Consider the following 72,089-nt stretch of genomic DNA (forward strand, 5'->3'; position numbering starts at 1 on the left):
AATTTTTGTTTGATTTAAATGAAACAAATTCAGAAACACTTTATGTTAAGGACCAATTTTTTCTATTAACTAGTTGCTTATTAGCATGCTAGCATTAGCATACTGGCTGTTTCTTAGTACTTATAAAGCTCATATTAATGCGTTGTTCTGCATATTTAAGATCCCTTAATCCACTCCATAATTAGACTTTTAAAAAATGACTGACTATTAAAGGGATACTCTTATCATTTTGTCATTAATCACTTACCCCCATGTCGTTCCAAACCCGTAAAAGCTTTGTTCGTCTTCGGAACACAATTTAAGATATTTTGGAAGAAAACCTGGAGGCTTGAAACTGTCCCATAAACTGCCAAATAAATAACAGTGTCAAGATCCAGGAAAGTATGAAAAGCATCATCAGAATAGTCCATCTGCCATCAGAGATTCAACCACAACATTATGAAGCGACGAGAATACTTTTTGTACATGAATTAAACAAAAATAACGACTTTATTCAACAATTCCTCTCCTCTGTGTCTCTCCAAAACTGCGTAGCACCATTTTGGCAAATCTGGGGTACGCTCTTCTGTGTCAGCAGCGCTGCACCGATGTGCTGTTTTCATTCAAATTGAAGCATAAAAACACGTAAAAAATGTATCTTTGTGGCGTGGCTGACACAGAAGAGCGTAAGCCGTCTGTGTACTGCTCTGATTTGTCAAAATTGCACTACGCTGATTTGGAGAGACACAGAGGAGAGGAATTGTTAAATAAAGTCGTTATTTTTGTTTTCTTCATGTACAAAAAGTATTCTCATCACTTCATAACATTACGGTTGAATCACAGATGGCAGATGGACTATTTTTATGATAATAGAAACTTTCATATGATACTTTCCTGGACCTTGACACTGTTATTTATTTGGCAGTCTATGGGACAGTCTCAAGCCTCCCTGTTTTCATCCAAAATATCTTAAATTGTGTTTCGGAGATTAACAAAGCTTTTACGGGTTTGGAACGACATGGTGGTAAGTGATTAATGACAAAATTTTAATTTTGCAATGGAGTATCCCTTTAATACATGACTGTGATTGTGAAGATGGTTAGCATGATTGCTAGGGCATTGATATGGGGTGCACTGACTTAAGACCAAAGCGACCACACATGTCTGTATGCCTTAGTTTAAACGAGTATCCAACATTTTAGCAAATCTGACTCATGTCCGTTTGGTGGATCACTTATTTTGTTAAGTGAACTCTAGTAAATTGGGTCTGGCAACAGTGTATGAATGATTGTTTAAAATACAGTAGTGCCTCAGCTCAGTTATGCTGTCTCATACACCTCCTGAGATCAACAGGGATATATGGTAATGGACATAAGCAGAAGACACTACTCTCAGTTGTACGTATTTATATGAGAAGGTCTCTTGGTATCGTGCTGATGTAGATCTACCAGTTACTGACTCTGAATAAACCAATAAAATTTCATCACTTAAAAAACAACAACAACAACAACAAAAAAAAAAAACAGTAACAGTCCAAATGATTGCATCTGAAAACTGCAGTGTCAATGTCAACAATCCCTCATACATTGCCCAGGTACACCCTTCAGTGTGAATCAGTTTTGTTTTAGGTATCGGTAGCTCAAAATAAGCACCAAAGATTGTTTAAATCACTAATCCAAAGTATGAGCAATATCCTCAGCAAACGCCACTAATTAAATGTACAAAAAGGAGTGTGTCAGAGACACAAATATACAGTATGAAGAGAACAAGAAGTGGGGTTGGGGACAATGCAGTCATAAATCTCACTTTAAATCATTTTAAGCATATTTATTTGATGCCCTAGATTTGCTTCCCTGTGACGGACCCCTGGTTTGAGCGCAATGTAATCTCACTGACAGAACTCTGATGTGAACGCTCGAGGCCCGCTTCAAACCCAACAGCAATTGCATGTTTACTTCCTTTAATTTGCTGTCAAAGAAATTCTCGATCACCTCGGTGAGTGCATGCATAAGTGTCAGCATTAGTGAGATACAAACTAAACAGTTGAGAAGAGCAATTAAAGATAGAAGATCTGCTATGCAGTGATAGTGTGATAGCTCCTCAAAGTTTAGTTCATTCATCTTCGTTCATTCATTTACGGATTTGTGTTTTCACACACAGACGAAACAGTGTGACATTATATACCTCTGTATATAAATACAATGAAAATTCATGTCTTGCACACTTTAATGCCCTTTGAATGCAACATATACGCTCTCTTCAAACAGCACACTTTATTGGGCACATTGGAACACAAAGTAACCTGCCAATGAAATAAAACAGTACAAACAACAAATAAATAAATAAATAGAAATGTTAAATATTATATACAAAAAATATCAAACCTTTGTTTTGGTTTGCACAAATAATAATAATAATAATAATAATAATAATAATAATAATAATAAATAAAATAAAAAAAGTGTGACAGACTGGCCAGCTTGACATTCAAAAAAATTAGCCATTATCAACTTTTTTTTTTTTTTTTTTTACAGCTGATATCTTGATTATATAATTGACTGACATTCTGAATGCATGTTACTGTACTTTTATTGTGTTTACTTACTTTATGGTTACACAACCGCAATAAAAATATGATACTGAATTTTTGGTTTGGTGGATAGAATTCCCACAAAATTATTATAATTGAAGGTGTTTTGAAACCTTCATACAAAACCACAGCTATAGTGAAAACTCACATTTGCATAACTGGACAGTGACAATAAATCTTATGTAGCTCTTGTGACAACTTGCCCCGGTCTCCTCAAAATCACAGCACAGGGTCTTATGTATTTACCCCGGGCTCTCACAGCAAAGACGAATATGCCATTAAATCTGTTCAGTTGGCTCAAGCTCAGTGTTTTCATTCCGTACTGTAGGAGTCACACCACATTCCTGTTACAACTTCACTGTGGTGCTTAAAAATCTCCTTTTCAAAACCACAGGCCCATGTGTTGTGAATTAAACCTCTGTTCGTTCTCATTTACAGCATTTCTCCCTCTTATCCCTACCTTCCTGCATGTACCTCTCGCTCTCCCTCTCTTTTCCACATGTTGTGTTGTAAAAGCAGCATTTAATCACGATGAAAGCATTCCACTACAGAGCATTGGAGGATGAGGTTGCCATTGACGACCAGCTGTCAATGGTCCACAGTTACGTCACCGTTGGGGGATTTTCCACCCGAGAAGGGGGTTACGGCTTTTATACAAGCAGATTGTTACCGCCCACCTGTGCCTCGGGACAGCCAATGAGCGCGGAGCATGTCCGCGAGCCCCGCCCTCCTGTCAGATTCTATAGGCTCCCGGCGTGGGCGGAATCCCCTCGGTCAATTTATCAGCGAGTCACACACACACACACACACACACACACACACACACACTCGCGTCCCGCCCACCGCACTTGTTCATAGACAAGAGAAACGCTTGCCAAGAGCCTTCCTTTCCAAAAGAAGCGCACCCCTCCTCATCCGAAGCACGTTTTGGCAGAATGTTTCTGGCGCTGCAGTGTCTCTCATGGATAATATGATGTTGGGGTGGCGATTATCTACTGACATGCATCCATGAATAGCTGCTCTCGACCGTTTTTCACGGGAACTGTCATCATGTGGGCAGTAAAGCCGTGTTAAATGCATGCATGGCCAGTGCGGGCCGCGGGGATTTCACGCACTCTGCTCACATCCCGCCGCCTGACAACGCAACAGGTTGCACTGCATTTCCGAAAACGAACGCTGACAAATTCTATTATAAATAAATTCATTGCAAAATCTAGAAATATATGGCAAGCTGTTTGGACATTATTCAATTATTCAGTAGTATTCATTCATTCACACACACACACACACACACACACACACACACACACACACACACACACACACACAAATATATATATACATGCTTATATAACAGTAACAATAAACAATAATGTTTGGTATCTTTTGAAGTTTAACTAGTAGATATAGATATAGGCCTAGCACTAAATCTATCAAATGACAATTTTTGCCATTAATATATTTTCCACAGATCCCCATATTCAATTTCAACTTGTATGTATTCCAGTTTATTGTATCTATTAGTTTAAATACTGACTGTTCCAGTTGATTGGACCTTGTGATGCTGAAAACTCATCACTACTAGCTATTCATAACTATTCAGTTTCCAGTGTTCCTAGTACTAACTGAACAGACACTGTACAAACCACATTACAGCAGACACCAAAGTTTATTCCATTTGGAAATAGCTTTTTTTTTTTTCATTTTATTATTATTTTTTTTTTTAATTGAATTATATTAGGCCTATATTGGATTCAATTCAAGTATAGTGCATAACGATAGTGAAATTGAAAGTTAAAAGTGGTTGTTAAAGTAGGATTACTTAGTAGCCTAGTTGAAAAAAGTACACTGGAGGAACAATTTTCATATAGAAACATCTAGTAAATTTCACAGGTAACTACAAAGAAACAAGCAACACATTGAAACAAATGTGAAAATGTTATGTAGAAAACTGAGATAGCTATTATTTTCTTATAAAACATGCTCCAATAATATTTGTTTTATTTACTACTTCGAAAAATCATTTTTACATTGTACTCAAAATAAATGCTAAAACGACTTGCCATTAGAGATGGACGTGCAAGGAAATTCTGCACATGTAAATCTTTCTAAAGAGGCAGGAATGTTGTGTGGAAGATGCGCGTCCCCCGGATAAACCTGTTCTGGAGGGAGTGACTTGATTCAAGCGCCGTCCAATTATCTGATAGCAGCATTTATCCGCCGCTACAGCCCCGTCTAGTCATCCGCAAACAGGCGTGAACCGATGTGGAAGGAATGTTCGGCTGAATATTTTATCTAACGCAGCGAAAAGAAAAAACGCGTGGGGAAATTCATAATCGGGAGAAGACGCGGCTGACTTGTGCGGCTCCATTCACGCGACCCTATTTTTAGGGCGCTCGAGCCGTGTCTACTATCAATAATAGTGGCTGCGCTCGCGTGAGAGACCGCTTACAAATCTGCGGAGGGAAAAAAAAGGGACGGGAGAGCTCCAGACAAACGGAAACTGTGGCCAGACTCGAGAGGAAGTCAATTGATTTCGCCCTTCTTGATGTGATAGATTTACAAGCTTTGCCCAGCGTGTCTGTCAGACCGTCTGTCAAAGCAATCAACAGTTGGTGCGAGCGCGCGATTAAAGGGACTTTGCATGCACGAGACGCTTCAGTGATGGGTGTGTGATTTCAGCACCTCAGCCCTATGGACACCCGCTTGCGTGTGACTGAATTGTTCAGTAATATGGAAGACAGACTGTTGCATGTCGTGATGCATTGGATGCTTTTGCGTGTTTAGTAGCCTACATTACAGCAGAATAGAGACACGAGAATGAGCAGACTATTCACGGCTCCCGGTGCTTTTGCTCTTATTCACGTTTTGAATTTGGTGTAAAAAGACTACAGACAGAGAGAACCCCACACAGTCCATCCTTACTGGATTTAAGGGCGCATTGTTGCTTTTCCCTTGACCTTGCCTTTTGACGCTCAAAAGCAGCATGTTAATGATGGAGAGCAGCGGGGTAGACGCGCATCAGGTTGAATTGGACGCCGACTATGAGCCGCACTGCCGCCCGAGGTCGTGCACCTGGCCGCTGCCGTGTCCGGAGGAGGAGAGCCGCGCGCTGCCGGTGAAAGTGGAGCCGCGCAATGTGCCGGCGTGTCGAAGCGGAGGGGCGCCGACGGAGTTCAAGCATCCAGCCGGCGCCCCTGCCCCTATCGCGGCCGCCCCTGCGTGCATGTCCGGCGCCGCGCTGGATGTGTCCGGCCAGCTGCGCAAATCCAAGTCGTCGCGACGGAACGCGTGGGGCAACCAGTCGTACGCGGATCTGATCACGCGTGCCATAGAGAGCACCCCCGAGAAAAGGCTCACCTTATCGCAAATCTACGACTGGATGGTGCGATTTGTGCCCTATTTCAAGGATAAAGGAGACAGCAATAGCTCAGCCGGCTGGAAGGTACGGTTACCACCTGATCGTATGTGTTAGAATTGCATGTTCTGCGCTCGTCATGTAGGTATCTTGCATTTCACAAAAAGCTGTCCTTCGCTCGTGCCAGATACCTACATGCTTTTGACACGTTGTGGTGAAGGCTGTTCCCTAAATCATGCATTTGAAACGTTTTCACAGGGAGGAGAGCAGACGGGCTAGAGTTCAGTGAGTTCATTGCTCTTACAATATTTTAAATCTACAATAGTGTCCGTCTATGACGCAATAATGGCGTTTATGACGCGTTGAGCTGGAGAGCTGGAGTGCGCGGGCCGCGCTCGTAAGGCAGGTCACCTGGGGGACACGCACGGGTCCGGTCAGCTTCCCCGCGCGTCGGCCACGCACGCACTCACGCAAGCGCGCCTGTCTGTCTGCTCTGAGATCTCCAGAACGCACCCTCCTCCTCCTAACCCCTTCCTCCCTCCTTCCCTCCCTCCCTCTTCCGTCTCTTCTTCAGTCCTGACATCCATCCAAAAGACTATGGGAAATAAAATAGGCGGTGTAAAATTGTAATTAAAACATTACATAATCGAAGAGGGTTATTTAGTGAAGCAAATGCAACCGCATAATTGCACCACATTGGTTGGCAAAAGAATAAACCACGCTGAATGTTTCAGCTGTTCATTTTTTGTGTCATATGGTTCAAAGGTTTTAATTAGATTTCAAGATTTGATATTTTGAACTGTATGCACATGCTCTCACAAGCTTCATGGAGAACCCAAGGGACCTCTGTCTGTCTGTCTCTCTCTCGGTTCCCTCAGCACCAACATCTGAGTTAGAAAATGATAGTCAGACACTGAATTTGAATTCTGTTTCTCTCTGTGGTTTGTGGCTTTCTGGCAAGCATTTCAGATCACCGAGATCACATCACAAAACATCCAGAATGACAAACAATTGTGAAGTGTTTTCTTTCAACTGACTGGAGATGTTAGATACAATGAAAAAACATTACAGAATAAAAAGCCAGAAGAACATTTATTTATATATATATATATATATATATATATATATATATATATGTATAAGGGGACAGAGTTAATATTGTTAAAACCTAAAGTTTAATTAATAATATGAATACTAATTTAAAAAATACATTAAAAGATCTATTGCTCCATTTACTCTTGATTTAAGATTATGGCGTGCTCTTGTTCAGATTCATCTTGTCTCACAGAATGTTTTTGTTTTTCATATGTGTGCAATAGTTGATGCACACATGCCTTTTATTACATCATCAAAACAACAGGAGTGTTTAATATTTCTAAATGGGATATTTACCTCATGCTAGACCCTTGTTTTCTCATTGGATATAAAGGACAAAGAGATGGACTAAACTAATCTTAAGCCTGTAGTTCTGAACTGAAATTAAATCTGGTTTAATTCCTTTTACGACTTGTTTGTGCTGCCCAGGGATGCGCAGCTGTATGTCGCTCATATGTTTCCATAAGGCCAGAGATTTGATTGGCCGGCAGGAGGAGAAAATGGAGAAAAACAACTTGATTCAATCAAAATAAGGTTGTGGAAAACAGACCATGCTCACACATGTTGGCCACATAACATTTGGCGGCGGATTTTAATGCGCATTTAATTCTGACACATGCGGGCCTGTGCGCTACACACAAAAACACGCAAACATATTTACTTAGGAATGTGTAGAACCTCCTCAGCACTCTTATACAAGATAGATAGATAGATAGATACATCTGGAGGCATCACATATGTGTGTGATCTCAGACAGAGATCACACACAGCCAGTGCCATTGAAAGCAGTCTTTAATAGCTGTTGTGTAATTCTGTCCGAGAGCGGCTTCTTTAAACTGTGGCAGCCGGTTTCGTGTCTCCCGGCTGGGCTTGTCTTTGGCATCAGTTAGCTGCTATTAATGTGGAGGCTCAGATTATGGCTGTTGTATGGCGGGCAGAAGGGCAGAGTAGAACATGCATGGCTCATTCAAATGACCAATGTGGTTCACGGAGGGATGCTATGTTGGAGGGTTTTGCTTTCATGTTCGCATTCTTTTAAAGTGTCTCTATGTATCTGCGGTGTAACATGAGGTTTTCAGATGATCCCACTGATGTGAGGCATCTTGTATAATCGTACACCAAGAGTGTGTCACATCCTGCAACTGGCTGTTGAGACGAATGGAATCACTAATCAGATTTCCTCAAGCCTTCCAAGTATTTATTGCGTTTATCTGTGATTTAAAAATAAGTAACAGGATGGGGCTTACCGTTAATGCATGTGTGTCTACAGCGGTTTATAGGTTTTTCCAGACACAGAGAATATATACTGGAGCTTTATCTATAGCCAAAGTTAAACTCTATAGCTCAGAGGTTGCTTTTTCAAAGAACTTAATGGAGTCATCTTTTATTTAAATATCTATTTTTTTTTCAGATATTTTTCCTTAAGGAGAAATAAAAACAGACACAAATGATAAAGTTGTTGACATACAGTAAGAGTTTAGAGCTATAAAATGAATGTGGATGGAAGAGCTCAAAACATTCAGTCTGGAAAGAGATTGATGAGAATCTTGATAATCAGATGAAACGTTGTTTTGTTTCTTTGTGAAGATCAGGAAACTTCAGCAAACGTCTTTATTTTATGTAATCTTATTCCTTGCTTTGAGAAACAATTTAAATATTAAGAAGGACTCATTTGTGATTGTTGGGACTTATAGGCATATCTAGGATACCTATGCAGAAAAAAGGGGAGAGGAGTTCAATTTTGAGTTAACAACACTTTCCTTTTATCTTCATTGTTGTAACTCTATAACTTGTCTTGAGCGTTAATGTGAGAGGAATAGGCATAGAAACAGTAGACGAGGTAATGAGCACACATAGTATTGAAAGAGCGTGTAATAGACAGAGATACATGAGCAGCAGTGGCAGTAATTTTGTAATGATTGACTGGGCTCCTCAGTCACCCCAGCTGTGGCAGCGCTGGCCAGCCTGGCATTGATGCAGGGCAGATCTCAGTGCCAGGTTATTTGGCCAGAGCAGTGGTTCAGTTGGATGCCTTCAGCTCTGGAGAAACACTGTCACTGTTACTCCCACAAAGACTGTGTAGAAGAAGTGACTGCAACACAGTCGGCATCCAGAGGATGATTTGAAGAGCGCTGAATAGTGAAAACTCTGCATTTACAACATGGAAGCTGGATTTCCTTTAGAACTAGATAATAATGAGAAATATGCATATATTAATCTGACATAGAAATAAATTATATGAGGGTTATATATGAGGTTTATGGAGATGAGATCAGTGGTGAAGATATATGGAAGGAAAAATCACAAAGGCTTATTCAGATTAATCTATGAAACCTTCTGATGTATGTTGTACACAAACATTGGCAAGTCCATTGTGATTGGCTGTAGAGATGTCATTATACCAGCATTGACAATAATTACAATGATATGTAAAAAAAAAATATATATATCGATATAATGTTAGAGCTACATTAGTAACTCGGTAGCAGTAGCTGCATCTGGTTGATTCTCCAACATAGTAGGTGGCAGTATTGCACTAAAACGCTGGTTGTTCCCCATCATAAAAAAAAAAAAAGACACAATGTACTAATACCGCCACACAAAATTATGTCGGAGTAGATGCCAGATGAAAGCTAAGTAAGACAGATGAATGTTACTAACAGCATTATATATTTATTTAATTTCTACAGATATCATGACAATATCATTATCATGAACTCTTTAGTAGTGAAAACCTGCCCCGTGTTCCTCTCCAGTCTTTTATTGGGGTGACACGAATTCCAGCAAATTCACACAGTTCTATACGTCACAAACACAGCTATGGTTGGTTGTTTTACACACCGTGGTTCTTAGCCAGAATAAGCATGTACAGAATAAGCCAATATTCATAATATCAAAAATGATTTTAGAAAAGGTCTGCAAGAAGGCGACCTGATCCACTGGCAAAAATGCTAAATGTTGGTTGCTCTGTTGGTTTGACATCATCTATTGCTAGTTTACTCCTGCTTTTAGCAGGTCATACATATTTAAAATTTACATTTCGCTTCCAGGAAAATGGACCAAACATCTTGCATTTGGGAGTGTATAGAAATCTTTGTCCAGTAATATACTCTATAAGATGAGAATGTTTGTGTTTTAAAGTCAGCATGAAATTAAAATTCATTCTATCTATTTTGTAGATGCAGGTTATATTCTTGTTGTGAATGGTGCAACCATATATATGCATCATCAAAAAAAAAAAAAAAAAAAAAACACCTTACCTAACTTTTAATCAAAGTGTTAGAACTGGATCTTCTGGTAAAACAACAGACTTCTCTCTCCAATCATTTAGTCCGTTTAAACTCCACCCCTCCAAATATGCATTCATTTTTATTTATTTTTTTGAGTGCAACAGCCACATTTCAAAATCCAATCAACAACCAATGGTTAAGAAACAAGTCCCTGTCTTACTTATTCGAACTGCAATAGGGACCGGACCTTTTGTCTTGCCCAAATTTCCTGTTTCAAAAGGAAATAGGCAATACACACAATGCAATGCATAACTATTTTACATTTTGGTGAATTGGTGGTGAATGCACATAATTTTGTATAATCTCATTTGTATATTTTCTCCTTTCGCTCCACTGACGGTTAGCTTTAGAGTTAGGGGTGGACCTTCATGTTTATATTTTATTTTCCTAAAAATGGTATGTTTTTGTGTGAATCCGATTGTACAAATTCATACGAATTTTCCACCAATTTATCAAAACTTTGAAGAATAATGTGTTTATGTTCTTAAAGAGTTGCACTCGTCAAGCCATTTCACTGGGTCTGTATGGGCTGTAATGCACTGACTGTTACAATATTGCCAATGAACTTTGCTCCCTAAAACCTTAATTATAAAAAAAAAAAAATAATTGTACGAGAAGAAGTAAAAACTCTGTTTGACATTCTATACATATTCTATACATTGATGTGTTGCACCACATTGCCATTGTATAGTTGGATACTATTTGTGCATTATTAATTGCATGTTCTGGAATTGTTTGTTTGCGTGTGTGAGACGGGATTTCACGTCCAGGGGGGTGCAGCTCTCGTTAATAATTCAGATGAGGCTCGTTATCACGGCAGCACAGATCCTGCTCTGATTCCACCTTAATTAAAGCTCTGCTCGCACACTCTCCACACACACACACACACACACACACACACACACACACACACACACAAACAATCCAGGCCTCCACACACTCACACACACCGTTGAGTGTCACATGCTTGCACCTTTTTCCGTTCCTGTGCTTTCAGAAAAATTCTACAGTAATGTCGCCACAGACTATGTATTATATTCAGACTTCTTGGTGTGATTTTTCACCTGGTGTTGCCGCCCACAGCGGTTTAGCATCAGAATCAAGTAAGTTAGATGAAACGACAGACGCCTCTGTGACCTCTGACCCCGACCACAGATACTTGCTAGAGCCTGTACGCATTGAAGACAATTGACTCTGAAGCCTGGCATGTGCTGCTATTATCAGGTGCTTACATATTTAATCAGATCTTCATAAGACCCCCCCACCGGAGCTCTGGGCAAACTGAGATTGATGAGCTTTAATGGGCGAGAGGAGAGCAGCCATGATTAATGCATGCGCAGAGGAAAGCCTGGCAGATCCAGATCCAGTCGGGCACTTTCCACTGTATGACTGACCCTCGTCTCACAGAGCAGACTCTGACCGTCCACACTGAGTCTGGTCCACTTTGCAGATTACTCAGGCTCAAAACACCAACTTAGACAGGAAAAGAGAGTGTAGCATTTAAAGTGAGCTTTTGTCTTGCACTGGATTCAATTCAATTGATTATTCCACAATAATGAACTTTAGATCAGGCAGACGTTACATTTTTATTTGGCGCGAATGTAAATAAGGTCATGAGGTGTGTACAAACTGTTGTACAGAAAACAGTGCAGAGATGTATGCATTTATTCAGCAATGATGCATTCAATTGACCAAAAGTGACAGTAAAAGCATGTATAATGTTACAAAAGATTACAGTTTCAGTATTTAAAAAAGTGTTCTTTTAAATTTTCTATTCATCAAGGAATGCTGAAAAAAAAAAAAAAAAAAAAAAAAAAAAAATATTATATATATATATAAATATATATAAACAAACACACACAAAATTCAGATATATTATGCAGCAACTATTTTCAATAATGATAATTATCAGAAATGTATCTTGAGCAGCAAATCAGCATGATTTCTGAAGACTGATGCTGAAAATTCAGCTTTTCATCTCAGGAATAAATTACATTTTATTGATTTAAATTGTAATAATATTTCACAACCCCAAATGTGTTAATGATACCGTCAGTTAGATCTATAATATCGAGGGGATCTGTGTTATCACCCGTCAGGTAAAAATCTCATATTGAGCTACATAATATGAGTTATAATTTATGTTTGTAACACAAAGACTGCAAAAAAAATAAAAAATAAAAATCTATCTGCTCAAGAGGCAGGGGGAGAGCAGGAAGCAGGTGACAAAAAGATTTTAAAAAATGAGCAGAGTTGATCAAATAATCTTAGTTGCGTCATTCCCAGTGCTCAGTCTGACTTCATCCTACAGAATTTCACCCGTATTTCAAAGGTATTTCTTGTCATGGAAAAAAATGCAAACTGTTTCTCTCTCCACATATTTCATTCTGAAAACACTGTATTTGAATATTCACTTTCTGGCTTGTATATTTTATTTGCATAACTAAATGGGAGATAAGCGTGTGTGTCTGTGTGCTGATGTGCCTGTGTGTGGTGAAATATTTTGTGGATTTTGTTTGTCAGTTTGATGAAAATGGGTCAGGATGCAGCGTTTAATATGCTGCCCATGTCACTGCTAGCTCTCAGACACGACACATAGCCTGGAATGAACCCTCGTGGCACGTCTCCCCGTGTCTCGCTCGCCGCTCTCATTCTCTCACAGCTTCTCTCTCTGGATTGTAGCTTTCTCGTTTGTATGATTTATCTTTTACACAGATCTATTCATATTTCTCGTCCCCTTTTTTTCTGAAAGCTCATAAAGAAGTGTATAGATAATTTCTTTTAGATTTTATATTATCATTTGGAAGCAGTCCTAAAGGCTTCTAATGGGATCAAAGGAGAATTCTGCAAGAATCCAATATGATGAACTGAAAATTCCAATTGTTGTTTTTATTAATTTCATCTTTTATTTTCTATTATTGTTATTATTTTAGATTTTCTGTTTATCCACTCTGTCATATGCGTGGAATACCCAGATGACCTACTAAATTTTTCCAAACTCTGTAGTGTGTAATATACAACAGAGCTCAGTGTGTGCAACAGTGTATCCCACAATGCAGTGTTCTTCAACTGACCTTATAATTCCAGTGTGACCGACACATCCACACTGGGTTTTTTTTTCTTGACTTCGTCAGACTGCCAAGAGTGAGGATGTTTTTATCGGATGTTGGTGGTCAGTTGTGACGGAAGTCTTTTGTAATCCATATAGTCTGGAATAAACGACAGTTGCACAGTTCCAGCATCTGGGGTCATTTCATACTGATAAGCAACAATTGTAAATGACACAGTCAGAGTTGCCAAGTCCACTAATAACACGCGACTCTGGGCTTCTTTCGTTGAGTTGCATGAAAAAATCCTTTTTGCTTTCCAAATAAAAGAGTGGTTTCAGTTTAATATGCTGCAAGTTCATCTATTGGTAATAAATAATATTGATGAAAATAAATAATCAAATAATACTGTGCTTGTATTTGAAGCTGTGGTTGCTTATTTGCAGGAATTAAATCATTAACAAAGTGCACATGAATCCAGGCTTTAGAGGATTCTTTAGGATTAGTTTCAAATTATTCTAGAAAATCCATTAGGGATCTTGAGCATATTCCTTAAAGGGACAGTTCACCCTGTTACATTTACTCACCTTCATGTTGTTCCAAACCTGCATGGAATTCTTTCTACTGTTGAACACAAAAGAAGATATTTTGAAGAATTTTGAGAAATTCGATGCCCATTGACTTCCACTGCACAGACAAAAAAGACATTTGACTAAATATTATTTTATGTTTCACAGAAGAAAGAAAGTCATGCCGTTTTGGAATGACAAGAGGGTGAATAATGATACCATTCTCTCCTTTTTATCTCTTTAAGGATTTTAAGACGTCTTTAAGAATCTAGTGTACATTCTCTTTCTATTGCTCTAACATGCACATTCACACACTTTTTTTTTTTTAATTGGTTGAGTTATCGTCTCTATTGATTTATAGCTTCACCCCAAATTTTGACTACATCAGATCCTGGATTCCATTAAGCATCTTTATTGTCTTTGATGGCTTGCCATCGGACTCCATCAGTGTGTTAATAGTAACATTAATCTGCATATTAACTAGTGCCAAGGAAAGAGTGATGGAAAAGAAAACCACGAGGGAATTAAAAAGAGGAAAAAGACTGTTGGAAGAGCGGTGGTAGAGTTGAAACGAGACAGACATGTACTTGAAACAGTCCTTTTTACTGTTTGAAATGATTTAGATGCTATTATTCCATTTGATAACCTTACATTTTGACTTTTTCCCACAAAATTATGATTATCAAATATTATCATAAAACATAAACAACAGCTGCTTTAGCTATGCATTCTTGTACCATAGTCAGATATTCTGAATCTACAGCTCCGCGTTATTTATATTAATAGTATTTTACCCCATCCTCCATGTTTTTTTTTTTTTTTTGGACCAGTGTACTCCAGTTCACAAATTTATGAACTTTTTTTTTTATTTATTTTTTTATAATAAATAGTAGAGTGACTTTGTATAATATAATACTGGCATACTGATTAGTGCATACTGCTTAGTGAACACTGCACCTACTATGTATTTTATTTTATTATTATTATTATTATTATATATAAATATTAAATTAAACTGTTGTTGTTATACAATGCTAAACATTTGTGCTTGTGAGTACTGTCCACTTATTTTATTGGAACAAAAATGGTTATTTTGCCAATTTGTGTAAAAATGTCTACTTTAGACAGTCCAATTAAAATAATGAGTCAAATGAAAGATGTTAAACCTGGGGCTCCAGTTCATTTTTAAATGGAAGATCAGGTCAAGTGCGTTGCATTGAGGAATACAGTATTTCAAGCCTCTTCTGCTCACCAAGGCTGCATTTATTTGATCAAAAATACAGTAAAATTGTAAAATATTATTAAAATTTAAAATTCTTTTTAGACTATTTTAATATATTTAAAAAATTTAATTTAATTTATTCTAGTCATACAAAGCTGAATTTTAAGCATAATTTCTCCAGTCTTCAGTGTCACATGATCCTTCAGAAACAGTTGTGCTGCCTATTTTTTATACCATAGATAGAAAGAAACATAGAAAGTTTAAAAGAACATAATTTATTTGAAATAGATTTTTTTTGTAGCAGTGTGTAAGTCTTTACCTGTCACCTTTGATCAATTCAGTGTGTCCTTGCTGAATAGAAGAATGAATAAATAACTAAATAAATAAATACTGTATGCATATTGCAGAAATAATAAGTAGTATGTTAGCATGCTATTCTGAGTAGCCCGTGAGAGAGGAAAAAACATTAAACCCTTAAAAAGCGTGATTGGGAGACACTCAAAGACACAAATTGAGATGAGTTTGAGAATTGGACGGATATGTGGAGAGACGGCTGTAATTGTGTGACTGTGAACAGTGAGCTGGCCGGCCTGCGTTCTTCTCCTCTCAAGACAGATAATGAGAAGCCCAAAGCCAGTGGCTGTGTCCAGAATGACATACTACGACTACTCCTACTATTTCTGTATTATATATACTAAGCACAGTATGCAAAATGATGAATGCACAGAATATCCGGATGACCTACTTCGTTTGCCAAAATGTGCAATATATAAATATGTATCCCACAATGCAGTGGGGTGCCCAATGTGTTCCAGTGAACTAGAAATAATACAACATCTGTGTAACTTAGCTGACTTATTATTTTTTTTAATCATAAAACAAAAATTAATATTTTAATACAAAGCTAATTCAAAGAATTTTGAAGTGTCTGTCATTGCATGGTGTTCTATATACTTCATAAAAATAATATTCATTGTATACTGCATAGTAAGCAGTATGCAAGCATTCCATTCTGAACAAAGCAAATCTCTCTCTCTCTCTCTTTCTCTCTCTCTCCTCCCGTCTCTGTTAATGATCTTCTCGGCCTGCCGAGCTGAATCTGAGCGATGCCCACCGACAGCGCCACTCAGGCGGAAAGACACACACACTCACACACAGACATATAGAAGAGAGGAAGATCGCAGACCAACATTTATCCAGGATATATGAACAAACCCACACTGACACACAATCTCTCCATGCATCACATGTGCAGAAGCAGACCTCAGCAATTCAGCGCATGTGGAGTTCAGACTCTCTCAGTCATGCAAACACACTCGCATAATTGTGCCGGAAAAAACACACAAAAAGCCACACATAGAGTACAGAAAGCAATGTGAAGCATCAGCACAATGATAGCTGACATCAACTCTATATATTATTGTACATGTTCCTTAGTGTTCTCAGTGAAATATATGGCAGGGGTCAAAAGTGAGGTCAGATTGTGTTTATTATGACTCAACACGAGTATCTCGAGACTTCACTGCTCATTGAAAAAGAATTGATTTAATACAGTTAACATGGCTTGATATTGTATCATTGACTTCCTTGAGAAGATCAGTGGTTCGTCATATTATTAATATAAGGTTTAAGATGTAGAAAACAGTTCATGTCTCCAAAAACATAGCATTGTGTACTCACCATTTTCATCGTCCCAAGCCCATATGATTGCTTTCTTCTGTGAAAGACAAAAGCAGAAGTTCCTTACAATGAATGTGAATGAGTTTTGAGACTGCTGAGCTTTAAAAATGACTAAAGGTTACAATAAAAGTAACATAAAGCTGGTATTATGCTAAGTCTTATAAAGCCATGATAGCTGTGTGAGGAACAGACTGACATCTAAGTTACTGTACACTGAAGATCTTCTCCTCTTTTGAAACTCACAGTTCTCTCTCTTTTGCACTTGTGCATATTAACATTTTGCACGCTGTGCAAGGTTTGAATATTTTCATGAAACAATGATACTTCAGTAGTGTGTTGAATATATATATATGATGAAAGTTTGTAGCATTTTTTTTTCTAATGGAACATATTCAAACGAAACATGCCTGTCATTCACAACATGTAAAATTAAAGAGATTTTTTCAGAATTTTTCATTTAAGAGTTTTCTAAAGTGTAGGTGGTATGTGTAAAGTCATAGTCTTCATTATATATATATATATATATATATATATATATATATATATATATATATATATATATATGCAAACTCTAAGATTATAAAACCGGAGTATCATATCACGGAGTATCACTGTTTTGTGATAAGAAAAATTTGGTCAATAGGTCTTTAGGAGTCTGTATTTTAATGATATGCGAGTGTGCATGCATGTGAGGCTCTTGAATATTCACATTTTGTGTGTGTGTGTGTATAGACTTCAGCTTTTTAATGAAGTTCTCTGTTAAGTCTCCCAAAGACTTTGCATTCCTCATACCCCCCCATACACACCCCCGAGCGTACATACACAACCAAATGACCCCTCCCCCCACCGCAACACACACGCTCCTGCACACAAACACTTAAAACACACATTCCAAGCATCCTCATTAGCAATTCATGAGCTGAGTCTCATTAGACACTAAGTTTTAGCGCGGGCCTCTGAAGTCGATGGCTAGAGCTGTTATTAATATTTCATATGTCTTCCCATTGAGGAGCTAAAAAAGAAAAGAGAAGTTGCTTCGCTTTGGCTACAAAGTCGCTCGAGCTCTCCTCTTTTTCCCCTCTTCCTATATTTTCCCTTCTTTCTTTTTCCCCCTTCGTTAGACTGCTTTTACGGACTGCCTCGCTCCATCTCTCCGCCCCTCTCTCCGGCGCACAGACCCTAACTCAAACTGACTTAATTGGGCTGTCTTTGTTCGAAGAAATGTGGACCTACCTTACGTTTTCCCATAGATTCAGACCAAAGATTGAGACGAAACCCATAGGAAAGAAAAAAAAAAAATCACAAATGAGATCTCTTTAATATCGCTAAATAAAGTAATCTCAGATGTGTCTCCTCCAACATTTCAAAAAAGATCTCTAAAATGTCTCAAAATGTTTGGCAAGATACCAAAGTCTGCAATGAAGAGTCATTAGAGATCTAAAATGAACATTTATCATCAGATGAACTGAGCTGCTATCCACATTCATTATATTCAGTTGTTAAATCTGATCGGCTCAGAGTGTGCTATCAGATCCCAGAAGAAATTTAAAGATGGTGCTGATATATGCTCACTACCGAAAAATCTTGATCCTAACCTTTATCTCCATACTGAAATCTCAGGTTGCCAGACAGTGATTCCTCTATTCTGAATCATTAATATATTGCTGTATGGGACACCATTAGCCCGGAGACTATAGTATACACTATACACTTTTGATAGGTTAGTTTAAATGAAAAGTGCTTGTGAATGACTAGTTGTATAGGCACACATTAACAAGTGGATAGCTGCTATATGTCTTGTTTGTGCCTGTATTTCTCGAAGACAACTTGTAAATTAAGCATGTCTGAGAACTGTTTTTGGGAAAATTCTTTCTTGTATCCCAGCCTAATGTGCAGAGACAACGCTAAGCAAGCCATTGAAGCAAAGTTGATTTTCCCCAAAAATCTCAGTAGTGCATTCAAAACATTGCTCTTATTGTTTGAGAATCCTGACCAGGGCTGAGTTTCCCGAAAACATCGCAAGCAAAAAGTAGATCGTTGAAACCATTGGCTAGTAATGCAGTGGTCTTAACAATCAACGTAGACTTAAAAGCTTTGGGAGATGAACCCAACTCAAAAATGGTGCGAGTTTGGGGCTGGTCTGTCTGCTGATGGGAACATATTTAAAAACAATCATTATTTTTGCAGTTCCATTGCATTCAGGAGAATGAATGAAGGTGGAATGACAGGACTCTATTGGGACGAAGTCAATGGCAGACACAGAGCAGAGCTGCATTCATGTTGAATTAGAGAGATTCAGCTAATGTGGGAGAATCCCAAGTGAACCCTATAAACCCTGTAAAGAGTTTGGGGGGAGCAGAGGGGCTCGGCAGACACGCTGTGCTCTGGAAATAAACACATGCATGAATAAGTCAATAGTGGTCATGTCTCGAAATGTGTGCATAAACAAATGAGCGAATATGTGCGTGTGTGTCCGTGTGGAAGGCCAGACTCCCGTTCTCGACAGACACCACATTCCCTGTGAATGAGAAACAGACCCGGACAGAGAGACAGATAGATGTCTTTAACAGCCTGATTCGAGTCTGTGCGCAGCTGAGGAAAGAATTCCGAGAGCCCCCTCCTTCCCAAACCAACTTTATTCCCACTTTATCTGTGGGAGAATATGTGCCAGTGCTCCTCTGTCTCTCATTTAAACAGCACTGTCATGAGAGCCATAATCAAACCGAAAAAACCTCACAAAGGCAGAAGAGCAAGGCAGTATGGAACCAATTGTGATCTAACAGCAGCCAAAAAAACCATTTACATCTGAGACAGTAGATTCACTGGGTTTCTCTCCTTATTTGACCCTCTTCTCCTGAGCTTGATCAATATCATCTCCTTTTCTCTTCGTCTTCCCACGTTTTCGGTTGTCGTCTTGTTCCAGGATATTGCTTCCACTGCAGGGGTGTTGATTTGTTGCGATGGTGTTTCTTGCGTCTCCCCTGAATTTGTGTTTAATGAATCTTTTGCGCAGTGCAGCATAATTAATTTGTATTCTGTCACGTCTTTTATCAGACACACCTGTTATGACACATCGCTTATATCAGGTGTAGATTTGATAAATGGGAGCTGCGATGTGCTGTAGCACTTAATGAGGAAGCACGGAATCCAGTGTGAGAAACTTCCCAAAAGCCAGGCGAGTGTTAGGGTACTTTAACGAGCGGGGCCGGGTTGCTTTGTGACACAGTGCATGCTGGGAGGTGGCGTTCAGTGTGCTTGAGTGTTCGCTTGGAACAATTAGAGGTAGTTTGCGGCCATCTTGTGCAGTCGCCGGTGGACTAGCACAATAGGACGTGGTGCGGTAAGCCGGCGAGTCGTTTCATGGGAAAGCGCGCCTGAAAATGGCGCTCCGGAAGGCGCCCTCACTCAGTCTCTTTACAAGCGCCTCTTTTATTTTCCCTCTTTCGAACTCTATCAATTTTCCCAGCACATTCTCTCCCATGGTTTTGTGGTTAGTCTGCCACCCCTCCTCCATTGCTACCCTGCTTGCTGTGTTCTTTATAAAGTCTTTCTCTTTCAACATTATACCCATAACCCCTCTTACACCCCCAACACACCCTCATACGCACTCTGACTCTCCTACATTCAATTCCCTGTCTTCCTTTCTTTCTTTCTGTCTTTCTCTGCCTACTATGGTCAGGTCTCATGGGGAAAGACAGTTGGCAGGAAGCAGGCTTGCTGCCATAGCAACAGGATCACTCCCTCTCCCACAGGTCTCCTTAGCAACCGGTAGCTTGGCATTGTTGTATCGAGTGGACCCTATGTGCCAGGCTAACAGAGCATGAGTGTGCGTGTGTGTGTGCATGCATGTATGTAACTGAGCACATATTTATATGCTATCTCTTACTGTGAAAATGTGCCGTGACATCCAAGGCATTTTGGGGTCTGTTATGTGTATTCATATCATATATGAGTCTTTTGTCCTTTTTTATCAACTTGCATATTAAAGGATACATCTTAAATACATTAATGTTGCAGGTTTTAATTAACAATCATGTGACCAGTTGCTTCCCAATCTGTTTGGGGTTTGATTAAAGCGATAATCCAATCCCTACAACCTGCAACCGAAATTATTGATGCATGACTTAATTAATGATTTACTAATTATTTGTGCATGCTCTGCCTAGAACAGAGGATGACTTTGTGCTCAGTCATAAAGTCAGTCATAGTTAGTTTTTGCTTGTGGAGAGAGCACAACACAGAAGACTAAAGAAATGCCATTTGTTTGTTGTGAATCAGTAGGCTACATTTTTTTCTACACATTTTCTCACTTTTATTTATTCACTTCATAGTTAAAAATTCAGTCAATTTTTTAATTATTCAAATGTAATTAAATTACTCATACATTAAAACCTACACTGAAAAACAATTTTATCTATCTGTATTTTTGTTTTATTAGCCGGGTTTCCATCCAAAGTTGTGAATTTAACTTATGTGCAAAATTGGAATATCGTACAAAACATTTGCGAAACAAGCACTGTTTCCATCCAATGAGTCAAAGAGAACAAAATTGTCACTTCCTGATAAACTGGCACTATACATCACTAACAAAAGTAGGAGAAGCTACTGAATATAATAATTTTCCTATATAACAAATTACTTGAACCTCAGAATGAGCAGACGAAACACAATGAATGTGGTTATTGCTTTCGGAGGTGGATGCTGCTGTTTGGGAACGCAGTCGTTTAACAGTTCTGGGAGACAATTTTACAGAAATACTTTGATGTCAGACTTTGCTTGGACATTTCCGAATGACTACATAACAACACTTTAGATGCTGTGGAATGAGATCGCTCTGCTGGTTAGTCAGGATTTACCGCACCATAGCGCAAAGTCACATGACTTTTTTGATGCACTTGAAGGAATTTATTGGCAAAATGCATTTCCATCTCCCATTATTCACATTAACCCTTTTTCACATTAGTCAAAAACCACCTCAAGTGAGCGTAACAATTTTTTTGTGAATTGAGGCATTTTATTTCGAAAATTCAGCATTTCCATCCCTCGATTCTGATGCGATACTTCAAAATGAGCATAAAAGCAGGATGATGGAAACCCAGTTAATGTTTCATTAAAAATATTCAAACAATCTTAGATTAAGATAAGTAGTAACATGTTATCTTATGGACGAATTCTCAACATTTACTAGCATACATAACATATTAGCGGTTTATTAGGGCTTATAAAGCACATATTAATACCTTATTCTGCATGATAATATTCTAGACCCCTTAACCCTACCTAAACTTAACAACTATCTCAATAAGCAGCAACTTAGGCATAGTTAATAGTTAGTCAATAGTAAGAATCGGACTTTAAAATAAAGTGTGACCAGATACATCATAAATTAATTAAAACACAAAATCATATATAAATTAACTTAACACAAGAAGAAAAACATGGCCAGTGGGATAAGCAAAATAAGTTTTCATACAATATCTTTTGCAATTTTACTTCTCGTGAATTTTATCTTTAAGTATTACAATTATTCAATATAACTTGAATTTTATCTTGCTTTAAGGGTATTCAGATTGGTTTAATGGGGAAAAAAAAAAAAACAAAAACAAATACTTATGTACATATATTTTAAAACTGTGTACAATTATTCAATATAACTGTATGTTGTTTTATCACAGCAAGGAGGTGTGCATCTGTGCATAGGACCCAGGTGTAAGACAGTTCTTCTGAGTCTGGGCGATCTCCCACAGGTGTCTGTTCTCTCCACCTGTTGTGTGAAAGCTTAGCTAGGGATTGTCATCATTTCAGGCTGACGCTGCTCTTAGCGCTGCCCCAGTCTGGGCTGCATGCCACGCGACGACGGGGCAAACGTATGCCAGGGGGCGACTGTGCTATGCCGTGCCCTGCTACGCAATGGCGAAGAACTGGCTTTTATGCCCTGAAGGTCTGGTCAGCTCTGGCATGCAGGGTGGATTTTCCGAACCCCTGCACCGCTCTCAGATGCTCCTTAATCTGCCTGCTCTATTTTTAAACCTCCCTCCCCTCTTTTTGCTCTATCCGTCCATCCTTCACTTCCTCCCACTCTCCCTCCCTCCTTCAGGCTCTCCCCGTTCCCAGGGAACTTGGCCCAGCTCACCCAGCAGCTCCAATTAGAGCTCGGTCCAAGGGGATGGAGCGCACTAGCTGGTTGCTCCCACCTACAGGTCCCCAGGGCCCCTGGCTTCTTTTCCCTGCCTGGTCTACCTCTCTCAGGTTAGGCTAAATCTCCAGACGCGGCCCCTCCCTTCCGCCCTGGTCCCTCTGGTGGGTGGGCATTCCACAGGGAAGAGAGCGGAGAGAGAGGCCTTCTGTCGCCAAAGCATTGGCTGTAATGATGGCACTGCTCTGTTTTTAGAACATGAATGCTGGGCCTCCATCATTAACAAGACAAAACATGAAAGGTTCAGCCAAAAATTTAAATTCTGTTATTTACTCTCCCTTATGTCATCCTAAACTCAAATGCTTTTATTTTTTTTCCCAGGGATCACCAAAGCAGAATTTTCAAGAGATTGTTATAAAGTTATTTTCCATATCTCGACATTTCATGGAAAACCGTGACCATGATGGAAAATTCAACTGCAGCTTTCACACAACATTTTTCATTCCACATATTCAAACTGGTACATCATGTTCAGTTATGACATGCAGCAACCAGTGGGGTTTTGAGAGTACTTTAATGATGTCAGACTTTGTGTGACAGGTCAGTTTGGCATTTTAGCTGAAGATTATGAACAACGATGAATAATGACTTAAATTTCAGTATGTTCCCCATACAAATCTATCGTATGACTTCAGAAGACTCTGAATGTAGCATGTTAAGGCTGTAATACACTGAACAGATTTCAAATCCCACTGAAGTGCCTTTAAATGTTGACGTAATTTCCAATGAAATGGCTCATCCCTTGTTTTTAGCCAGTAGTGTTTAGTTTATTTCGCAACCCAGCAAAGCAGCACTTGACAGCTTGTGACAGCCACAAAAAAAAAAAAAAAGCTACTAGATTACCCCTTTAGACTGAATATAGAACTGTTACTACTAGAATTTTTTTTTCATAATTTCAGTAATGCAGTTTGAAAAACATGTATGCCTATTATATGCTGGTGCATGGCACCGGTGTTATCCTCATCATTGCTGTTTATAATGCTCCATCATGGTTTAAAATACAACATTCTGTGTAGAATTCAAATGAGTTTTGTGGTCCGTCCCCTCTTGCACGTATGATCCACTCTGCGATATTGTGTCTCTGGACTGGAGCACACTGTGTGCGCTGTGGAGGTTCACATGACAAATCTGAAGCTGAGTGCAGAATGATGTCATCAAAATCGTTGATCCATATTGGTGGAAGTGAAAGTTTTGAATGCTTATATCTTCTAAATGCAAACATTGTCCATGTTTTGAAGCACACTAGCTTACTGACATTATTGAGGCATTTAAAGGGATACTCCCCCCCACAAAATGAAAATTGTGTCATTAATCACTTACCCCCATGTCGTTCCAAACCCGTAAAAGCTCTGTTCATTTTCGGAACACAATTTAAGATATTTTGGATGAAAACTAGGAGGCCTGTGACTGTCCCATAGACTGCCAAATAAATAACAGTGTCAAGGTCCATAAAAGGTATGAAAGTCATCTTCAGAATACTCCATCTGCCATCAGACGTGCAATCTGGGTTATATGAAGTGACAGGAACACTTTTTGTAAGCAAAGAAAACAAAAATAACGACTTTTTTCAATTTTTTTCGACTGTACCATCCGCTCCACAAGGATGCGCTGTTTTATTTCAAATCAAAGCTAAATAGACGTAGAAACAGCACATCCTTGTGGTGCGGATGACACAGAAGAGCAAACACAGTATACGGTGATAAGGAGAGACACAGAGGAGACCGTTGACAAAGGAATTATTGAAAAAAGTCATTATCTTTTTCTTTGCTTACAAAAAGTGTTTCCGTCGCTTCATATAACCCAGATTGCACGTCTGATGGCAGATGGAGTATTCTGACAATGACTTTCATACCTTTTCTGGACCTTGACACTGTTATTTACTTGACAGTCTATGGGACAGTCACAAGCCTCCTGGTTTTCATCCAAAATATCTTAAATTGTGTTCCGAAGATGAACGGAGCTTTACCGGGTTTGGAACGACATGGGGGTAAGTGATTAATGACAAAATTTTCATTTTGGGGTGGAGTATCCCTTTAACATATTCATACTATAAAGAAAGAAAAAGAAGAAGAAGAAGAAGAAAAATCTTCAATTTTCATTTCATGGGGACTTTAAAACACTAGGTATAATACACTTGTCCACTATTGTAAATAGTTACAGAAGCAAAACTGGGCATCATACACTAAACGACTGAGGATCATTTACACACATCCGGACTTTCAGGTTATTTCAATTACAACAAACTCATGCAGAAACACATGCCTTGTTGCTAGGAGACACATGACAAATGAAAACAACATGTGTTATAGAAAATAGTATAATATATAAAAAATATACAATATATAAAATAGGCTCAAAATAGCAAACATGTTTGATATCCTCTGATCAAGAAGCTAAAAAATGGACTGTATGCCCATCATACACCTTGTGATTTTCCAGGAAACCTGTCAACTCAAATCTGCAGACTGGTTCTGACTTTCGGCAACTAGCATCAACTTGTCCAGACTGTAAACAGGGACAAAATCTGGGCAAATGTTGTGTAGTGTATTCCAGCCTTTAGTCGTATGGAGTGTTTTGAAACAGACGTGGCTGGAACAACATGCATACCTAATAAAGACTCAAATATTTACATCAACTAAGAGAACAACACAAACTATGATAATGTTTTACTTAACAAATTACTACATAAAACACATTCCGTATTAACCAGAAATAATGTTGTTAGTAAACGTCTGTTAGCATTATTATAAGGATTGTTTGATCCTATAATTTCATATTGCTCCATCTGCCATATAGCCCACACCTCTCTCTGCTCTCCACCATTCCCATTAATCGCTGTGAGTTCTTTCTTTTCCCCCAAACAGCCGAGCACCGCCTGTGACATCACTCACAGGAAGTGCATCTTTAGTGTTGGCTAATTTCCATCGATTGCCTCCAGACAGGCTTAGCAGACGCGCCCTGTTCCCACACAGAACTCTCATTTTAAGTCTCCTCGCCTGCAGGAGTCCTCTCTCGCTCTCTCCCTCTCGCACAATGAATGCAGTCAGCGCTTTTATCTCCTACCCCACTTGTGCTTATTATCAAATAAATGCGAGGCAGAGAGATACCCATTGACAGTAGCATGCATAATGACTGCTGGCTGTGTGAAATGGATTAATAAATAATGGGTGAACGCGGCTGAAAACAGCTTTTCCAGTCCTGCGAGCGCGCAAGAATGCTCGACAGAACAATCCCCCAACACACGAGCCGTGCGTTCCGGACCGCGTCGAATGGAACACTGGGCAGAATGTAAAACAGAACGCTGCCTTGAATACTCGGAGGAGTCTGCTCAGTAAATTAGAACGCTCTTTAAAATGAGAAACAGATCGCTTGGCAAATGCTACCCAGAATAGTTTGCTAAAACTTCGAGGTAGATAGCATCTTAAACTGTGTCTTTTATTTCCACTACCGTAGCTATGGGCTTTTGTGCTGCTCAGAAACTGAATGAAATCTAAGGTACTTAGTGATTTATGTGACCTTGCGTGAAAAACGAGCCGTGATCCTTCCAAATCCCATTCATTGCCCATTGTGAAGTTGATCCAAGGGCTCTAATCCAAGGTCTACATCAATGAATAGTGGACTGAAACACTGTATCAGAGTATCATTTGATTAAAGCTTCTTTCTGGATCCACTTTGAATGGATCATATTTTGGGTATTCATCAATAGGTGCTTTAGGGAAAATATGATCTGACTGGGGAGCTAATCAGGGAACAGGTCACATCTGTCTTTTTCAGATTTGTTTGATACTATGACATCTTTGTACACCCTTTCAATATAGTTGACTCTCTGGATACAATCACAGATTCTCCCTGACTTTAAAACAAAGTGGTTTTAACAAACCACTCTGTTAATGTAAGTGCTGAAAGCCTTGCTTTCTCGCTGTATGATATTTTGTTTTTAGTGTGTCAGGGCAATTGTTAAGGCGGAACTTTCCATGTAAAATCAGGCTTTTTATGACTTGTCGTGGGCAGATGTGCCTAACATGAAAACAAGAGGGCGGAGGAGACCATTGGCGCCAGGCGGTCAAATACATAGGTAATGATCTTAGTTCATAAACCTCAATTTGACAAAATGTACCAAGCTGCATATTAGCATAAATTATAAAAGATGGTAAAATTTAGAACAATGTCATTTAGTTGCTCCTTTCCACAAATAGGGTACAAAATAAGACTTGGAAGTATAAAGAAATCTGTCAGTTGTTTTATTATTATCTGCCAGAACGATCACAGCATGGCAAGTAACAAGGTTCACATTTAGCCTAAACAGTAAGATGCCAAATGTTGGTTTGTAGTTTTTAATGAACCAACATTTATCTGTGGAATATGCCACTTCTTTAAGGAAGCATTACTACCCTGAATCTAATCTGCAGTCTATTTAGTTATGTAATGAAATCTCCTAATTTTTCATCTTGATCTCAATGCTGATTATTACGCCCGTCATCAGTCTTCCTCTACACACCTCCTGCCTGGCCAACATCCCTTCAATCCCTGTTACTTTGTGTTCCAGGGGTAATAGTCAGCTAAGAGGCCACCAAATTTAACCATGAATAGCCCTAGATTTCTCTCGATTATGCAGGCTGGAGTGGGATTAAACCTGATTGCCAGATTTTTCTGGTTTGCCGAGCATATTTGAAAATGTCTGTTTATTTACATTTACGTTTAGTCATTTTGCAGACACTTTTATCCAAAGTGACTTACAACTGGGGGATACATAAAGTGATTCTTCTTAAAGAAGCAAAAAGACACAGGGAGTGCTCGTAATACCAAGTTTCAAGTATTGTTCAAATAAGTACAAGCTAGAAAGGGAAGGAATGAAAAAAGAAGGGAAGATCATTCCACCAGCCAGGAATAGTGAATGAGAATGTTCTGGAAAGTGATTTTGAGCCTCTCTGTGATGGTACCACGAGGCGTCACTCACTAGCGGATCTCAGACTTCTGGAGGGGATGTAGATTTGTAATAGTGAGTGGAAGTTGGTGCGTGTTGAGCCTGTGGCTGTTCTATATGCAAGCATCCATGTCTTGAACTTGATGCGAGCCGCAACCGGTAGCCAGTGCAAGGAGATAAAGAGATGTGTAACATGGGCTCTTTTGGGCTCGTTGAAGACCAGTCATGCCGCTGCAGTCTGAATCATTTGTAGAGGATTGATTGTGCTTGATGGAAGTCCAGCCAGAAGAGCATTACAGTAGTCCAGCCTAGAAATGACAAGGGCCTGGACAAGAAGTTGTGCAGCATGCTCCGTTAGAAAGGGCCTGATCCCAGGTATATCAGGTTGTGTTTGAATGTAGAGCAAGTGTGTGTGTGTTTAAATGTTTTCTCCATTGAGCACACTGTTCTATTTGGAAGCACAGCCTTCATGTGTGTGTTTGACTAGCAGGGTGTTTTAAAATGCTTGTGATTAAAATGCTAACTGATTGGCCACTAGTAGACATTACTCAACAGCCGTATCCAGCTGTATCAGGTGGCAGTAAGCTTCACTTCATTGGTAGTTGTTGCACTTTGTTGCATCGCCAACATGCTGTTGCTTACTTTATATTGCCAACTATGTTTGGCAGTGAATCCAAGCTTTACTGTCATTGCAAATGACTGTCAGACTGTAAATCAAGAAGTTGTAATTTGTAAATGCCATGCATCTGATGACTTTACATAGCATCGTTGCAGAAGACAAAAATCATTCACTGGTGAAACATCTATTATAATAAAATTAATCTTCTTTGTCAGAATTCACTAATAATGTTGACCAAATAATAGTTAGCAGGGGCTAACTGCAGACACTAAGCAGCTAATACTGTTATACCTCATATTTGATAGAGAGGTCATCATTACTGCAGTATTACACTGGGACTTTATGTAAGCTTTGATAAGAGAGTATCAGTTAATAGTTGTAGATGTAACCAGAATAGTTGCAGAGAGTGCGTTTGGGTGTGGCAGAGAGAGCCAAAGCAGGTCATAAGCATACGGCTACATGGCTGGCCAGTGAATGACTCAGAAGGCAGAAGAGCTTGAAGGTGTCTGGGTCAAATTCCGTACCACAGGCCTGCTATTTATAACACTCACCACAGGCCACACTACCACAGCAATTGTGACTTCATGAATAATCTGCTTTCATCAAACACCCATTGCTCTACCTCTTCCCCCGTCTTAATGGAGACACTAAGGGCAAAGAGCAGATGTTATCAATGACTAAACAATGACTTGTGGCCTTTCAAGTCTAAGAGTTTTCATATTTAAAAAATGCAAGCTTTCTACAACAAGCTCATGTGTAGACGGCTGTTTGGTGAACTGATCTATGGAGTGGTGGGGTGCTGGTAGCTACTGTGAAGTTATGCAGCCTATAGTTGACTTGCTAATCACTGTTCCTCTGAGACAACTCGAGCGACGGTTTGACTGCCGATGATTGAAGCTCTCTTGCGAGTTGGGCGAGTCGTCTGACTGTCAGAGATGAAAGGATGTTTGCAGTTTACCTGCAGCATCAAACGGCATCTGCCTCTCTCTTCCCCCCCGCTTCTCGCACGTACCTCCTCTTTTCCCATTTCCACAGTTGTCATGGTTACCCCTGCAACAGAGCGCGCTTGCCGGAGCTGTCAGGGCGTCATGCTCAGATCACCTCGTGCAGGTCGTTTCGGCATGCAGTTCCCACTCGTGGCACCGCGCTTCAATTTGGCTTTGATTAAGTCAGCCCAGGAAGCATCTGGCTCTTTCACCAGCACGGGGGCTCGTGTAATTTGGCAGAATAACCGAAGGAGAATAAAACCCCTTCCTGGGGGGTAAGGGGACGCAAATACATCTTGCTTATCCAATTTCTCACCGCTCTGAATGGGAGCGGAGCAAAATGCAGCAAATCTGCCACTGGTGTTGTGGGAAGAATTAGCCCCTCAGGTGTGAGGTGACACTGAAACAGCACGCTCTCCGAGATTAGCCTGCTTTACAATCGATATCCAGCTGTAGTGTAAATTTTGCCAAGGTAATTGGCTCTTTTCAGTGACTGATATCTGACCACTCATGTGAGCGGTAATGGTTCTCAGAATCACTACGGAAAACAAGAGGCTGCTTTCCGTAAGGGGGTGCGATGGGGGATTATGGAGTATAGATGGGCTGATAGACGCACTTGAAGTGTAATTGTATTGTGGATGATTGAGGGGCAGGAAGTAGATTTGTTTTGTCTTATTTGCATTTTTTCTTCAGTCAGAGCAGGTGAATGAAATTAGTAGTGTGATTTGTGGAGGGATGGAGAGTGAGTGAAAAGAGAGTGATAAACAGATGCGGTACACAGGGAAAGAGATGAATGAGTGTGAGAATGAGGGAATCTGAGTGAAGGAAGGTGTGAAGAGGCTATGTAGCTTTGAGATTAAGAGACGGTGTGTAATTGTAAGGAGTGGAGCTTGCACTACATAAATGATGCTGTGTACACATGTCAATCCATAATATGGATTGTTGGTAATGTTGAGAATTTGATGGACTGATGATTTTCATGCTGGATAAAGAGAAACAGAGAGGTAAACAGAGATCAGTTAAGACGATCGGTTGAGACTCTGAATGCTGTGTACCATGCCCATCGTCCAGAATCGACAATAAGGAGCATTGTCCTGGGCCCTGTGATGAGGGCACTTTATGATATAGCCTATTCATTGCATCTGAGGGAGAGGGGACCTAGCATAAATATTTTGTCCCAGGCCCCATGAATTTTAGGCATGACCATGATGTGAGCACCACCTTCCTGTGTAAAGAGCATGCAACAGGGAGAAGCAGATTGAGGGATTTGGCCTTTTTACTTTTTTTTTTTAGGGATGGTTAGGAACATGCTGTCCTAGTCTGTTCTGAGTATCAATGTGGTCTCGGAGTAGTTGGCCTCATTCTTTGTATTTATCTTTCTTATGATGTCTTATAAGCCTAGCATATCATTCTCCAGCTAATCAAAACTCAGCTTTATTCAAAGGAATCCATTCCAACCTCAGTAGAAACTAATCAATAAAAATGTCTGATTGCAACAGATTTTTCTAATATAGCCTATAAAATAAGTAAATATCTTGTTGATTTTAATTATTTCTGCTATATATGTGTGGAGGTACTGGATAAATACTTTAAGCATGCTATTGAGAGTGCAATCTTTACACTGAAAAAAAAAGTATGCTATAAGGTATGGGAGACCTTGCAATTGTGTGAAATATAAAGTTCATTAATAGGCAAGATGCACAACAGAATGTTTGAAAAAGCTTTTGCTGTGACTTTATTTACTATATAGTACAGCCTTGAACATTTATAATAAAAAATTTAAGTCACATAATTTAATTTAATTAAAATCATATTTATTAAATCCAGAAGACTTACTCATGTGAAATAACTCTGTGCAGTAATATACACATAGCTACCTTATGTGAACAGGTGTTTCATGTCATAGTTGCTATACTGCACTGCTGGAACAATGTATTGACCAATTCACATCCAAGACTGTGACTATCATTAACATTCTTAACTCGATTGTTGTTGTACAGCAAAGAAAGAAATGCACTTCTCTGCTGCATTTGTATCACAGAAGCCTTTCCCTCTCGCTCTCTCTCATTCTCTCTCTGGTTTCCTTTGTCTGATGCTCCTCCAGAATCGCTAGTTTGCCAAAATCACGCCTCGCTCTCGCTTTCTCATCTCACTCTCTGGCTTTCCCTTATATTTCCCCAAGACTGCAATCGATAGAGGCGTCTGTGATCAGGTTGCCACGTGTGATTCATTTGGGTAACCTTGACTACGGTTTGATGTGTGTGTGGACTTTGCTTGGCTAGCTGCAGCGTGAGTCAGAGAAAGCGTGTGCCATGCAGGAGCTGGTCTGCTTACAGTATTGATTTGCCTGAGCAGCCAAGAGGGGTTTCACCTCTTCCTGCAATGAGTGCTCCTACTTTTGAGTTTTTATAGGAACTTGCATAATTCTTGTGAGATTAGAACCCTGAATGGTCTTATTTTGAACATCTGTTGATTTGCATGCCATTTGCTTAATATACAATACTTCTAAATTCCCCTTTTTGGGAAATGTACATAACTTGAAAATGTCTGAGAATAATCCTTTTAATGTACCACAGTTCAGGGTTCTTCAGCAGAGGGTGTCCATCAATTACTGTTTGATTTGTACAAAACAAAAAAACAAAAAAAAAAAACAGTGTGTGTTAAACAATGATTCTGTACATCATTAACGATTATTTTGGCTCTGTAATGTATTTATCATAATAAAATATGAACATATATTAAAATAGTTATTTAAGTATAATTTTATAGGTCAGGCCCAATGTAACGCTCAGTTTTACAGAATATGTAATTGGGTCCTTGCCCAGTCTCTATTATCTACCAGGGGTCCTTGGGCTGAAAAAAGGGTGTATAAATATCTTCATTTTCTACATAAGATTAAGCCACACAAGATTAATAAACCTCAATTCAAAATCACTAATGCCTCTATCTTATTTCTCCCTGTTCCCTTTATTTCTCCTTTCCACAGAACTCCATCAGACACAACCTCTCTCTACATACCCGCTTCATCCGTGTTCAAAATGAGGGAACAGGAAAAAGTTCCTGGTGGATGCTTAACCCAGAGGGCGGAAAGATGGGCAAAGGGCCCCGAAGACGAGCTGTATCCATGGACAATGGCACTAAATACCTAAAGAGCAGAGGCCGAGTCAGCCGGAAGAGAGCAGGAGCTGTGGGAATGGGCCGAGAGCTTGGAGGACCCGGAATACAGGGATCGCCAGAACATGGAAGCCCAGCTGGTAAGGGTATATTGGGAGTTGGGGGTGAAGAGTTTGATGCCTGGACCGACCTCCACTCCAGAACAAGCTCCTCTGCATCAACATTAAGTGGATGCTTGTCTCCTATTCTGGCTGAGACAGAACCTGATGAACCAGAGGAAGGAGGACTTTCCTGCTCAGCCTCCCCAAGACTCTACCCTAGCCCCACCAGCACAAGATCTCCAGCCCTGGGAACAGGGGGACATTGTCCATCTGTCGAGCTACCGCACCTAGCTGATTTAACTGGAGCCATCAGTTTGGAAGAGGGCTACTCCCAGCCTCTACCACTTAAGCGCAATGGATATCACTATGGCCCTGGACCCAAAGGAGAGACCTCCTACTGTGGAACGGTCTATGGCCAACCATCCATGGGCATGCTTAGGCATCATACGCCTATGCAGACGATTCAGGAAAACAAGCCTACTAGCTTCCAGCGTGCTCTTAGGGCATACTCAGAGAACAATGCCCTTGAAAGTCTGCTTGCTGGAGGGCTACAATTCTGTGGTAAGGACATGGTTGTGGGGCAAGGAGCAGTGTCCCATTCCCTTATGTCACAATCTAACAGTGCCGTGCACTCTCATGGCCACAATCACAGCCAGAATCACAATCATAACCCAGAGCATAGCCACAATCGCAATTCCAGTCAGAGTCTTCAAAATGGTCATGGAGTAACCCACGAGCAAAACCCAAGCCATCATCACAATCCTAATCAAGCTCATAATAAGCATCACCCAGGTCTTGAATACAATCACCACAAACACCATCGTGGCCATGACTATGTTCAATCTCATGACCACAAACTCAGTGCTAGTCCCAATCCCAACCACATGCACAATCACCTGCAACACAACAACTCCAGACAACCAGATCTTGCTCCCAGGGTAAACAATGACATGTTGCAACCCTACAACCACAAATCACCCAGCATTTATGGCTCACGTGCTCACCTTCCTTCTACTGCCCTGCCTCCTAACCCTGCCAGTGTCTTGGATGTACCCCAAGACCCTTGTCGCCTGGCTTCAGCCCCCCACCCTCGCCATCAGTCCTACCCAGGTTCCCACCTCCACCAGGGCATGACAGAACCCTGGCAGGGTTATTACCACCACACATCACAGAATTCTAATTACCACAGCAACCACCAAGCTAACCATCACCAGGATTCTCACAACCGGTTGCAGTCCGAGCTGGAAATGGATGTGCACCAGAGCAGTCTGGATTGCGACGTGGAATCCATCCTCCTGAATGACTTCATGGACTCAACAGAGGGAATGGACTTTAACTTTGACGGGTCACTATCACAGGGTGTTGGCATGGGGATGGGTTTGGGAATGGGAATGGGGGTTTTTGCAGGGCCTCAGCAATCACATAACAGCCAGAGTTGGGTGCCTGGGTGAACTTTGGAGGCATTGAGGACCTATATTTAGGCAAAACCTTCAACCATACAGCCTTCTGAAGGGCAGCAGGTCAAGTCGGGAACTCTAATGAGCAAATTGACCAAGATTCCCTTTTTCTGATGTCAGAGTTATCCCTTGCCCCATTTCCTTCTTCTATTCAATTTTCCCTCCTGTGGAATAATGTCATAGTGCCCTAACGATCCTTTCTGTGGTTCATGTCCTTCAGTTTGTGCTCAATTCATCACCTCCATGTCTTTCTGGGCAAAAGCTCTGAAGCACTTTACATCGCCATCTATTCCGATGCTGTAATGACCACCCCATGACCTGGGAGGAATCACATTGTCCGCTGGCCTGGGTTTAATGTATGCAAACGACTTTGTTATCCTTCCTGAAAAAAAAAAAAAAAAAGTAAATAATTAAGCGTTGGTGTTGTTTTACTAAACATGAGTACAGGATTGAGCAGTTTCTATAGCTGTCTGATTGTCTGTGCTGTCATTTGTGTATCCATCATTGTGTGCGGGTGTCTGAGTGTTTGAGTGTGGAGCTGCTTTTCTTTGGTAAATGTGTGCACCTCCTCCCAAGTAGGTCTATTGGATGTCCCTTTATTGGAGGCCAGGACAGTCATCCATCAGACACACTCTATTGATATTCAGCATATCCTTTTTAATCTCCAAAGTAATGCACCAGCTATGCATCACTGTTGCAAATAGAATGTGATGCTTGGATTGTGCAGGGCTGTTTTTCCCCCGGACACACAACGGCTTAATGTGTTTTGGCGAAAGTGATGATTAAAGTCACTCTGCAGTAAGTGTGTGTGTGTGGGAGGGGGGGAATTTAGAAGGAGGTAGGGAGGGCAGAGATAGAGAGATAGAGGGGGAAAAGGAGAAATGCAAATTTTATCACTATGCCCCCTTCCTCTCCATTCTGTGAATATATAAAGCTTTTCCTGTAATGAAATAAGGAACGATCCAACACTACCGCACATCCTGTGCAGGGCTTTCTCCTGGTTCACCTCAGCCTAACTACTCCGTGGCAGCCTTCCTCTGTCTTCAACCAATGTACTGGCTTTATTCTGGCTACATTAGGATTATTCATCCTTCTGCCTATGCAGTGTTACCCTAGGTAATCAATGATGATTGATCAAATTTGAAGCTTTGTCAACCCTTATTAACTGTGTGTTAATGTAATACAGAGCTGGAATTGTATCCTTAATGAGTTACAGCTTGACTAACCTGACTAACTATTTGATGGTAGTGCTACTTCAAGGTTGCAAAAGGGAAGGTGTCTCATATCTGGTTTGAGGTCACAACAACTTTACAGAATGACAATTCCACCATTTTCCAGAGCCTTTGTGTCCTACACTAGTGAACTCTATACTGATTAATTCAGTCAGCAAGCAAAAATATGGGTGCTATCTTCTCTTTGCAGACATCCCCTATCATGTTGCCCTTATCCAGTGATCTCCCAGACTCAAGTAATTTATATTTTCTCATTCTGAATGTAACTTAACACCAAGTATTCAAATAGAAAGACTCCTCTTATTATGACATGGTTTGGTGAGGTTAGAGGAAACATATTGGGTACATTTATGCACACATTGTAGATCCCAGTTGTCTTATCCTATTATGGCCACTAGATAGGGGTGGAAGTAATGGAAACACCACATAGAAAAGGAGCTTCAAGGGAGCTTGTCAAGGGAAACAGGATCAAAAACAATGATAGCATATGCCAAACATAGTAAAAAATCATTGTCAAAGACAAACAGAAGTCGCAAGTCAGTGCTCTCTGACAATCGAAAACATACAAAGTACAACATCAAAAATTGGGCTATGTGAATCAGTGCTTTACAGAAGGCATTTTCTAGCATCAGATGATAAAAGCACTGTTCACTTGTGATGTTCCTTAATAACAGGATTATAATGTCTCCATGCACATTATTAAACAAATTCAAGAGTAATTTCATGGCTGCCAGGATAAAGTCACCTTCCATGGTGACTCAAATCACCAAATCAGAACATCTTTGAATTTTTATGTAAATTTCTGGAGCACAATGATTCCACCCCCTTCATTACTAAAGAATTTGAGAGGTCTGTTCCTTTAGCATTGCAACAAGTACTTGTTGTGAAGGAACTCTTATCATTTCCTTGATATTTATATACTGTTTTGGTGTTATAGGTTATCTTGTCTACTTGTTTGTATCTTTATTTGCTTTTGTCTACCATTACTGATGTTCCATAAATAATAAAATGATATATGGAAATTGCAGACATGCATAAGGAAAAATCATATATAAATAAAAATAAAACACTCCAGGTGCTTTCTCAGAGGCTGAAACTGTTCACAGATACATGACTCGGATGCAGCTTTTTGTTCTGCTTAAATTTTGATGAGAAAAAACGTACATGGAGAGAGAAATGGAGAGCGCAGTTAAAAAAGATAAAGGAAGCTGACACAGAGTGAGTTGAAAAGGACGGCACTAGGTTGCTTGAAAGAAAAAAAACCCTCACAGATAGTGATGGTGTGTGTGTGTGTGTGTGTGTGTGTGTGTTTGTGTGCATTAGAGAGAGAGTCTGTCAGAGTAGCTTCCTTCAGCAGAGCTGTTTGAATCAGGCCAAATGTCAAGTGGCTCTCTACAGTGTTTCTCACACAGCCCGATCAGATAGCCATCCCTCTTTCTCACTGTCTCTCTATCCTGCCAAGGACAATGAGCCCTGTCTTCATCCGCTTTCATTCCCGTCTTTATGTTCGAGGTGGCCAGGAATCTGTTGTTATCCAACTGTGATTTTGATTGCTGGCCTACGCCTGCTTCAGTGCTCAGCTTCATCTGTGTGTGAGTGTGTATGTGTGTGTGTAGCACAGTGACGTACCTGAAATGATATGAAAATGAACTGAAATTGTGCCCTGGTATTTACTATGCCTGGCTATCAGTAATATAATATACACAGTTTATATTTATTGGGTATAAAGATGGGCTTGTGGATGACTCCTGTATCCCATTCATCTATATTACAAGATCATGATTCTATTACAGTTCATTTCTGTCACAATGCTGTACAAAAATCTGTATTGAGAAAATTGTATAATATTTTTTGAGAAGCAAATATCAGTTTTATTTCTTTTTTAAATGATGTATCTGCTCATCTTGTGGCCTGTAAAATAAAACAAAAGAGAACTTGAAAATTTTGAAAGTCTTTTTCTGCCAATGTGTGTAAAGAATCACAAATGATGTATTTTTAATGCTTCAGCTGGTTTGGTTTAGACAACAATGCACTTACTTCAGTATTATGAAGTATGTTTGAGTGAAAATATATAGTGAATGAGAAAAAAAGAGAGGGCAGGGCTTAATTTTAGTGAATTTCCTTGCTATCTCTAGCTTGCAAGAATATGGTGTTTGAAGGGGAGTAGTTAAGGATGTTCTGGCTAAGCTGTAAAACTGACATCAGAGAAGGAACGTCATTCCAGAAGGGAAGCAAATGTTCACATTTTGACTGAAGATTACAATATATAGCCAATTAGTTCACAGTGAAAGTAAATTTAGTAGAAAAGAAACATCTGAGACAATCTAAATATTAAACCATAAATGAGAATTCAATTAAGTCTCCTGAACTAATGAAAGCATGACTCCTGAGCAATAAATGTTTCCTTTGGGATACCACAGAGGTCCATGAGAATAATACTCATTATGTGTGTTTCCATGGGAAATTCATATGGTAACAACAGGAAATGGAACAGGTAACAACAGGAAATGCAGTTCACATTGAGAATCAACATTCCAAGATCTAACTGCTGTTTACAGCTGCCTTCTAAGGTGACATGACTGATTTGAAACGCTTTACATAGTACGCAAGTCCTCACACAGTTGATTTCTACAATTCTATACTTCACTTAAAAAACACATTACCTCAATTCTAACTTCACACACATAAAACACAAAAATCTTTATGTACACATTACACATATACATTATTTAGAATTTACACACAACTCCAACATCACACTTAAAAAACACATTACCTTTCTGGACAGCCTTCACATTGGAAGCACATTTGTGATGTGGGCACGTGTATGCGTTTATGTTACCTTTCTGGACAGCCTTCACATTGGAAGCACATTTGTGATGTGGGCAGTTCACTAGATTTTTGGAACAGAATGTGTATGCGTTAATGTAAAAGTGCATCATTTACTATGCGTGTGTGTGTGTGTGTGTGAGAGAGAGAGAGATAAGGCTCGTTAACACCCCTGATGCTGTTCCACAGCTGTCCTCGTCCCTATGGAAGCAGTCTCACTGAGGGAATGCCGGCATCTGCAGTGCCATACTGTTCCCCATCTTTCTCTGAGATTCACACACACACACACACACACTCATCTCTGGCTCTGCCTCGCCTCCACAGGCGACTGTTTGTGAGCGAGAAACGGACAACTGAGTCGTGAGAGAAAAAAGAGAGAAGAGTGAAACGTACTGGAAACACATGCTCACTCTGAACAAGACTCCTCCCCTCTTCCCTTGGGAAAACATATCCATAATAAAAATTCTGTCACCATTTACTTACATCAGTAACCTCTTGTTGTTCCAAAACTGTTTGACTTCTTTTTACACAAAAGCTCCAAATCAATCTCCAAACACTGTCTGTCAAGCTCCAAAAATATAAAACCAACATCAGAATCACTATACTGTAGCAGTTAGTATAGATGGCTTGTGCACTATGTTCTTCCAGTGTTCTTAAATCATGCTATAGCTTTGTGTGAGAAGCAGACTGGAGCTCTTGGAGGCGTGCCGTGGGCGGAGCTACATAGTCACGAGCACATGAAGCTTTTGTGTAGCGATCGTCTGCAAGCTGTGACATCGACATATAACAGGACCAAAACTTTACTGACTTAAATTAACTATGGAGAAAGATCAATTGTATCTCGATGAATTCCGTAACCCCAGTGAAGCATGTTGATGGACTGCTTTTGCTCTCACTCTTCTGGGATAAGTGTCTGTACAAGGAATGCCACCTTTTATGACATCATTCAGGGCCATACTCGAGAAAAAATAAATAAATAAAAAATAAATAAACCTCCCAACACTGAAGGAGAGTCTTTGGCACAGAAATACTCTGTCATGCGTCCAACTCATTTTTTTGAGACTTTGATCATGTTTAGCATGAGAATCCAACTCTTTAGCAGTGAAAATAAGTCTGAATGCATGTATTAGCATTAGACCTCCCCTTTAAAGTTTGTTGTGTGTTTTTGTCATTTTTATTAGTTTGTTATTTTTAAATATGTATATAGCTATAATTTTTATTCATTTTTTTTGTTTGAATTCTTAGAACATACTGAAGAAGTATAGGATTCATATAGGCTACTCTTACAGTGCTTCATGTTTTTTTTTGGAGATTAAAAGATGTTGGTCATTATGAGCTGTTGTATAAATTTACATTTATGCATTTAGCAGATGCTTTTAACCAAGGCATCTTACAAAAGAGTAACAAAGCAATTCATCAAAGAGTCAACAATCGTTGTAGCACAAAGTGCCAGTATTGGTATTAAAAAGAACTGTGAGAAGATTCTTCAAAAATTCTCCTTTTGTGTTCCAAGGGGGAAAATAAAATTTTTGGAACAAGATAGGGTATGTCAAAAATGACAGATTTTTTCATTTTAAGTAAACTGATCCTTTAAACCTGCGTTCCTATAAGCTGTCTGTACAATGGATGGATGGATGGATGATCTTTTCCGATCATAATATCAGGTAAATTTAACATCTGAATATCAAGTAAAAAAAAAAATTAAAAAAAAATTCAGCATTGTGTCCAATCTCACATGTGAGGCGCTATTACAGACCTCTGTCTCCACGTGCTCTCTAAATATCAAGTGCCCTCATTATCGTCAGACAATAGAGGTTTCCGGATTCACGGGCCCTTTTCATCCCCGTGAGCAGGATTTGTCAAAACAGCATGTGTTATTGAACCCGGGTTTCTCACCGTGCTCAATGCAAATGAGAGCAGCCTGATTTATTCCCAGTGTTTGATGGATTTATTCTGACAGAGGAAGTGACAGCGCTGTGACAGCCAAGCCCCCCCAACCTTTTCTATTTCAATTCTTATTCTATAATGCATTCTATTCTGAACTTCTTTCTCAGCTCTCAGGGCTTTTTCTCAGCATTGTGGTGTAGAAAGGGCTGCATTATTCATGATCATATATTCATTGTCATTTCATATACCACCTCTGATTTGCATTCAACTCCATCCTCGTACTCTCTAATAACTGCGGATACTTTGTAAATTCTGTGAGGAATGGGCTGATATGTATTTTCAATGACTTCATTTGTGGTTCATGATGTACACGCCATGAAGGTATATGGACTTACTGAAATAGGGTTTAATTTGACGTGGCATATAAGCCTTGAATTACATTTGACTGAGTGGAGGGATGTTTTAATACTGAAGTGCTGTGGCAAAGCAACCAAAAGTGATTCATTTTTAATGATTTGGGGTGACTAGAGACCATTGCAGATGCAACAAAGTTCAGCAGTTAAACTTTATGTAAATGAGCAGTAATGTAGGTAAGCATAAAATACAATGACGCATTTACGCTGAGAGACTTGCAACAAGCGACTGGAAGTCATTCTATTCCAAAGGGAGCTGGTTACATGACATTACAAACGACAGAGATTTCTCTCGACGCAACTTTGTCTCCCATAAATATGCATGTGAATGGAGGAGACTGGAAACACAAGCGCATACAAAACATTTAGCATTTCACGGCTTACGAAACTTGCAAATTCATATGACATATGATGTGACCAAAAGATCTAAACACCATTGCATAGACCTTATTCAACCTGATGAACTAAAAGCAACAGTTAAAAATTGACCCATTAAAAAACAGTAATCAGTTGGCAGCTAGGTTTCCAGCTGATATCAAGTTACTGTTAAATTAACGGTGTCTTGCTGTTGCTTAAATGTACAGTTGGTTACTGTTTTTTTTTTTGCAAAAACAGTATAAAGCTGTTATTTTCTACATTCACAGTACAATATTGTCAAAAGCACCAACAATTGCTTTATGTTTATCTGCATTTCTTCAGCAGAGCTGTATTTAAAGGATTTTACTGTAAACTACATACAAATATGCATGTTATTGTGTGTCTAATGAGCAATGGAATGCGGGGGAAATAATAAAAATATAGCAAAGTATATTCTTGTATCAAGAACACAGCCCTTTATTGTTCAGTGTAGGTAGTGTTGCATTTTAGCATATTGCTAAGTGTTAGACATTGTCACCTGTAAATCCATATATAAACATAGTTCAGAGAAAGTAGTGGGTTCATTGAAACATGCATTTTCTATACAGCTACATTGAAACAATATCCATACAAATAAACATGAATTGAATTGAATGTTAGCATCCAAGAATCTAAACTCTTAATTAATTCCATCATGCATGCTTACGGTTTGTACTCCATACTGAAATGGTGATAAGTACAAAAGACAGCAATAATCCCAGATAGAAAAGATGGCTGGAAGCCCTCACAAATGATGTGCTCTTCAAGGCCTTGTCCACACTAATACATTTTTGTTTGAAAATGCATCTTTTTCTCATCATTTTGGCCTTCAGTCCACACTGAGACTGTGTTTTTGTCAAGGAAAATTAAGCTCTTTGAAAATGTGGATAAATGTAGTATAAATGTAGTGTGGACTCTGAAAACGGAGGCTTTTGAAAACGACGACACATTTAGTCATGTGACGCATATTGTACAAATAGACATCTGTGTTTATGTAGGTATTGTGCCTGTTATGTGCTATTCTCTTTCACACTGTTGCTAATGGCGGTTTCTGTGCTGATTTTAAATATTAATAATAGTGCTGATACTGTTTTTATTAATAATTGTTATTAATATTTTTGAACTCATAAAATTGCAGGTATAAATGTTTCCTAAGAATTAGCCAAATGTAAATATCTGCAAGGTAATGAACAATGGCTATGAGTGTGATATTGCTCATATGGGCTTGGCAGTAATAGTTAAAAATGCCTTTTGACCATTAATCTTAATATTAGGGGTGCATCCTCTTATGGTCCTCTCCATGAAGTACCCCCAGCACTGCACATTTTGTATGTCTCCCTATATCTGACACACCCACTTCAGGTCTTGCTGTCTCCACTAATGAGATAAAAAGAGGCCTGCATCTACAGGGAAATTCTCAAGTGCACGGGGCAGACATGCATGAAAAAATGGAGGGTGTGACTTGCACTTTCACACATGTCGCATCGCACTAATGAGCTGATGAGTTGAATCAAGTGTGATAGATGAGGGAGACATACAAAATGTGCAGCAACCACTGCTCTAGAGTATATACAGTATAGGCTATCTAAATTATGATCCAACAATGCAAACTTAAGTAAATATTTTTTTCCGAGATATCTTTCACAAGATTATCAACATAAACACTGACGGTACTGAACCTTCTTTAAGCTTTCTGATCCTAGTCAATGTTCTTGAAAAACTTACTGGAGAAAAAAATGTTTGGAACACACTTGTTTTTTGTAATCTATATGAACTGTAGATACTTAGTTGTTGCCATAAAATATATACTATATTAATGTATTATTATTATTATTATTTTTTAAAAGGTAAACATGCTTACAAAGTTAGAAATGATCAATTAGCCAAGGGTCTAATATCCAGAGCTGATGTATATGGACAATGCAATATTCTTAGCTGAAAATAAGGTCCAATGTCCCATCTAATTCAGTCCAGGACGAAGTTTTTTGTCCTGTGGAAATTTGTGAAATTGTGTATTCTCTGTGTTTTGACTGCTGAACGACCCAAATCCTGGCATATAACATGTGAATCACTAACCAACCCTGTCTGTGCAAAGATAAATCCAGTCTATCATCTCGAGCTTACCCCCATGAACATTATCACTTGGGACTAAGATCTCCAATGTTAAACTAACCTGCTGCTGCAGCATTAACCAGATGGACTCCAAACAATGCCTATGAATAATGCTTTAAAAGCTTTAAAATAAGTGATAAATGTATGTTGCGATGTTGAATATAAAAACAAACATAAAAGGATTATATTAAATGAGTTTTTTAACTTATGTAACTGTTATCATGATATTTACATTTTAACGGTGGCATTTTGTGCACTTCATACCTGCTAACAAACACATATAAACACTGATCAATGAACATACTTAAAGTAGAGCACATCAAATATTGTAAAGAGAAGAACAAACACAAGAACAAACTGTCTTCTTTGCAGAAGCGCAAGCGTATGTGCCTAAACATGCGAGAACAAACTCATTGCTTTGTCACGCATATGTGATACTGTGTTTGCTTGATCACTGAGTTACAAACAATGTAGCATTTCAAAGTCCTGACTAATGGCTCTATCAGCTTTTTAATAAAACAGACCAGATGTGTAGCTGAGAGCAGTAAAAGCTCAACTATCCTCTGACAAAGCAAATACACTTATCCTCGGGCCTGCAGAGGACAGTAATGCTGAACTCCTGCTCTTGCTGTAGGCCGCTGGATTGTCTGCTATGATAATGATGATGATGGGTTGAAGGTGATAATAGCTGCTGTCTGCGTGAATCCTCCAGGGTCGTGCTATGATGGATAACATCGGAGGTGTTTCGTAACATGCTGGACGTGGGTGGAGGTCATCCCTGCTGCACTGATATAGCTATGCAGGATCAAAAAATATCATGCGGTTGCCCTAACTAGTCTGTAACGAATATGTTTTTTTTTTTTTTTCTTTTTTTCTCGGATCAGTTTGGCGATTCAGAATAGCTGTATGTGAGGGGTGTGTGGTCCCCCGCTGGCTGGGGTCCCGGCTGTTTGAAGCACGTCGGCCCCAGCGCTGGTTTTGATCAGCGCTGGATCTGTGAGATCAGAAAGTGGATCAGGAGCTCTCAGGGGAGTCTCATTTACACGTGCCTCCTACTGAGGAGAGAACGAGCAATTATACGTTTGTTGAGATGCTAATGCTTATCATTGCCTCTCCCGACACACACTCGCTCACACACACACTCACTCACTCACTCACTCACTCACTCACTCACTCACTCACTCACTCACAAAGGCCATTTTTTTGGCCCACATTTCACTTTAAAGCAGTATTATGCGCTAAACTTACAGTATCGGACTTGATGTCATAGAATCACTTACCAACCCTGTCTGTGCAAAGATAAATCCAGTCTATCAACTCGAGCTACAAAAATAAGCCCAGCACTTGTGAGGAAGAGGTTGGGGATGGAAAGAGGATGGAAAAACGACAGCTCATACATCACTGAGTATTATGATGTATTATAATAAATTCTGTGATGTGTTTTGCTATTGGCTGGTTTGCGTCACTCTAAAGAAATTCCTTCCTGGTTTGATAAAATTACAGAAATCGGGTTAATAATATCAGAATTGAGTTACACCCCCATGTAAGTTGTCTTTTCATTGTGTAAATACAGTAATCAAGCTATATTTGAGTTTGAATGTCCTAGAGCACTTGATCAGAGCATATTTCTGTTAAAAGTACACTGTATATAGAATTTTTTTCCCTTAAAATACAACACAAGCAACAGTTACAGATTCTAAAATGTACTGCAATGCGTTTTGACAAAAATAAATCTGATCTTACTGAGGAAGAATAGAGATAAAGCTTGCCACAAATACTAATTTATCTGGTTCATAAGCTACAGACTAAAAGAAAACATTTCCCCTCATTCTCTGTGGCAAAATAATGCATTTACTTTGCTCTTCATTTTGTTGTACATCTAAACACTTTTTGTCTTTAGTAGTCAAGAAAGACATATGAAGTTCATCCACATGAAAAGTCCCACCTCAAAAGATTAAAAGCCTAAATAACGAACATAGCGACAGAATCTTTCATATTTAATAATTTATTAAGTGCTTCAACAAAATATGAGCTTCTGCTTTTAAACCTTGTGGTACGAATATATTTTTTTTTTTTTTTACAAACTGAGCAACAAGTCAAAATTATTGTCTGTAGTGATGGACAGAATGCCAGTAGTGCTGCCCATAGACATTAATGGAAAAAAGACAACAACAAAAAAACAGAATATGTCTTTAAAAACCACCTGATTTTCATAGATATTCTCCAGATATATAACACAGCTTCCAAACAGACACACATCCACTCTCAGTGGCTAATAATGAGCTGTAATGGAGGCCTGAAGCACTGCAGCTCATTGGATCACTGTTGCTGTTCACACAGCAGCCACAGGCCGAGCTCAGAAATGAGTCAGATGATCTGCCAATCACTGATCATGTGACTGCTGACTGACTGCCCATTAGTGTCCATCACTGTGTCTGCATGTGCTCATCACATCAGTAATTGTGTGTCTTACTCTGTCCGTATGTGTGAATGTGAGAGCTTGCTTGAATTGATAGTGTTATTAATGATTTACATTTTAACACTCCCATCAATCACAGCGTGTGAAGACATGTGTGAAAGTGCAAGTCACACCCTCCGTTTTTTCATGCATGTCTGCTGTGCACTTGAGAATTTTCCTTTAGATGCAGGCATCTTTTCGTCGCCATTGTTCATTACCTTGCCGATATGTACATTTTGCTAACTCTTAGGAAACATTTGTGCCTGCAATTTTAGGAGTTCAAAAATATTAATAACAATTATTAATAAAAAACAGTATCAGCACTATTATTTATATTTAAAATCAGCACAGAAACCACCATAAGAGCATGTATCCCCTAATATTAAGATTAATGGTCAAAATAAATTTTTTAAACTATTACTGCCAAGCCTATATGAGCAATATCACACTCATAGCCATGCGACATGGCTCTGTGTGAGCATGGCTGTGATAGGTAATCACAGTCTTGCTGATATAAAGCAAGAACACATGGCTACAAGTGTGATATTGCATTTATACAATATATATAACAGTTCGACGGCACGAGTGGGTAAATCAATAAGAAACATCCACAGAGTGGCTTAAAAAACAAATTCGAAAACGTTACTTAAGATTTTGTAACGAAGAAACATTGAGTTGCTTCATTAAAAGCTTATTGTATCTCTGTGTTATGAGAGAGAGATAGACTGAGTGTGATTACCTGCATCTGATACAGCATTCATTCTTCAGCTCAATCTCATATTCACAATAAAATGTTAGTTTGAATGTTCGCTGAGGAAAGTGATATATCTTTGTCGTACAATCTTTCATCTTTTAGGTGGATTTCCCATGACAACACTGGTCAATGCATTTGTTGGTTTCACAAAGTGTTGTTGAAAGTAAAAAATAATGCCCTTGTTTACAATCTTGTTTCAGTCCCTTTCAATATAAAAGTCTTTACTGCTGACTCACTCATAAAGACAGTTTCTTGTAATGACTGTTACCAAATAATATTATTAAATACTACTATTTATATAAAAAAAATATTATTTACTGAACAACAATAATATTTAATAAAAAACAACAACCATCACAGACCGCTGCTTTGAGTCGAACACACCTGACGTCAATAGACAATAGGCAATTTAGAAGTCCTGGCAAGGACATGTCTGTGAAAATGAGGAAGTATCCTCACCCTAATATAAAAAATTGTGTTACAGGTGCCTTTTCATTCTCATCTGTTTACGTTCACTTAAGACAAAAAATGGCTGTGTTTACGAGGATATACTGACGTAATTTTGTGCACATTGGTCACAAGCTGTGAAAGAGAAATTAGCACTGGGAAACCTGCACTGGGACCGTGGTTTCAGCTGTGTGCGTGACATGCAAAACAGTGTGCAAATTCTTTCCCTTCTTGCACTTAAATGGTTTAAAATCACATTAAATTAAATGTAAACACAGGAATCATTAAACGGATTCGAAATGCATGTGTCTTATCAAACACCCGGTTCTTGAATATTTGGAAAATGGAACCGGTTCGCGATACCCAACCCTAGTTAAGATATAACCAAACGTTAGATATATCCAAAACTAATTATATCTCATGTTTAACCACTATAGAGAAATCAGAGCCAGCGGCAAATTCCAGAAGATCTAGCCGAGGTGAGGCTGCTCTCGGTGGGTTCATGAGCGCTGAACGGCTGCTGACACCCTGGAGCTGGGGGTCTCTCCTCCACTACCACCTGTGTGTAGCATCCACCTGGATGATGCGACGGCAGCAACAAGACAACAGCGCCAGTGTGCTCACCACACACCAGCTACAGGTGGAGAGGAGAGAGAGTCATAAAGCCAATCAAGTGGATGGGGATTATTAGAAGGCCATGATAGACAAGGGCCAGAGGCAGCAATTTGGCCAGGACACCGGGGTTACACCCCGACTCTTTACGAGAAGCGCCATGGCATTTTTAATAACCACAGAGAGTCAGGACCTCGGTTTAACATCTCATCCGAAGGACGGTGCTTTTTGACAGTATAGTGTCCCCATTACTATACCCATACAGACCACAGGGTGAGCACCCCCTGCTGGCCTCACTAACACATCTTCCAACAGCAACCAAGAGGTCTCCCATCCAGGTATTGACCAGCTCAACCCTGCTTAGCTTCAGTGGGCAACCAGTCTTGGGTTGCAGGGTGATATGACTGTGGCATGGTTTCTTTGTTCAAGAAACCAGTTTGGGACTGCTTCAATTAGCCATCACTAGATGGGTACACTGTGGTCACAAAGGGATGGATAAGGTCAGCAACAGTACTCAGGTAGGCTGTGGCATAGAAACAATGCTCAGTTGGTAAAAAGTGTCAAGAAAATACAAAATGTGACGCACTGTGTGTTCTGACACCTTTCTATCATGGCCAGCAATATTTTTTTCGGAAATCTGAGCTACAGATTCTTCTAGCCTTCGCTCCCCACTTGCATCAATGAGCCTTGCCTGCCCATGACCTTAACACCTGTTCAATGTTGTCCTTGTAGCACTTTTGGTAGATACTGACCACTGCATACCGGGAACAGCCTAAGGTTTGGCATTTTTGGAGATGCTCTGACCCAGTGATCCAGCCATCACTATCTGGCCCTTGTCAAAGTCACTCAGTTGTTTTTGATTGACCATTTTTCGTGGTTCCTACATACTGAATTCAAGAACTGATTGCTCACTTGCTGCCTAATATATCACATCCATTAACAGGTGCCATTTTAACAATATAATTAATGCTATTCACTTTACCTCTCAGTGGTTTTAATGTTGTGGCTGACCAGTGTAAATGTTGAAAGACACATTGTTGTTCATTGTTAGTTCATAACAATTAATGTGTTAACTAATGCTAATGATTTGAACCTTATTGAAAAAAGTTCTATCAACAAAAGTTTTTTTTTATTTTTTTTTTTTATTTTTTTTTATTGAATTCACTAGGACAATTTGCCATTTATGAGACACCAGCTCTGGTATCGCTGTCACTTTGCCTTTATCACATCAAAATTGCAGCTTTCTAATGTTCTGTGGTGGAGGGAATGAGATTTTCATAGAAGGGAATCGATCATGCCATAATCAGCTGTTCACCAAGTCTTTCTTCTTCCTTTCTCATTTTTTATAGGTATTTTGCTATTCCCAAGTTCTCAGCATTATCATATCACTCCCAGATTTCATTCATGGTCCAACACACTGAGAGAGAGAGACAGAGACAGAGAGAGAGAGAGAGAGAGAGAGAGAGAGACGTCTAAAAAGGTGTCATAGACATCTCATTACATTTTCATGTGCCACTAACTGCCCCATATCCAGCGGTTGGTCACGTGACAAGAGGCGCAGTATCATCCATGATTTAGGGAACTGCTCTGCCAGAAGCAGACGCCTTTGCTCATGCTCCTGAACGTTAATTAATTTCCCGCTCGTCACTTCACACTTCCCTCCCTGCAGCCATCTTCCTCTGCTCTGTTCCAGGTAGCATCTTGTGTGCCTGGGATTGTTTAAGGGTGCTTTTATATTGACAAGTCAGATCCAACAAAAGTCTAGAGGCTCTTAATTGCCTTGTTAGGGCTTCAGGAAGCTAGTCTAAAGATGAGAAAGTAATCCCTGGCCAGACCATATGTTTTGATGGTGCAGTAAGACACAGGCTCATGCTTAGACACACAGTGACTTCTCTTTTATTTTTTCTCAAGAAACTGCATGTGGAGTTTTTCATGTCTTGAGGAAAATGTGACTTTTCATTCGTAGTTCAGGAGACTAAGTTATGTAGGACAAAAATGAAAAACTGTACAGACTTACTTTCTTTCATACAACACTAAATGAATGTCAACACTGCTCTTTTTCATACATTTGAAGACTGATGCTATGAAACTCCAAAAATGACAACAACAAAAAAAAAAAATAATAATAATAATAATAATAATAATAATAATAATAATAAATAGACTATATTTTATGACACTTAATATACTTTTGTCATAGTGAAGGATTTGTAAACTAATACATTTTGATGTTTGTAGCCCATAATTCGCTCTATATGTGTGGCTTTTTCTGACATAAACTTGCTTGGTGAAGCATTCTGGTACACAACTTGAGATGCAGAGCACTCGTATGAGTCCCGGGAATCACAATAACACTGTTTGAAGACTTGCAATAGCAAACTAACATGGTTTGGTTGTTTCAGCAAATGCGTTTTTGTCTCTCGTTTGCTTTTGTCAACACTATCAGTTTAGTGTAGGTGGTACATCATTTAACTCAATAGAGCATTAACCTTTTAGCGCCTGAAAATTCATTTTCAAACCGCTGCAATACATACAACAACCAGCAAAATAAAACATTACAGGATTCAGGTTTGTCTGTTTCAGACAAACCTGAATGCACTTTTAGCACCACTCACTGTACATTTCACTTTGAAAGTGCAGCAAAACTTCCAGCGCGTTTTTTCCAATGAGCCTGGGCTGAGTATAAATCTTCACCTCCAGTATAATAGCACTCACAACTCCTTTGAACTTCTGCATATTCAAACTTGCTGTTCCTGATGGGTCACATGACAAATGAGAACCAGTGTTGTTTGTTATCACTGACACATTTATGATCTTTATGCAAAATATTTGAATTACATATTCAGTGCTGGGTAGATTATTTGCAAATTGTAGTCCGTTACTAATTACAAATTACATGAGGAAAGTTGTAGTTAGTAATGTAATCTATTGGATTACTAATTCTAGGTAATGTATTCTGACTTTTACATTACTTTTGACCAAACTCGTTTATCACAAAGATTTGAATAGGATTATTCATGTTGTTGATGTTATGAAATGCATTAAACTTTACATTGTACCAAGTTTTCCCAAACTGGTCTTAATTTAAGAACTGCAGGGGGTTTGTGAGTTAATTAAAAGCTAATGATTAATTAAATCATAAAACTGTAAAATTAAAATGCATAAATTATTTGAAAATGAAAACAATCGATATAAAACATTAGAACACTAAAAATAGAAGTATTTTATTTGTTTACCTGCATGTCAATGTGACCATTAACCAACATGCAAATGTGTTGTTAAATTATTGTAATAATAACTTAAAATCTTGAATATATTAGTGAATATGTTAGGACAAAGGAGTTAATAAACATTAATAAACATGAAAACAGCAATGGCATTACACACAAAAGGTTTTCCAGGTTTGAAATACTTTTTGTCCAGATTAATAATTTGTGAAGGTCATTGGATATGATGAAGATATCAGGATATCAGGCTGAATATCAGGAGTGTTTACATGATAATTCTTCTCACACATGGTCTAAGAGACTGATTTTGCCATCAAATTTAACATTTTTATTTTAGATTGTACATGCCCATTCTGTAAAGTCACAATGTATAATCTAAGTTTACCATCACACAGTAGAATCTGTTAAATAAATCATGAATAATTTACTGCCATTGCATAAATAATATGAATATGAATAATCCATAAAAAAGTAACTGTATTCTGATTATGAGCATTTTAAAAAGTCATATGATCCAAATTACAAATCCTTCATTTTTGGAATCTGATTACATAATCCAGATTACATGTAATCAGTTACTACCCAGCACTGCATAAATTATATTTGTGGGAAATTACACTTTATTATTTTAATATAGGCCTAAACCTTCTTTCAGATGTTTTTCTTGAAATTAAATAAACGAAGGACATAAGGCTGACATCCAGTAAGATAAGCTATTTACATTTATTAATTTGGCAAGCACTTTTATTCAAAGCAACATGCAAATAAGCTGCAAAGTGACATTGGACAGTACAGATAATTTTGTCTGAGAAGAATTATTTTCACCTTGAATCATTTCAATGCAGACAGGTAGCCTAAATTGGCAAATCTGAGGAAAGTTTAAGACATTGCTGACATTTCATCCAAAACTCTAGAGAAGTTTTTTTTTTTTTTTTTTTTTTTTTTTTTTTTTGAGGCGCATAAAAACAGAAGTCAACATGAAATAAAAATTTACCTTATATACTTTCTTAAAACATGTTTAAGGTTTTATTGTGAACAATTCATTGTTGCACAGAAAGGAAAAAAAAAGTTTGTGTTGGTGCTTTCATCAAAATGTAATAACTTGTTCCAGCTCTGAAACAACATTCCTGTTTGGCTTCCTAACTCCCACTTTCACAATCCAATCCTTTCTGACTAGATAAAATCAAACCACAGACTACATTTTTTTCATTGACTATTTTGTTTGTAGATATATCGCTTTATGGAAGTAAATACTTTATGCTGACTCAAAAGTCTCAATCTGCTCTCTATATAATCTAAAATTTTACTATTAAAGAGATAATTTGAAATGTTGCTCTCCTATGGGGAGGTGCTTACCATTCACGATGCACTGGAAAGTAAAAGCTGCCTTTCTTGTGCAACCTATCATGGAGACATGAACAGACATGCACATGCGGAGCCCTGCGGGAGGTTTGAGGAGACGCTAGAATCAGACCCCCCACTTGCTGGAGGGTAACCACACCTCCACTCATCTGCCACACTACAGCAGTTACTGAGTACAGGCTGTGAGTCTACAGCGTCCCAAGACCACATCCACACAATATCAGCAAATTCTGCATATGGATGTTCTACACACACACACACACACACACACACACACACACACACACACACACACACACACACACACACACATTAGCGGGCTATGATTGGTTGGTGCATATTGCAGGTTAGAGACCCAGTGATTCAATGTATAGAAAAATAATGTAGGAACTAGATAACTTTGGCAAATAACTTTGCCAAGAGGTCTTTGTGTCCGCGCAAAGAGAGGCTGTCCAGTCCAAACTTTCATTGTGATCCATTGTTTTTGTATTGTTTAAATTGATCGCACTCCTGTTGCGTCACTTCCGGTTCTGGCGAATTTCAGATGCGGAAGTAAAAGTTTCTCACAAAAATTCACAAAATTCTCACTTCAGAAGCCACAAGTAGTATTTTTAAACAAATAAAATATATTTAAACAAAATCTAGTTCCTACATTATTTTTCTATACATTGACTCACTTGGTCTCTAACCTGCAATATGCACTTTAAGGTCATAATAAAAAAAAAAAAAAAAAAATAGAAAAAATAAATAAATAAAATTAAAGGTTAAGCACATTATCTGTTTTAGGCATAATATGTGACTACAGATTTAATATGCAACTATAGGTAATTCATAAATTGATATCAGAAGTATAAATATTGTCTTTATGCAGCGTGCCTTTCAAAAGTTTGGGGCTGTTTCAATTTTTCTTTATGTTTTGGAAAGAAGTCTTTTATGTTCGGGGGATGCATTTAACTACAATTAAAATAATGACTGTTTTCTACTGTAATATATTTTGTGTTTGTGAATGAGGATTTATGGAGTTTTGTGTGGTGAGATTTGTGTGTGTGAGAGTGTGTGAAGAGAGAGCTGAGGTTTCAGGCCTCCTCTGAATTCACACACACCGCATACAAATACGTTCAATTAAAAGCAGTCTATGAATGCTGAATCTGAAAGGAAGTTGACTTTTAATTATCCTGTCGTTTATCTCTCTTTGTGTGTGTGTGTGTGTGTGTGTTGTCTCTGTGGTGTGTACTCTCTTCTGGAGCTGTGATCGCCTCTGATGAGCTCTGGGCTGAATAATTGATTGGCGGCTCTGAAAGTTTGATGCTTTTGCCTGCAGGCGGGATTAACCTGCAGTCTGTCTGTCACACACACACACACACACACACACACACACACACACACACACACACACACACACACACACACACACACACACACACACACACAGCAGACGCCGACCCGGTCGTATCACCATCTTGGTGCTCATCCACAGAAGCTATATCTACACCCTGTGGCCCTCATTGAGAATGCACCTGCCGTACACAAACCCATGTTTTTATCATTTATTTACACATTTTCATGAATGAATGTCATTTTTGATGCTATAGTTCAGTCAAATTCATTTCAACTCGGTTTGTTTTGGCCTTTGGATTTTTACGAATGCTGCTAGAGCTTTTCTCAAAACTAACTTAACTTTTCCGAGCCATTTTTCCAATGGCTTTTGATGTTTTGGAGATTTTTAGTGCAAGTACAGTATAAAGTAAGTTCTTCTCAAATTCTCACTTCTGGAGTGTGTGATTGTGTGCCTACTCACTGCTTTCACATTTCTATATTCTTTGTCTTTCTTTCTCTTTTCTTTCTTTCTTTCTTTCTTTCTGTCTTTCTTTCTTTCTTTCTTTCTTTCTTTCTTTCTTTCTTTCTTTCTTTCAAAACCCACACGTACAATTCTGCTTAAATTATATCAATTGATAGTTACACTTTAAGAAAAATATCAGTAGAAAAATTGAAATGTGTAATTTTCTGCCAGGACAGTTTTCGTCAAGTTTAATGACATTTTGGTCACTTTAGTCACCAATTCTCACTATTAACTATGACTTTTCCCTCAATGAACACCTAATTTGCTTTTTTTTTTGCTTTTCTATTAATAGTTAGTAAGGTAGTTGTTAAGTTTAGGTATGGAGTGGATTAGGGCATGTAAAATATGATCATGCAGAATAAGGCAGTATGTGCTTTATAAATACTAATAAACAGCCAATATGCTAGTAAAATGCATGCTAATAACCAATTAGTTGATAGTGAGAATTGGTCCTTAAAATAAACTGTTGCTGACATTTCCTTTAACTCTAAAACACAACACAATAAAATGTGCTAAAAACAGTTGTGAAAAATCAATATGAGAAACTTATTCTTATTAACACAGTACATTGGCCACTATTTTATCAGACTTTTCTTAGAGTGTATATTTAAAGCGATGATGCCTCTTTATAGATTAAGCCAGTTCTGTGCCGCTAACTGCAAAAATAATGACTGTTAATAATCTACCAGGACTCTTAAACACTCCGCCCATCTGCCATTGGCTGGACAAACAGATAGACCCGCCCCAAACTCACGCCATTGGTTGAGTCATTGCTGCTTTGTTGGTCTGGTCAGATACTCAAACGAAAAGCACCACATTGTTTACAACCTGTAAGGATTCATTCTTAGTTATGGATGGAAGAAAGTATTTTAAAAAATACTCACGTTACAAAATTAAACTTTAAGTATATTCAAGGCTAGTAGTCTATAACTAGGCTACTTTATCAGAAGTGTGGCTTGACTGAACTCATTTTAAATTATGAGCAGACTGACAAACAATAGTTTCAAATGACTTTCTCCAACACGATTTCACATGCATACACAGTCACTGGTAACTGTCCTTGAAAAATGTCTGTCTCGTTGTATTCTTTTCCCATTGCAATGCTTCCTGGTTCTCTCTCTCTCTCTCTCTCTCTCTCTCTCTCTCTCTCTCTTGTATTTTGTTTCTTCTTACTCTTGTCCTTTCCTCTCGTCTCCCCATCCTGACCTCATTCTGCCCATCGACCTTTCTGCTGCTTTAACTGCCCTAACTGTAACATTTGCCAGCGGGTTTTGAAAAGTCTCTCTCTCATTCTGCGTATTTGTCACTTCGCTGATGTACGTCTGCTGATTTATTCATGATATGACACTTAATATTATTCACCATGAGAGGAGTCTGCATTCCAGAGTATCCTCTGGGCTGTGTGTGTGTGTGTGTGTGTGTGTGTGTGTGTGTGTGTGTGTGTGTGTGTGTGTGTGTGTGTGTGTTTGTTTGCGTATCTGGCATCAGGCTGTTTTCAGGGTTTATATTGGAAAATATAATGAGAAATTTAAAACAATTTAAAGAAAAAACAGAAAAATGTAATGAAACTGAGCATGAATCATTTTATATATAAATTTATAAACATTATATAGATAAAATAAAATAAATAAAAACAGAAAAATTAAAAAAATACAAATGACAAAAACTCATCAAAATTACTAAAACTTGAACTAAAATGAAAGAGAGAAAAAATATAATAATAATAATAATAATAATAATAATAATATAGATATATAAGAAAAGCTATAGTCCCATGCAGAAATGTAATATATGATGTATATTGCCCTATAAAGAAAAACAAGAATATTAAGAAAAGCTATAGTCCCATGCAGAAATGTAATATATGATGTATATTGCCCTATAAAGAGTGATATTGCCACAAGTTACCTATAAAGTGATATTTCATTTTCAAATACGTATCATCTCTGGGTAGATGAAATATGTTTATTACATATATAAATAAAATATGTATATGTACATATGTTAATAATATCTATATGATGATTTTAAAATAAATGTATTATATGTAGCAACCATACTGTATGTGTCAACAATATGCAACTTTAGTAAAACAACATATATATAAAAATCTTTGTTTATATATGTTTAAATCTTTTATATTTATGGGATATCAACATATACTGACAGGTTTTAGGATGGATATACATGTACATGACATACATGCCCAAAAATGTATTACACATATACAAGCATATATATTTGTATGGGTATGTATTTTATATGTTAATATATGAAATCATCATTATATATGTTTTTACTACATATGACAATATATTGCAGTGTAATGTGCATATTCATTTTGTGTATGGGATATAGTATATCAATTATACTAAAATAACACTGATTTGTAGTGAATAATGAATTAAAAGAAGGCAATGCGTGTCAAACATAACTCCTTCAATATTGTTCAATTTGGTTAATAATGAAGAATAAATAGGTGTAAACAAACTGTTGACTAGTAGTGCATCTATAGTTGCATGATGCATCTAGATACATACAACCAGTAATAAAAAATTAATAAAAAATAAAAACGTATTATTGCATTAAACCCAAGCTTATAGTAAACAAATGCTCATATCACATCAAAACACACATATGTTAGTACTTGTAGCAGGTATGAGTGCCAGAGGTGTGCCACTGAATCACTCATGACCGTTAGCATGTTTAATGGGATGAGTGTGTTTGTATGTGGGTTTGTGTGTGATTTTAAGATGACCTGTGTGGGAGGATGGGTGCTTTTCTGAAGGGTTTTTATGTTTAATTGAGCAGGCACTAAATGCAGCGTTGATGTGCATGTGACAGTGTGTGAGCTTACATGTGCATATGCATGGAGAGATGCTGTTTGTGTGGGAGAAACAGTTAGTGTGAGTTAGAGTGAGCCCAAAATATCTATTATGAGGTCATGCTAAGACAACACGCCGGCCAATCAGAGCCCTTTTCTTTCTACAATATGTTTCATGTCTTACATCATTACTACATTTAGTCTTTACTGCCCTTAATATATCAAAAATAGAACTGACATGTACAAACAGCATTCTTATTAGGAAAAAAAAGTGATTTGCTTTCTTCTATGGAACACAAAATTATGGAATGGAATTTCAGAAGAAGATGGAAAAATCTGATATCGTTGCCACAAATTAAGAATAAGATAAATGTGTATCCACATGTGTATCTCGAGTTGGCATGAAACAGAAATTCTGGCATGAACTTCTTGAAGGAGAACAAATGTAGAGCTGGACATGATTTTAAATTTTGGCCATGTTTGTACAACATTTCCCCCCTCATTTCAGTTTTGTTAAATGGTAGCCATAATTTTTATTCATGGTCATGATAATATCTTCTTGTGTTTCCTCACATGTCATCTCCAAACTAAAGCAGATGAGGCTGTCACACTGTAAACAAAAACAAAACAAAAACATAAAGTAGTCCACAAGATTCATATGCATTATATTCCAGGTGTTCTGAAGCCTTAAGGGAGGAAAGAGACAAAAAAATGTAAGTCATTATTGACTGAAAATCCTCCCCTCCACCGTAGTTGCTTCACAATCAGTTATGAGGAGGGTCCAAAATTAACCATACATACATATTTAATATGTATGTATGCATGTATGTGTTTGTAAGTAGGTCAGTTTTGGAGCTTGGCAATCCCTGGTCAGTGTACAGTTTGCTTTCATTGTAATGAAAAGAGCAGTTTGGAGTTTTCTTCGCCTTCCATGATAGAAAAGAAGTCATACGCGTTTGGAATGACATAAGGGTGAGTAAATGAGCTGACTTGGAGTTGCACATTGACCTTGTCCAAAACTCTATCTGAACTCGTTGTCTGCTACACTTCCATTCCATGGATTAACAGTCAAATTAAATTGAATATTTAGAGAATTTGGGGGAATTTCCAGAATAAGAAAGAACAGTCGTTATTGGTTGCGGCATCTGTCACGGCCTCATCATCAATCATGCCACTGAACTGGCATGTGTTAACAATTTAAACGTTCATTCGAGTCTTTGATGAATCTGGTCCAACAATTACACATTCAGAGCCTCGTAGCCTCTAAAGTCACTTTTCCGCAGTCAAAAGGATGGAGTGGGACGAAACGAAACAGACCAAAGGGACGAGAGAAGACAGACAGGACTGCAGGGCCAGAGGAAGCTAAAACCAGAGACGTGTGTGTGTGTGTGTGTATCAGAAGTAGTTTGAGAAGGACTAAGAGTGTGTTGGTGTGATGAGACGCGAGACTTCGCTCTGTGTGTGTGTTTTGATGTTGATGTTGAGCATGCACAGAGAAAGAGTGAGAGAAACGCTTGCCTTTTAATGTTATGCAACTTTGAAGACTGCACGTTTGAAGTTATGCATGAGTTGGACTCATTTCCAGCCCTTCCTGATTTTTTTCCCCTTTTTTGTTTTGTTTCTTGTTCCTTCGATTTCTTTCGGGGTCCTTTTACTAAGCATCATAAGTACAGCGTTTGAAGTGTAGCAGTTTTTCAAGGATATCTGCGGATGTGCCTGATCTGGTAATGGTCTGATTCCTGTTCATAACTTAATTGTGTCTCATAACTACTTTTTTTTTTCCCCCACACATCCAGAGTTTTATGGCTTTCTTTTTCTTGCTTTTTTCCAGGTCCAGTGGTTTATAAATTAATATGTTTGCAGTCTTTAAAGCTAGTGTGTCTAATTTTTTTCAATATTAAAATATGTTCTCCTATTCCAGTTTAATTTGCTGAGACAACTATAACTAAAACATTGGTGGCTTGTGCCACTGTGGCACTTTGAAAACACTACTGTGGATCTACACAACATTGACTTAATCAATGGCTCAATTCCCTTCATAAAATGTCCTTATTTAGTTATTTTGTAGTTCCATGGTGCAGTTTGTAAATTGCACACTTTACCTTTGGTATTTGATATTAACATATGTAATATTTGCTCAGATATCCATTGACAATGTTCACATCTTCTCCACACCACCTTCCAGACTCCTTATTACATGTTCCCTTATGTTCTGGTCCTCTGAAGTTGTGTATGCATATGTGTGTGTGTCAAGTTGGGAGAGGCTCTATATGTGATATGCACTTTTAATGAGCCCTATTAAATCAAGTGGCAGCTCCCCACAAGACAAAAAAAGAGAGTTGCTTGGTATTTAATAGTTCCACCACAAGCTTACATAAGCCTTTTAATTTCGCTGCGTTCTCGGCACTCATTTTTCCGGGCAGTAACAGGAGAGAAGTTTCCCTCATTTCACGGAGAGGCACGCAACAGCAATTAGCGGCTCTCTGGAGTCTTAATTAGTCGACCCAGAGATGCGGGCAATCGAGGACCACGCTCACGTTGGTCAACAGCCAAACAAAAATAGATAAAGAAAAGAGTAGCGCCTCCAATTAATGGGCAACTTCAAATGATCTATTGGAGAAAGTGTGAAGGACTTCACGTGTGAACCTGATGGGTGATATCAGAGCAGCAGCAACATGACAGACAGCGATTGCAGTCACTACGGCTAATGTAGCTACAAAGATTGAGCCACTGATTGTTATGGTGATGACTATCACTGTACAGACGCTTGCGCTAATGACAATGTGTCGTCATGGAAACAATAATGTTAATGACTGATTGTGAGATTGCTGGTGGTGAAGATGGGAATAACCTGCTAGTATTGTCTTTGCTGTGTACAGTGACTCTTTAGCATGGTCCGGTTACCCCTGCCGGTATGTGTTGTAAGTACATCATTACAGGGTGGGAAAGACCATTGATGGCCCCTCTGAAGTAGCTGTGTCATGATGAAATATGGAAATATGGATTTTCCAGCTGCTATCTTTGACATCACAGCTCAGAATAGCTAATAGGAAAGGGTTTGTGATTTTGTCATCTACCAGTCAGTGTTGCCATGATGTCATTTTCCTGTGGCTCAGAGTAATTGAGTGCTGCAACAATCCCTAAACCCAGAAACAAAATAGCATTTATTTTTTTTATTTTTTTTATTCCAGTTACACAAATTAATGTGTTTTTGGTTAAATGTCTGAAATAAGGTCCATGGTCAAAACAAGCTCAAGATATTTTCATGTTTTGTACAACATATACAGTAATACATCAGTGATGCCTGATTCAGGTAAACTCATCTACTCACTAGTCTGCTTTTACAGCCTTGAGTGTTTATACTTGTGCTTAAATAAAACTTTCCAACTAGAGTTTAAACTAAAATTGAAACAGATTTATCGGAAACATATTGGTGGGGATGTTTAAGTCTTGAGATCGTATTGTAGTTTGTTTATAGACTAACTTTAGCTGTTCATCCATCCAACCATCCATCTGATGTCTCTGTCCATCCATCCATCCATCCATCCATCCATCCATCCATCCATCCATCCATCCATCCATCCATCCATCCACACACATACACACACACACCCCACCATCCACACACACATCCATCCATCCATCCATCTGTTGTCTGTCTCTCCGTTCCATCCATCCATCCATCCATCCTTGCATATATTGCATATATGTATGACTACTAAAAAAAAGCCTCAAACAAAGCACTTAATATTTTTAAAAGCAGGTTTATCCACCTTTCAGATCTGAGCTGAGAATGGCTTTTTCATTCCAATTTGATTCCGGAAATAGAGCCAGTTCTTCAGTTCTGAAATTTTAAGATTTGAAACCACAATCTGTAAAATTAGCAAAAAATTTGCTGTTAGTTTTTCCGTACAATCATTCATAATTGAAAACTTTTCCCGTAATACTATTTTTAACATTAACCGATACATTAACTAACATTTAAATAACAATGGGCAATGCATTTGTTACAATATGTAATAATATTTGTTAATGTTAGTTAATTAAAATACAGCTGACCATTGCTTGTTAATGTAGTTAACAAGTGGAACCTATAATTCCTAAACCTTTGTTACTCCAGGTAGCTGCATTGCAGTCTGGAGATCTGATTTAAGCTTGTGATTTTCACAAGTGTTTTCCAATTTTTCTGCAATATGACTGTCAGTGTATCTCAGGGGTGTTGTCTGAGGCTGAGATACTTACACACCCACAGTTAACAGGGGTGTCAGGCAGATGTATACTGCATGTGTATATACGTGTACATATAGACATGTTGAATAAATTGGGTCACAGTTGCTACTGGTAATATCAGCTCAGCAGACAAGCTATGCTTTAACCTTATGTTGCATTTAAAAAGATGAATAGTACATTTTTCTCTTTTTATGAAATTGCATTTGTGTATGTATTCATTTTGCATGTGTGCCTATACTTTGCCCTTGATTTCCTAGACCTTGGCAGACAAAAGTAATAGGCGTGTGTGTATGTGTTAGCTTTGTGTTGCGTGAGAATGTGTGTGTGTAAACCGGCCACCATTACCGGCTCTAAGTGACAGCACCCTCCCTTGTTGGTGCATCTCTGTCTCAAAGACTAATGGCATGAGGAGAATCAATTACCACCCCACGCTGGTGCGATGGCAGTTGGGGGGAGTGAGGGGAGGTGGGGGTCTGTGACGGGTGTAACATACTACACACTGTCCTCGCCGCCTGCACACACAGCACTGCTAGGTTCATTTCAGACGTACTGGCCTAGAAGTCGCACCTCAGTGGAAGTTTGGCAATTAACAGCCAAAGAAACGTCTGGCAGTTCCACCCAGGTGTATTTGATGGGGTATTTCTGGAATGTTTGCCCTTGAGAGGAAGAGAGATCATTCGCTTACAAATACATTTACACACCTGAAATGCAAACGCGTACCTCTTCATTCCGATGCGGTCCCATCATTAAGCCTTGTGGGACGCCGCTTGCCTCAAAGGGCATTCCAAATGAACCAGAGGTACAGAAGACACATCCTTGCATCAGAAAGAGAGAGTCTTGAATGAGCAATGTCCCCTTTATTTTACAATAAAAAAACATAAATGATTTGATTCAATTGTTCATACATTTGTATAGCATGTTTCACAATACAAAGCTTTCTAAAATTGTTCAAACCCACAGGTGACAATGACAAGAAAAGCCCTCTAGAGGTTTACAGTAAGTAAAAATTGGAAAGAACTTTAAAATGCCATTTGAAAAGCCTGTCCTCATGCTGTGACAAAATATGTGCACGTGGGTGAGTGTAAGGTAAGTCTCGCACTTGAGACACTCTATTGTCGACAAACCAGTTTAAACATTTATCCTTATCCCAAGATTATATGAACATGCTAACTTGTGAAATCCTGGCTATGAAACTGGACTTGGCAGGAAGAAGGGGTGGACCATTTGTTTCAGTGTGCAAGGAATGGTGTATTATCACACAAAGGTGCGTTTATATAGACTTGTTAATGCTGCATTAATGTAATTACACAGGAACATTGGCAACTATGTATCACACACTTGAAAGCTGATTGCTGATTCTTATGCACAGTCAACAGATAACAGGATGTGCACTGACTGCCATGAGTCTGAGACTGAAATGCAAATGAAAAGCAGTGTATTTATTTGAATTACCAAAATTGAAACTAAGAAAAAAAAATTGTATAACCAAAATAACATTTCCTGGAAACACACTTATACGAATATGTACGCAAAAATAATTAGAGTAGGATTTTCATTTTTATTTTTTTGGAAAAAAGGGAAGCAATTTTCACTCAGAAAATTGCAAGTAAATGCAGAACATGTTTTCAAGTACAGACAACAATTCTTGTTGAGTTTATTTAGAAATTATCAAGTAAAGATTAAACACGATTGATTAATTACAAAACAAAACACTATATATATATTATATATATATATATATATATATATATATATATATATATATATATATATATTCACTGAAGTAAACAATACATTTTGAAGTAAAAAGACTAAAAGAGTATTTTTGTTGAATATACTACAATAAACTTTTTTAATAAATAAATAAAATATGACCAGAGCATTGCTATTATGCCAGTTATTTATGAATAATGGAAAATGTATGGTATCTCTTGAATTCAAAAGGACAATAATATAGACAACAATGATAAAATGCAAAGTTTGATATTTGATTTCACTCTTTTTCTCTCACTGTTCTTATATTGTGTTGTTGTTACACTTTTAAAGATGTATGTGGCAAAAACTTTTTGACAAAGACATACATAGTAGCAGGATGAATGTGAAAATGAGATCATAACATGTTTCATAACGAATGTTTGATACCCAAAATAGGATAAAAATTATGTTAAAAAACAACCACATTAAACATGTAGGATAAAAACATTATCACAACCCATTCACAGCCCAAACGTTTTAACAATGTAATTGTGCCTGCTTTGTACAGTAGTTATTGGGCCTCTTCGCTTAGCGCTGGTTCATGTGTGTGTGTGTGTGTGTGTGTGTGTGTGTGTGTGTGTGTGTGTGTGTGTGTGTGTGTGTGCATGAGAGAAAGAAAGAGACTGGGGAAAAAAATCAGCTGAAAGATTCTTTTTTGAGAACTTTAAATGGTTTGGCTTTTGATGTGAAGCATAAAGCCTTTGGGTTTCAAATGTCTTTGCCACACACACACACACACACACACACACACACACACACACACACACACACACACACACACCCTCAGCAACACATAAACCAGGTCTAAGAGGCTGAGCAAGGTATCTCTCCCCTGATCATAAAGATAACATTCAAAATGACCATCAAACAGATCAGAGTCGTTCTCACACCCACCACCCAGAACACCCGATGAGAGCAAAGCCTGAGAAACAAATCAAATGCACTATAGATAAGATTTCTGCAATGAAAATTGGGCTCATTCCTAGTTCATCATCAGTATTATTATTAAGATTTCCAATTATATTGCCTCTGGTTTTCAGACCATAAGAAACAATCCTACTCTGTCATTATACTAAATTACGTTTAGTGATTAGAGCACACTTATGGACTGTGACGGCTGTGGTAACCGGAGTAATCCTTCCCTTCAAAGTAATGCTCATTGACAAACAATGATGTCCATCCATCCCAGTTACTACAGTATTTTCTGGCAAAAGGACAGAGAATGGATTTTATCTTTAGATAAAGGGTGACTCCCCACATTGTGGAAATGACGTAACATTAAATGTCAAAGATAATCCTCACGATCACTGGCTGACGCTTCTGTAGCATTGTGTATTTTGGTGATCGTTCCAGAATTTCTAAAAGGAAAACCTGGGAGAATAGAACATCAGAAGGAACATCACAGACAGCCGAGATGATAGTGTTTCAAATGATGTTGGGTTGGGTTCATAAAGTGAGGCCAAATAAAGTTATAATTGGTTCTGAGTCAGTTGTGGAGTTTAAAATAATTTTCAGACAAATCTAAGCAAAGTCTTAAAAGGAATTATGATTACACTACAGTTTAAGGCAGCTTGGAATATGAACTCATTTTATGTGGGTAAAAGCACATGTTGGAATTCAGGGAAATGAAGAAGCAGACAAAATGGCCCCTAATCATTAAGGCTGGAATATTGGAAGCAATATTAAACTCAGCAGAACAGAAGGAAAGCATTTAATATTAGAAGCATGCAATGGAAAATGGAAGTACTTTTGGGACACATACCAGACTGAGCAATATTTTCATTAGATACAAAGGAGCATAAAGAAAAGTAAAATCACTCATAAGTGGAGTGGCACTAATTATTTTTACACATCTGAATGGGACATTGGAATCTTAACTCTACATTACATATCACAGGGACACATAACACAGCATTATGTGAGATTTGCCAAGTAGAAGAAGAGTAGAACATGCAATAATGTCATGTCCTTTATATGAAAGGAGAAATCTTATTGAAGACATCAGGATGGCATGAATTCACAAAAGTTAGCATTTTAGATACAATTAAATAGTTGTAATATAAATAAATATACAAATAAATAAATACGGAAGGAAGGAAGGAATGCAATAATAAAGTTAATTAGGATCAATGGTCTTCAATAAGGAATATTTGTACATATAGAAGTCATTCAGTAGGTGGTGGTATATACTTATTAAGTTGGTTTGCAACATAAAACCAAAGAATAAGGCTGCGTTACAGTCCAATTTTTTTTTATGCCCTTCACTAGCTAGCTTCCCTCCGTCTCGTTTACTGGGATGTACGTCATTGATTACGTTGCATGAGTGCCCAATACTGGCGGAACCCAAGGAATGGGCTGAATTTGAATGTCTTAAACCCTTGACCACTTAGAATCCGCTATGGAGTTGGTTTATTGTTTACATGTTTCCCCTTACAAATTTGTTTAGTGCAGCATTCAACATGTGTATAGGTATGCTTGGGCTGTTATAAATGTAAAAAAAAAAAAAATTATAATTTATATATTATAGAGTTGTTTGGGGTGGGGATAAATTAAACGTGATTTGCGATGACGTCATAGTTGTGTTGCAATGTGGTCTATGGAGCGGCCTGAAGTGTGCATATGAAGCAGACTCGCTCCCTCGGTCAAAATCGAAGTGGAACGTACTCCAAAATGGCTAAAGAGGGGAAGTGCTTAGGGAAGTTTGCAGTGTGTAATAACACATTTATTATTGTGCTTTACCAGTGGAGATACTGGGAGAATCAGTACCTGCATGGCCAATGTAATAGGAAGAACAACAAAGACCAAAAATAAAAAAACATAAAAAACGGTACAAAACCCCTGAATAGTTAACCTGGGTTTTTTTTTTTTTTTTGGAAAGATAATGTAATTAATTATTATGCAATATGTAGACTGTTGGAACATCATATACTGCAGAGATGATAGGTTTTTTTTTTCCTTTTGCTTTCTAAAACTCACTGATATTAGTTTTAAAATTTTAAAATAATATAATTCAGGGCAGATCACGGTGATCCACGAAGACAGATGGCATTGCAGCATCTTAAACCATTGTGTTATTGATGTGAAATTTAATGTACACAAAGAGCAGCAATGCTAAGGTAAATAACTACTGAATGCACCTTCAACAATTCTTTTAAAGCACTACATGAATTGGAACATAGACCGTGAGGGTCAAGGCAAGTTATGAGAGCTGTAAATTAACAGTATACAATAATACTTCCTTGAATGGAATAGTAAATTAGTAAGTGCAAGTTTAAGCACTGGCCTATAGTAGTCAGGTTGTTTAGTCAAAATGTAATTTAAAAAAATTGTCTTTGTTTGCTTCCACAGAAAATATACCAGCCTACAGGTTTGGAATAACACCAGGGTGAGCAATTGAACATAATGTTTGGGTAAACTATTGCTTTAAGAACATTCCTTTAATTCCTCTAAACACACAACAATAAATACCTCCAAATTGGTTTCAAATAGTTGAAACATGAGTCCTCCATGAACACATGAATGGACTTGATGGACTTGATGGAGTCTAAAGCTGTGTTTGTGTTGAGATAAAGATGTCACTGGTCATAATGTTTCTGCTTCTGGGGTTGGACAGGCTTTCGGAAAGTGATAAGTGTGTTCTGACTGTCATGGCTCTGAGGTCAGCATTTGAGACGCTGGTTTGAACCACAGCGTTTTACAAGATTCCAACTATGTGAGATGCTCCATACTCATCTCTGGGAAAGCCACCACAGTCCGGGTGGGACACTTCACACACACACACACACACACACACACACACACACACACACACACACACACACACACACACACACACACACACACACACACACACACACACACACACACTAAACGCCCTTCAAATGCATTGCAGGTTGATAGATAGTTTAGTGCTGGTACAGCCATATTTAAAGTCATATCGTAAAGGTTTGAGTATTTAGTTTTTTTTTTTTTGTGCCAAAAAAAAGAAAAGGTTTTTATGTTCATTTTCCATCTGTCAGAAGCTGTTAAACTGTTCATGAGCTCTTTAATTTTAATCTAAAGTCCTCATTAGAGGGTTAGTAACTACTAGTTATTTATTATTACACACACACACACACACACACACACACACACACCCATAATATATATATATATAACATATATATATATATATATATATATATATATATATATAATATATATATATATATATATATATATCTTTTTTATTTCAAAACTATTGAAGGGGTCATACAGTTTTCCTTCCTCTTTGGAGTGTTACAAGCTGTTCGTGAATAGATAAGATCCCTAAATTTGCAAAGACTAAAGTCTCAAATCCAAAGAGATATTCTTTATAAAAGTTAAGACTCGTCCACGCCCCCCTAAAACGCCTCGTTTAAACACGCCTCCACATGTCTATGTCACTGCGTGTGAAGATTTGCATAACACCGCCCAAATGTTAACATTTCACACTCGTTGTATTATTGTTGCTGCCACCGCCATGTCATGGAGACGCTGTTTCGTTGTGAAAGCGAAACTACTTCGTTTGGTCTTCCAAAAGAGGACACAACTAGAAATCAGTGGTTAAGTTATATTTACAACACTATTCCAGAACAGTTCAACCCAAATATTCAGATGTATTCAGCACATTTTGGAGGACGAGGAATGTTTCCTGAACCATAGCCTACAATGCTTCTGTACTCAAAGGTTGTTTCTATATAGTTGGGCAATTCCAACTTTGCAAGGACAATCTGGCACTTCTGACTCACAGTCTGTAAGTACATTTTCATATTTTAAGAATTTGCCACTGACGATTCAAATTTTGAGCAGTGTAGATTAGTGCTTGTTATTTGTCGTTTCTCCGATCACAAATGCGGACATGGTTTTATGTTTACGCGTCTCGATGCAATGCAACGCATAAAAACACAGTATAAGTCATTATAATCAGTAATTATGTGCCCACTGGATGCAACAAATGCCTCGTTTGTAATGGGTTTTATTGGTTTTGTCTCATCGCGCCGGGACACGCATCACAGAGGCGTAACATTTCTGTCACACGCTTGAGGTATTCAGCCAATCACAACACACTGGATAGCTGGCCAATCAGAGCACACCTCACTTTTCTGAATGATGAGCTTTGTAAAAATCGAAGCGTTTCAGAAAGGCGGCGCATAGAGGAGAGACAATAATATACAGTATGTGGAAAATAATGTGTTTTTTGAACCTTAAACCACATAAACACATTGCATTACACCAAATACACAAAATAATGTTATTTTTAGCATCGTCATATGAACCCTTTAAAGTTTGTCAGGTAACTGACTGATGCATTTCAATCAATCTTCTGTTTAATTTCAAAAGTTACTACTGGTCAGAGGCATCCATATAAATATATTATTATTATTATTATTATTATATATTTTTATGTACTGTAGAGTTACGTTTCCACTAAGTTTAATAGTGCAATACAAAACTGTTTAGTAGTGTGTCAGTTGTAACATAGTGCCTCATAAGTGTTATAGGGTAAGTTCCCAGCTAACACAAAGTGTTCTTCACAGCCATCACTAAGTTGTTGTTGTTGTTTAGATGTTATGTAAATGTTAGGACAAATATATTTTTAAAGTAATGTTTTTGGAACATTCTTATAACATTATCAATATTTTATATACATTGTCATAACATTGAGAAAAAAAAGTTCTTAGAACAACATTTACTTGTACTGGATGAAAGTTATCATAACGCTGAAAGGAAATGTTATTAGAATATAAAAAAATAACGTTCAAATAACATTATATTTTGGGAGAAAATAAAGTTAGTAGAATGGTGTAAGAAATGATCAAGTAACCTTTAAATAATCTTTTAATCAGAACAAGAAAACTGGACAATGTTCGCTTTCTTAGAATATTACAAATAATTGTTAAAATAATGTTATGTTTGGTTCAAGGTGGTAGAACGTTTTAAGAAACGTTTTCATGACCTTTAAAAACATTAAAACCACAACAAGAAAACTGGACATTTTAACATTATAGGAATATTTCAGGACAACGTTCCCACAGCGTTTATATAACCCAAATTTGTTACTTGTGTTCAGGGGTGCCGTAACGGGGGTTAAGGTTAGGACGATTCCAAAGGCCCGATGAGGACCCACCTCCCCAGGAACGCGATTGTGGAGGGGACCCGAGTCAATATGCTGGTCAGGGGGCCCAGAAACCACAGTGGCATCCCTGCTTGTGTTGTAACTTAAGCACAGCTGGTGAAACTGGCCCCCGTTATTTAAAAATAATAGTATCTATTCAATACTTTCTCATGATTACCTCACTATGAGAGGCCGGGTTCAATTTCTGACCACTGCATGGGCATCACTGATACGCAACTTGTTCAGGGTTTTGATGTCAGAATTCCAACGGTTTGGGAAGTAATTTGTGGCTTTTAGTTTATTTGTCTTTTTGCAGTGTAAAGGAAGTGTTGAGTTCTAAAAAAAAAAAAAAAGTTTGGGTCAAAAGATGTGGACTCACAATACGAGTCCTTTAACACACTTATTTAGAGATATTTATTGCTGCAGAGTCACTGCAAGGTTCTCACCTTCTCAGAACACATCAATCTCACTTTCTTATTTCCTCCATCTCTCTGAGTCTTTCCTGACAGTCTGCACTATGCAAAACCACACTGGATGGCCGACACTTTTCGAAACCCGTGGTGGCCAGTGATCCAGCCAACCAAACCTCTCTGCTGGAGTTTCCCAGGCTTAAAGGGAAACTTTTCCTTTAGAACTGTGTAAGATCTTAACCCATGTTTGTGAATTCAAAATACTGAGTGTATCCTGTCAACTTAATGATAAGGATTGAGAAAGCACACCCAGTATACTTACGGACTGTGCTTCTGATCGTGCAAGCTCTCTGTGGCATTGCTTTTGCGTCTACACATGTGCTTGAAGTAAGACTAATCACTAAGTTTGTGTTTATGCGTGTGCATGTGTGTTTGCGAGCGAGAGAGCGGTCGGACCCCGCCCTAAGGGACAGACATCGCACTGCACTGCATCCATCATAAAGTTTTTTCAAGATTTTTAAAGAAGCAATTTTAATATGCATGTGTGTATGAGAGTTTATTAGGAATGCATGCGTCTTTGTGTTTATGTGTGTCGGAGTGCGCTGTAGGACCCACCCAGGGGACAACAAAGCAGCACCTCATTTCACATGAAAAGCTGGAGGCTCGCAGGGAAGTGTGTGTGTGTGTGTGTGTGTGTGTGTGTGTGTGTGTGTGTGTGTGTGTGTGTGTGTGGTGTATACTGTCTCCCTCTTTCTTTCTCCTTTCTCTACCCCCTACCCCAACAACCCTTTCCAAATAAATAAGAATTTTTGATTACAGTAACAAGCCCATAAATTATGCAGGCCAGCAGCCGATGAAGAGCGTTTGAAAGACGGCCTGTTTTAACCTTTTCCTTCCTCACTGTCTGTCTCTCTCTCATGATGCAAGTATGAGCCGGTGACGGGGGGGAGAGTGTAGGGTAGTAGAGGAAGGGTTGGTTCATCTCAGGGTGGATGAAGATAGATGATGGTAAATTTTGGGAATGGGTCAAGTAGTGAAGCTGACTAGTTGATCTAGATTTCTAACTCATTTTTGTGCTAGATAAATTCATCTAAATGAACAATGTTTATAAAATTTGTTCTAAATCAGTGCTTCCTTAAAGTACATCCTTATGTCATACAAAACAAATAAATTCATAGATAGATAGATAGATAGATAGATAGATATTTTGGAGCAAACTTTGACTTTCATTTCTAAAAATGTCTCCTTTAAGGCTCCACAAAAGAAAGAATGTCATACAGGTTTGGAATGAGTGTGAGTAAATGATGACAGAATTTGCATTTTTGGTGAAGTGTCCGTTTAAGACAACTAGTCATTCAGACAACCCACCAACTAGTAAATTATGAATGTTTGTAGTTTTACACATCCCTTGTTCATTCACATCATAGCTTTAAACCTTGTGAAAGTGTGTTAGAGGGCAGCGTGTCCTTTGTGTCAGTAGCTGACAAGAATTCCAGCTTTAATCGCAAGTGTGTTGTAGATATTACAGTTGCATTCATTAGTTTGGTGCTAATTTTCAAAGTATTTTTGTAATGAGTGCACTCACATGAGATGGCGACTTAGTTTTCTATAGAAAGTGTTTTAATTATGTATGAAGCAGTTCACTCCACTCAATGTATAGACCACATGTGTTATAGAAACACGTACACAGCCATCTTTGGAATTCTGTCTTTGAACTTCAATTTCTGCGGTAGCTCTATAGACCATTTCAATGGATATTCAGAGGTTTAAGGAAGTGACGTATTTGTTCTTTGGTCGTTTCTGGTTAGTGTTTGAGCGCATTCAAAACAATGGCGGCAATGCTTGATGCACAGTGGGACTGCGATAATTAATAATTAATTTAATCCTGCTGTTTAATATGTCAAAATTAAAATCAGATCCTTGTTGTGCATTTGTTGGGTGCTCCCTCTGGCCTGGAACTAACATTAATTTATAAATAATCGGAAATGAAAGGGTTTAGATTTCAAAGAAATGCGCCTGGATTGCAGCAGTAAAGCAAGAAGCAGAATAGCAACTCGCAACTCTTGGATATACAGCGCACATTTCGATTCATGTAAGGAAATGTTGATGTTGTTGTTTTTCCATTTGATTATTTGTATTTATTTACGTTAACTCTTAAATTATGATGCAAAATTGTGCTTTCGTTATTGTTTACATAAATGCACCTAGAGGTTTGATTCGTGTTTAGTGAAAAAGGCCTAGCTTTTATTTCCATTCACATTAGTTGTCTAGATATCTTGTCAGCAGATAAATGCAGTGAGTAACACATTATAGAAATTTAGGGTCCAAAAACCAGTCAGTATCTGGTGTGACCACCATTTGCCTCACGCAGTGCAACACATCTCCTTCGCATAGAGATGATCAGCTTGTTGATTGTGGCCTGTGGGATGTTGGTCCAATCCTCTTCAGTCGATGTGTGGAGTTGCTGGATATTGGCAGGAACTGGAACACGCTGTCATATACGCCGATCCAGAGCATCCCAAACATGCTCCATGGGTGACATGTCCGGTGAGTATGCTGGCCATGCAAGAACTAGGACATTTTCAGCTTCCAGGAATTGTGTACAGATCCTTGCATCATGCTGCAACATGAGGTGATGGTCGTGGATGAATGGCACAACAATGGGCCTCAGGATCTTGTCAGGGTTTCTCTGTGCATTCAAAATGCCATCAATAAAATGCACCTGTGTTCATTGTCCATAACATATGCCTGTCCATACTATAACCCCACCGCCACCATGGGCCACTCGATCCAAAATGTTGACATCAGCAAACCGCTCACCCACACGACGCCATACACGCTGTCACCCATATGCCATCAAAAGTGAAAACTTTCACACACAAGTTAATAAAGAAAACCAACAAAGTGCCAGATGCCATCAAATGTGAGCATTTGCCCA

At 38.4% G+C, this 72,089-nt stretch overlaps 1 protein-coding gene across 1 annotated transcript; it reads left to right on the forward strand.

The window, feature by feature from the left end:
• The first annotated feature begins 4,682 nt into the window (after positions 1-4,682).
• LOC109078375 (forkhead box protein O6-like) lies at positions 4,683-36,453 on the forward strand. Its single transcript, XM_042776049.1, has 2 exons — positions 4,683-6,014; positions 32,542-36,453. Exons 1-2 carry the CDS (start codon positions 5,556-5,558, stop codon positions 34,219-34,221), a joined length of 2,139 nt encoding a protein of 712 aa, XP_042631983.1. The 5' UTR covers positions 4,683-5,555; the 3' UTR covers positions 34,222-36,453.
• Positions 36,454-72,089: the final 35,636 nt, after the last annotated feature.

This window comes from Cyprinus carpio, chromosome A19 (assembly GCF_018340385.1).
Source record: "Cyprinus carpio isolate SPL01 chromosome A19, ASM1834038v1, whole genome shotgun sequence".
Lineage (NCBI taxonomy): Eukaryota > Metazoa > Chordata > Actinopteri > Cypriniformes > Cyprinidae > Cyprinus > Cyprinus carpio.

Coding starts and splice junctions, on each gene's coding strand:
- LOC109078375 (XM_042776049.1), top strand. CDS start 5,556: ATGTTAATGATGGAGAGCAGCGGGGTAGACGCGCATCAGGTTGAATTG. Junction 6,015..32,541: donor ATAGCTCAGCCGGCTGGAAG/GTACGGTTACCA, acceptor TCCTTTCCACAG/AACTCCATCAGACACAACCT.